This window comes from Musca vetustissima, unplaced genomic scaffold (genome assembly GCF_032173495.1).
Source record: "Musca vetustissima isolate MV318-11 ecotype Yass unplaced genomic scaffold, APGP_CSIRO_Mvet_v1 utg37970, whole genome shotgun sequence".
Lineage (NCBI taxonomy): Eukaryota > Metazoa > Arthropoda > Insecta > Diptera > Muscidae > Musca > Musca vetustissima.
The window spans coordinates 92,280-156,987 of record NW_026874251.1 but is presented as its reverse complement, the minus strand read 5'-3'; the positions used below and the strand labels follow the sequence as shown (position 1 = coordinate 156,987).

Genomic DNA, 64,708 nt, shown 5'->3' with positions numbered 1-64,708 from the left:
TTGTGGACATATTTAGATCGTATTTCTGCAAGAATTATTGCGATAGACCTATTGGTCTCGAAGATATCGGCCGAAATCTATAACAACCCAAAAATGTTTATCACAAAAAAGTATTTTGCTTTTTAATATTATTTTAGAAAAAAATATTACATAAAACACGTTTGGTCCTTTTATAGTTACAATTGCGGTTAACCACATACTATAAGCGATTTGTCGACGATTCCAATACATCACGGCATTTTTTCGTGGGTATTTTCTCACATTTACATTCAATACATTATCCATCAGTATTTCATTTAATATTTGGTATTTTCTCGTCCTAATCTTAAGATAAGAGTATTAAACATAGTCATTGCGGCTTCAAAACATCCCAAATATGTTTTGAATAATAAAAAAAGAGGTTTTTCAAAATATAACGCGAGGACAGAACCTTAAAAACTATTAAAACCAAAATCCGACATACAAATTATTGAAAAAAAAATCGCGAAACCCAATTTTTCTGACTTTGAAATTTGTATGGTCCAGTAATATTGATCTAGGAACCAATATATGCAATGGAAATACCAATAAGGAGGTCAGATTCAAAGATATGAACAGTTCTAAAGCAATAGTAATAAAAAACAATACATGAAGTTGGGAGAAAAGATCATTATTCGTCAAATCCTATTGTCTTTTGAAAAACTGTGGTTGCTGGTGGCGAATACGCATTCTATATTTTATCTCCGATTAACACCATCAGTTGCGAATAAAATGCAGTAGGGAATAAACGGTTCGATCTATTTATTTTCGAAATAAGATGTATTTCTATTGCCAGAAAACCGTCCATATCTTTGAATCTGACCTCCTTATTGCTATTTTCATAGTATATTTTGGTTCCTAGATCAGTAATAATGAACCATAAAGTTTTCGAAGTTAGAAAAATGGGGTTTCGCGATATTTTTTTAAATAATTTGTTTGTCGGATTTTGGTTTTAATCGTTTTTAAGGTCCTGTCCTCGCGATATATTTTGTAAAACCTCCTTTTTATTATTCTTAACATATTTGGGATGTTTTGAAGCCGCGACAACTATATTTAATACTCTGATTTTGAGATTAGAACGAGAAATTACGAAATATTAAATGAAATATTGCTGGAGAATGTATTAAACGTAAATGTGAGAAAATACTCGCGAAAAAATGCCGTGGTTTATTGGAATCGTTGCCAAATCACTTATAGTATGTCGTTACCCGCAATGGTAACTATAAAAAGACCAAACGTGTTCTATGTTACAATTTTCTCTAAAATAATAATAAAAAGCAAAATACTTTTTTGTGATAAACATTTTTGGATTGTTATATATTTCGGCCGATATCTTCGAGATCAATAGGTCTTACGCTGTGATTATTGCAGAAATACGATCTAAATATGTCCACAAACATATTCCATCATACATAATTCATTTTACATCTTTAGTTTGCTGGCTTTAGGCGTATATATTGGAATTTTTTCAAATTTTTATTGAGGCAAAATACTTATTACACTATTTAGGTGTAACTCCCACATCTTAGTACATACGACAACATAATTTATATCAAATTAAAGGTCAACCACTCCTCTTGGATATAATATCAACTCCTCGCGCCGATGTCCTTCAGGAGTAAATATATACGCTATAGAATACAAATTTTGTCATTTTTCACACAAAAGTCAGGGTTCAGTTGACCCGCTAAGTATTGACCGATCCTTATCAAATCAGACATGATTATTCTTTGGCCCGATCCCCTTCTCCATGCAAAAATTCGCGGTGTTTGGGCCATAATTGCGGCCTCTGGAGCGACCAGAAAAACCGACAAAAATAAAGTTTTTGGTCCATTTCATCCCCTAAATATTAACCGATCTTTTCCCAAAACAATAAGGGTCTTCATTGGCCAGAACCCACATGCAAAATTTCGTGAAGATTGGTCCATAACTGTGGCCAGTATTGTGTTTACAAATTATAATGGACAGACGGACCGACGGACGGACGGTCGGACACACATGTCTCTCACTCGTTTTTTTTATTCCTCGGCTTTTTCTTCGCATGTATTGTCGAAATTATTCGACATTTTATTATACCCTTCACCACACTATGATACAGGGTATTATGTCGTTGTGCATATGTTTGTAACAGCCAAAAGGAAACGAGATAGACCCATGGTTCCTTTTGAAAAGTCCTTTAAAAAATATTAAAAAATTCTAGAATTTTTAGTCCTGGAATATATATATATATATATATATTTTAAATCCATACATTAAAAGTTCTTAAACGTTGTTCTTTAAAACTCGAAATTTTAAAATTTTAATTCCATCGAATTTTGTAAATGATATCATCAACATTAAATAATCGGCAAATGAGTAGGATTGTAGGTATTTGTGACCTTCTAAGGTAAACAATTATTTTTTAATAATTTTCCTGGATTTTTTTTACAAAAATCTATGGAAATTATTTCTGAAATTAATTTGCTCGTCAAATAACCCTGATATACCACAAAATATGAAAAATCTAATTAAACCAAAAAGTTTTTATTAAATTATTTAAGTTCAATTTTCCATTTGATATTTTGCATGTATTTTATTAGTATTTTATATTCTCTTGTATATATTAACATTAATTCTGTGCTCATAAAATCCTAAAAAGCCATCAATATAAAAATTTAAAAAAAGCTATGTAAACCACAAAAATCAAAACCTGTCAATGCAGAAAAAATAATTAACTCCCAGCAACCAAACAACCAACCAACCACCTCTTGATCCATAAGTATCCAAAACAGCAACCAAATACTCTCGATGTATGTAGTGTGTATGTATCTATGTGTATAGATATATTATATGGTTAATCATGTGAATTAATTGTGTGTGTGTATTTTATTTCTATATTCCCCCACTATCTCCCTCTCTAATAACCATATTTTATTTGAAAATGAAGTCAATGCACTGGGCTACACCTAAAACCAAGGATCGTATGTTGCCCGAGACCGGAGGACAGGGTGCTGGTACCAGTTGCCTATCGGCTGCCTCCCCTAATCCAGCTCATCGTCGCGCATCTGAGGGTGGTGCCGCCTTGTACTATGGTAATCGTAAACAGGAATGGGGTACCGATAACTCGGATGTGGCCAATAAATTCCGTAATTATGAAATCTAAAGGAAATGCTAGAAAAAAATGTTTATGTTATAAAGCACACATAATGAAGGAAGGAAACAAAATCAAACCAAATATGAACCAATTTTTTGAGAAAAGAAAAAAATAATATTTAAAAAAATCAATAAAAAAAAAAATTAAAAAATATATAAATTTTAATTGCTGAGTTTTGTTTGTAAAAACAAGGCATTTTAGGAAAATCATCATATCTGAATTAAAAAAAAAAATAAATAAAAACATAAACATTATAAAAGGCGTTATGCAAAAAATTAAAATTAGTTAAAATTAAAACTTTAGCAAAAACAAACTGACAACTAGTGGAGAGGGGGAACAATGGTTACCCCCTTAGGCCCATTCTTACACAACCAAACGTAATACAGATTGCATATTTATATTAAATCCCGTAAATGTTTTTTAGATGTTTAAACACTTAATGTTCACGATTATCAATATAAATGTGACAAATAACTAAACAAATAAATATATATATACTGAACAATAATGAAAAAATCCTTAATTAAGAAACTGTAATTTCAATAAACCAACCACCCCTCAAACAACAACTAAGCGGGGGTAAACAACCATTCAATTATAAATTAAGTTAAGTGAGAAAAAAATATATAAAACAAAAAATTAAAAATAAAATAATGAAACAATAAACTTTGATGTCTTTATTGAGAATTTTTAACTGGTAAAATTTTTAAGCTATCTACACACAAAAAATTAAAAATAATATTCATATACAAACATACAAAAAATAATGAATGAATGTCTAACAGAATACACCCCTCTAGTGACAATCCCTCTTAAAAAGTACCACTGATAATGAAACATACAAGAACAAAAAACTAAGAACATGAACTTTAAACCACCTTATTTTAAAACATATATAACAAATAAAAATATATATAAAAAAGCACTACAAAAAAATATATATTAAAAAAGTACGACAGTATTAAAAAAAATACACAAATAAAAATCTAAAAAAATAAACTATTTTTAATAAATGTTGTTAAAAATTATTATAGTAAAAATTTTGCAAAACAAAAAAAAAAAGACATATAAACCAATAGACACACATATATATTTACCATTATTATTAAAATAAAAACAAATATATAAAATGACATATAACAAACAAATCACATATATTTCTTTAGGTGTCCCATTTTTAAATGAAACATAAACGCATATTGGCAATTGAAAGAAATGCAACTAAAAATCTTATTAAACAAAATATTTTTTAAAAATTACAAAAAAAAAAACATGAAGCACATTTAATTAATTAAAAAATACAAAGCAAATAATTTTTAAATGAAATTCATTCATACAAGACATACAAAAATTAACAACAACAACATTAAAATCTAAATGTTTTCTTCATTCGAATCAAATAATTGCTATAAAAAATATTATTGACGGAATTCAACAAATAAGACACAAACATTAACGATTTTTATTCGTGAAAGCTAAATATTACAGGAGTGTTAGCAACAAATACAATTATATATTTTAGAAATTTTATTTTAGTCAAAGAAAAATAAATTGTAATATTTTTTTTTTTAATTTTGATTTTCTTTTAACAAAAATTAAAAAGAAAAGTTTGTAGGACAATGAGAGGGTAACATAAGGTCTATTGATTTTGTCTTGAGATTGAAGTTTTTTGAAACCACAAAATAAATGACTACTGGACTTCAATCCATGAAAAAATAATTTTTTGAAATCCTTGTTTTAATTTGATTGATATGATGAGGTAAGTAATAAGACTTTGGGAAAGGGAAATTTACAAAAAATAATAAAAATAAGTAAAAAAGTGTCAGTCGGTGTTGCCGGCAGATATATACCCTCAGCCTATGGTTTGTGGAGCTCTACAAAATTAAACACACCATTTTTTATTATTTGTTTATAATTTATATAAAAGAGTTGTAAGAAAGAGTTGACAATCTGTGGAGAGGTACCAGAAGATGTTCGTTTTAATTCGGTTCCAATTAAATTTACAAGTTTTTAAAATATTGACCCTTTGTGGGAGAGGTACCAGTTGAATGGACCGATGGGTTCTATCTTCGGACTCAATCTAGGCTTATTAAAAATATTTGCAAAGTTTGGATGAAACTTGGATATTCTGTTAGCTTTATATACTTACTTTCTTACTTAGCTGACTTGTTACAGAACGGTTGTTCCATAAGCCGAGCTTAAAAAAGATTTCCAAGCGCGTCGGTCCTGTGCGCATATCCACCAATTTGAAAGACCACGTTCCCAGATATTGTATTGGTTTTTCATCTAATTCCTAGGTTCACTTTTATATGGCTTTTGAGCTGGGGCATTCTCATTCATTCGCACAACATGGCCTAGCCATCGTAGTCGCTGCAGCTCAATACGACAGACTATGTCGATGTCCGCGTATACATTGTAAAGATCGTGGTTCATTCGACGCCGATATTCACAGTCAACGCATATCGGCCCGTAGGTCTTTCGGAGAATTTTTCTTTCAAACACCCCTTTATATAAGATTTTCCAAATGTTGTTGGGGAAGGAGTGGAACGATAAGTCCCACTCTTGAACATTATACAGGGTTGATTCGATATTTATAATTATCGTATGGCATAGTCGGTTCGCATGATATAATAAAATTAATGTTCACCAAAATTTTGAACATTTTATGTGATTTAAGTTTGAAAAAAATATTGCGATATGCAAAGTTTGGATAAAAACTGTTACTCCCTTCGAGAGAATATTTGTAACTCGACTCTAAATTGTCTGAAACGGACCCAAAGAAATTAAACCAATATTTCGATGAGGCAAATTTTTGCCGTAGGAAAGTGTGAATATACCCTCATCAGCCATAAATCTGAGGTTATGTGCCATTTTGAGCCAATCTTCTTTACCAGCACCATTTACGATTTGCATACCCTCCCCATATGGTGGAGTTCATTTTGAGAATTTTTGCCACTTTTTTAAGGATTTTACACTTATAGTTGCTACTGGGCAGAAACGGAAAGTGGTTATAAATTGGTTTGTTGGCATTTCATTGGGTAGCACATATTCCTACCAAAACCTTTCAATATTGGTAGACTTTTTTTTTATTTTTTTAGGTAAGCGAGCTTACCCTTTCTCGTTTTTTTAAATAAAAACAACAAGATTTTTATTTTTAAAGTGGGTTATTGTCACATTGATTACTTTTGGGAAATCCATGTGACCATAACCCACTTTAAAAATAAAAATCTGGTTGTTTTTATTTCTTTCTTGTTGTTAAAAAAATCTTTCTCGTTCCTTTTTAAAAAAAAGGAACTAGTTCCTAGTTCCAAACAGTTCCTTTGCTCCGTATAGTTCATTTGATCCATATAGTTCCATTAGTCCACACAATTTCTTTGATCCAAATAAGCATACCTGTTTTGAAAAAGATGTCAATATTTAGCGGGTCAAATGGACCCTAACTTTTGTGTGAAAAATGACAAAATTTGCTTTTTATAGCGTATATATTTACCAAAAAAGACCCGAGAAGTTGATAATATACGTAGAGGTGTGATTGACCTTTAAATTGATACCAATTATATTGCCGTAGGTACTATGCGGGATTACACTTAAATATTTACAGGTGCTTACGTATTTTTATATTATTTAGTAACCTATTACCACACAGGAGGGCGGAAATATAGCGCTGATCGCTTTGAAATGTTCCATGAGGTTCCAGTTATGGTCAAGGACAACGCCCAAAATGCTAGGTGATGATCAGATAATAATTTTTCGGATAAAGTTTACCGAAAACTTAATTATTTGTGCTTTTCGAGTCGAAAGCTGAACATCGCAACACAACCCACGGTGAAGGGAATCTGGACAAGTAATTAGAGGGGCTGTACTGATTATTAGTAACATTTGCTAACCACTAGCCATTCAAAAGTGTGCAAATATCGCGAAATATTGCCCAAACTCAGAATATAGAACCACAGAAAGTCTGATTTTAATGGAAGTTGAGCCCCGTCCGACTATACTGCTTCGCTCACTGGTTATTTTTAAAGTGGGTTATTGTCACATTGCTTTCGGGAAATCAATGTGACCCTAACCCACTTAAAAAATAAAAATCTGGTTGTTTTTATTTCCTTCTTGTTGTTAAAAAATCTTTCTCGTTCCTTTTTTTTTAAAAAAAAGGACCTAGTTCCTAGTTCCAAATATTTCCTTTGCTCCATATAGTTCCTTTGCTTTTTATAGTTCCTTTTAGTTCAAAAAAGACCGCGATCAGAAAAAGGGAACGATATCAGAAAAAGGAACTATATTAATTAAAGAGTTGAAACTAGTTCCGATCGTACCCAACTCTAGAGCCGAGCTTAATGTTCGAAGTTCTGCAATGAAAATAAAATAATATTTCAGCTGCGCACGGCTAGTGTTCGAAACCAGGTCCCCAGAGCAACACAAATGTTTCCAGACCACTTAGCCTTGCGAGCCATCAACACACTTCCCAAAATGCTGCGCAAAAAACATGTGTTAATCATGAAAGCAATTGTCTCAATTATGGCCCAAATATTGCGAATTTTTACATGGAGAATGGGATCGGGCCAAAGAATAAGCATGTCCGTTTTGACAAATATTTAGCGGGTCAAAAGGATCCTGACTTTTGTGTGAAAAATTACAAAATTTTGTATTCTATACCGTATATATTTACCCCTGAAGGATATAGACCCGAGAAACTGTTATGCAAGAGGAGTGTTATGCATTTCCAGTAGTATTTCAATATATGATGATGTTTTACCCCATAAATTGACAAAATTAATGACATTTTTTCCGAATTTTTTTTTAATGAATTTTTTTTAAATTCCTTGGATATTATGTATGCTTTAAAAATATCAAATTTAATAAATTCCGAATGATAATTCATGTTTTTATTTTATTTTCCCTTAAGCGAATCTTTCAAGATTTTCAATGGGCTGGTAAATCAATAACAATGCTTGTTAAGGTTTGTAACTTTGCACATATATATATGAAGATTTAAAAGAAAGGAAAAATTATTTACAAAAAAATGTTTTTGTTTTTTTTTTTTTTTTTTTGTAATTGCAATTGAATCCGAAAATTCCAACGGTATTAGAAAGAGTACATGTCTGGATCTCGTATGAACTAGGATTATTGACTTCGCTCTAAAATTTGGAATCGATTGGGTTATTAGTTTTTGAGTTATCGTGCCCGCCATTCACAAAAGAAAAAAACACGTTTAAAGTTTGAGAAGCCCTTTAGCCGTCACTTGGTGCTGACACAATAAATAGGCTATATCTTCAAGAGTTCTTGAGATTTTCACTTGAAATTTTGTTGGGACATTCTTGAATTAGTGAAGATTCAAATGAAATCAAAAAAAAATGTTGACCCTGTGAATGGGGGGGTGTTCCCTTAAACATTTTTTAAGAGAAATTTTGCCTTAGGTCTTAGCCGAATTTTACAATAAAAATTGCTGTAGTGTGGCGCTCCGGGTTCTTAGTGAATAGAAATCTTCTTCAAAAGAACTTCTAAATATAGGCCAAGTTTTGGCATATCATCTATATAAAGCTGGCACACTATTAGTGGTATTTTCTAGGTCCTTGCAGCATTACCCTACCGAAGTGAATAACAACTCTCGGTAAGCAATAAATATGCCTTTCAAATACATGTATATCTTCACAAATATACTTTCGAAATCCTTGGAAAAATTATATTTTTAAAAAGTACTTCCTCTTTTAATTAATTCTTCGAAAAATATTTATTATCTGTTCCTAATAAATATTTTTCATTCAAAAATACGTACAAAAATGTGCTATAGAATTTACCATCCCGGGTAAAAACTTTCGGGGTTTTTGGGTTAAAATTTCTTCGCAGAAAATTTTCAATATAGGTTCATGTTTTAAGATAACCCTCATATAAAGGTTCGAATTCATTTTTATGACATATGGCGCATTTTTTTTATAGATAGCAAAATCAGTAAAAATTTATTTTTTTAATGTTTTACTCCATATATTGTCAATATCAATTTTAGATGTAATAAAGGTTTTAATGTAGGGCAATTGCTTGACATAGTGCTCCATTTTTGGTATGTTAAAGGTCTCATCTGAATTTGTCCAACCGAAGTGTATGTATTCATTTTGCACTTTAGATAATAAACAACCATGCTCAATATAGGTCAATATTTGGACGTAGCCTCCATATAAGGTTTCCGGTCAATTTTTGTTTTTGAAATCGTCTCATATGGTGGTGATATAAAAAGTTTCACCCTGCTGAATTTAGATTTTTTATATTTTATGTATATATTGTAAAAATAATCTCTTAAATTAGTATAATTACACTAGTCGATGTCTACAATTCTTCAATTGCATCGTTAAATAAGTAACAAGGTCTCCTGTCACTTTGATCGTGTTCTCTTATCCAACGATTTTGTACTGCAAGAAAACCAAAAACAAGACAATAAATAAATAATATAAATAAAACCATGTAACCTACCCCATTTGGAACCAACAATGATGGGACAGGCGCCATGGAGACTTCTCCAATCGGGTTCACCCGAAGCGTGTAAATTATACCAAAAAGCAGCGGCACCTTTTTTAGGCATTACCAATTGTTTCATAAAAGGATAGGCTGTGCCACCACCTTGTTCTACGTCACTTAACTAAAGGGAAGATAAGAAAAAAATTACTGCTACAATTTAAAAAAAGTAAAAATGTTTGGGGAACCAAATACTTTACATAGAATAGAACCGTAGCAATACGATTTCCCATCGTATCGAAATTCACAATATTGGATAGATCAACCTAAAATAGAACACGGAACATGTTCATTTCTCTTCTTAAATATTATATAATTTCGATTATGGTTACTCACTCCCTTGATGTTGAAATAATCAAAATGTTCACTATAATGTCCTCCAATACCATAATTGGCAAATTGATGATCTTCCGCATATCGCATATTTAAATTGGTCATATCTTCAACACGCTGATCGATTTTGGCCAAAAGTGGATGTTTTGTTGCGGGTATAAATTGAAATTGGCTAGTGCGAACATTGGAAACAACCGAACCATTTTTACTCATTACCGTGGCCCGTTGAATTTGTTGATTCATTTCTTTTAAGGTTTCAATTTCATTGTCGGAGAGAACATCGTGAAATATGACCATCAACGGATCGTGATGCAACTCCTCAACTTTAATTGGAGCCAACCAGAGAAAGGGATGAGTTTCAACTAAATAGCCGCATTGTAATTCTCGTTCCTCTGCTGGGGTTTTCTTAATCAGACCAGCACATGTGAGTTTGAATAAATCGGCATGGCTAGCTGAGAATATATCTGCAGGTGGGGGCTAAAAATATTCAAAATAATTCAAAAATTTCCACGAGATTTAGTCCTACTACTTACTAAGTGCTCCATACTGTAATCCACAGCAAATTGTTGTTTATCAACCGATTTCTCTCCAAATTCGGCAAATAATTTTGCCACTTTTTCACTCTCAGGATAACGACTTGATAACTCGGCATAGGTTTCATTGGCACCCTGTATATCACCCAATCGAAATTTAACATCAGCTATTGCCAATTCAATATCAAGCTTATCAACACTTTCATCATCTGTGGATCTCTTCAGTGCCTCCTTTAACCAAAAATATCCCAATTTCGTATATTCGGTTTCCATTGCTCTCTTACCCATATCAAAACAATGACGAGCTTTAAAATGGACGCTGGGAAAACGAGTATAAATTATTTATTAACTCAATACATATTTATGTATCAGTAGACATACTCATGCTGAACACCTTGAAATAGACCGCTCGCAATGTCGGACGTATTAAGACGATAGATATCTTGGAGTCTGAGAACACCTTCTAAAGCTCCATCCAATTCCGTTTCATTAACCATTGTATTTTTAATTTTTTTAAGGGTTTCTATAGGAAGAATGTGAATATTTTATTTCAATTTAATATGCATTTATATTACTTCATTAAATTTCACCAAATTCGTGTAAACCGCAAGATATATAGAGACTTTGGTGCACCATTTACATAAAATCAGATGAAACTATATATGGGAGCTATATCTAAATCTGGACCGATTTTCACGAAACTTGGCAGACATCACTCTAGGCTCAATTCAGTACGTTATGCCAAATTTTGTGCAAATCGAAAGATATATAGGGACTTTGGTGCACCATTAACATAAAATCGGACGAAAATATATATGGGATCTATATTTAAATCTGGACCGATTTTCACGAAACTTGACAGACATCACATTAGTCTCAATTCAGTACGTTATGCCAAATTTCGTTGAAATCGAAAGATATATAGGGGCTTTGGTGCACCGTTTGCATCAAATCGGACGAAACTATATATGAGAGCTATATCTAAATCTGGACCGATTTTCACGAAACTTGGCAGACATCACTCTAGGCTCAATTCAGTAGTAATGCCAAATTTCTTGCATATCGAAAGATATATAGGGACTTTGGTACACCATTTACATAAAATCGGACGAAAATATATATGGGATCTATATTTAAATCTGCACCGATTTTCACGAAACTTGACAGACATCACATTAGTCTCAATTCAGTACGTTATGCCAAATTTCGTGCAAATCGAAAGATATATAGGGACTTTGGTGCATTCGTTTGCATCTAATCGGACGAAACTATATATGAGAGCTATATCTAAATGTGGACCGATTCTCACGAAACTTGGCAGACATCACATTAGGCTCAATTGAGTATGTTATGCCAAATTTTGTACAAATCAAAAATATATTTGGGGACACCATTTGCATAAAATCGGACGAAACTATATATGGCAGCTATATCTAAATCTGGACCGATTTTTACGAAACTTGGCAGACATTATTCTAGACACAATTCAGTACGTTATTCCAAAAAAAGTTCAAATTCTATAGGGTTCGACCTTGGGCCAAATAAGTGTCCTATGCCAAATTTCATCCAATTCGGATCATATATGCGACCTGTATTTTGTTTGCAATTTAACATGGACACATAAACGAACGGACGGACGCACATGTATAAATCGTCTTAGAAAGTGATTCTATGCATATTCTCGTTTCCTTTTGCCTGTTACAAACGTATGCACAAAGACATAATACCCTGTACCACAGTGTGGTGAAGGGTATACATATTTTTAGAACCCCAGCTCATAGCTCTGGCAATCCTTCATTTTGTACAAATTCCCGATTATCATCCTAAAACATGTACGCTTATAGTTAAGAAAATCCTCTAAAAATATCTATTAACCGCCCTGCTAATCTATAACGATTTTTTAATAAATTCTCGTTTATATGTCTGATATTCCTACAAAACAAAACTTAAAAAACAATACGCGTAGTACTTACTGTGACCTTCTTTGTATTGCAAAATATTTTCCAGGCGATCCCAATCTGTTGTCAAACGTTTGGTAAGTAAATATTTGTTAACGGGATTCTCAAAGTATGAGGTACCCGTTTCCATCGCTTCATTATGTTCACGTTCATATTCGGCCAAACGTCTGAAATATAACAACCTTCAGTAAGCTTCATTCCCTCTTCACTCATTCATTCGCCGTTTCACTTACTCTTTTAGATAATCTAATTTATTTTGATTTTTTCCAATAAATTTTTGCATATTTTTCAACATTTTCAATTCAAAATCCATCACTTGAGACATTTTATAAACCGATGAGTAAAATTCTCCATTTGTGGGGAGTATTGTGACGGTGGCCACTATTACCACAATTTCAAATAACCAATTCATGATGTTATGGGGCACCACGATAATCACAAAATTAATTTTTATATATTTGTTTTTTTCCTTTTACTATTCCAATAATTGTTTATGTTTCGTGTTAAATGTTCTAAATCTTACTAAGTCATCTTCCATATTACATTTTATGTTTGACCTCAGATTTTGTTACAAAACCTAAGATTTTCTATAGGAAAGCTTAATTTAAATACAGAGAATGTTTGGACGAAGTTAAAAGCTTTCCAGCGATACCAATGTGTCTTGTTATTAATAAACTGGTTTCTAGACGCTCATTAATTCCGTATATCTTCGTTGTTGTTATCTTTCTCCACGGGTCATTGTTCTTCCGATTTACGGGTCAATACAATATATTATGTTATGATGGTATTTTGTTATTTTGTTTAGATTTTACATGGTTTTGTAGCATCGTTTGTAGAAAAAGCAACGACTTTTAAATAAAACATTTTCAATTGAAAATAATTCGTAAATATATGGATTAGCTGAATCGATCAAGAAGTACAAACCCGTCTTAATGCCTTGGCCATGACATTAAAATTCTGCTAGGAGATTATAATGCAAAAATCCGAAAAATTCAGCCTCCATGAAGAAACATCTGACAACGGCATGAGGTTGATTGACTTCGCGGCAGCAAACAACATGTTAGTTAGAAGCACCAGATTCAAGCATTTCGAAATTGAAATCAAATTGATCATATTGTGATAGACGAAAGGCATTCAGGAGCAAATATCGATTCGGACCATTACCTTGTGATAGTCGAGGGTCGTCTTAATGCAGCAAAGTCAACACTTGGGTACCAAAAACCAACATCAAGAAAGCCATGGTACGATCTGGAGTGTCATAATGCTACTAATGGAAAGACGCAGCGTATAGGGAACATTGCAGACAGTAGCAACACGTAATGCGGTGAAGAATTATCGGGAGAAAAAGAGAGAGGAGAAACGTATTTTCAGAAAAAAAGTAAGAATAAGAAAAAGGTAAGCGTGAGCAAATCGAGATATATGTACAGAAGTCAGAATGAAGTCCGGAAATTGCACCAAGGTGCAGGCTTATCCTCCTGTAGATATGAAGATGAAAACCTGATAACATATACAGATAGCGTGCTGAGGATATGGAAGAGGATTTTGTAAAGCTTCCGGTACCAAATAGTGGCGGTGAAGAAGATACCCCGGAATCAATAAGAGATGACGGTAATGACGGTATAGAATGTATACCACCAAGTGAAGATGAGGTCAGAATAGCAATTAGTCGGCTGACGAATAATAAAGCAGCAGACGTCGATGGGTTACCAGCCGAACAATTTAATACTGGTGGTCAAATGCTGGTCAAGAGCATGCACCAGCTGGTTAGTACAATTTGGCTAGAGGAATACATGCCCAATGATTGGAACCTCAGAATCCTGTGACCCGTGCGGACTCAGGCCTGGAAAATCCACCATTGACCAGATTTTCACACTGCGCCAGATCATGGAAAAGATCCAAGAAAAACACTTCGGCTCATTCCACCTATTCGTCGACTATAAAGCCGCATTCGACAGCACTATCCGTTTCAGAGGTGTTTAAAGCCATGTCTGCGTTCGACATTCATGCGTTCGACGAATTGGGAAGGATTGTGCCAAAGTGGGACTGACAGTAAATGACGATAAGACCAAGCTGACGGCATCTACGCGCCAGACGTCCAGTAGACTCTACAGATCTACTACTACAGCTTCGAAATAGTGAACGATTTTATATACTTCGGTACTAAACAAAATTAATAACATCGGCTTTGAAATCCGGAGACCAAACTCACACTCTACAAGACGCTGATATTACCGGCGCTGTTGTATGGATCTGAAGCATGGGTACTTACGCAAGCAGATGAGGGAGGTCTTGGAGTGTTTAAGGGAAAAATTATCCGGAAATCTATGGGCCGATCTGTGTCGACGGTGAACATCGATGTCGTATGAACCATGAGTTGTGCCATTTATTTTAGGACTTTCGACTAATCGATTAATCGACTTTTTGTATTGAAAAGTCTAAAAGTCGAAGTCGACTTTTGACCTTTGAGAAAATCGCAAAGTCGTCTGTTCTTCATAAATTCTTGGTTTATTATTACAAAGCCCAAATTGTTCAAAAACTACACATTCCCGAACATTTTTTTCCATCTGTTGACAACAATTCCTATAAAAAATTAAATTTTTAGTCGATTTTGCTTTAGTTGGTAAAAGTCGCAAATCGATTTTGAACAGGTTTGACAAAATCGAAAGATCGAAAAGTCGACTTTTTAGTCAAAGGCAAAAAACGAATAGTCTAAAAATTTGGTCAAAGGCAAAAATCGAAAAGTCTAAAATCGACTTTTGCGCTCGACTACGTGTCCCTACTCGGACATCGACATAGTCAGACTATGGTCAAGGCCTGTTTTTGATGTTTTCGTAGTCTTGCTGTAATTTGGCACTGCGGGTTCTTGGTGGGTAGAAAGCTTCTTCTCCAATATTTGACATACCACCCATAGAATGGTCGCACTCCATTTATGGTATTTTATAGGTCCTAGCAGAATTTTCCAACTGAAGGGCAAGCAAAGAATATACCTTACAAATACACACTTATGGGTCTAGTATTCCTTAAGAAAAATTAATTTCATATTTTCGATTATGTTTCGGATATGCTTTGAACAAATATTTAAAAAAATAGATTCGCTGTTAAATGCTTTGTTTCAAAACATAATAATGTTTCCACTTCGGGAAGAAAAATCTGGGTTTTGAGGGTTATATATATATATTTTTTTTTTTTTGCAGAATAATGTCAATACAGGTTCATAATTTAACATAAGTCCCATATAGAGGACCCTACCTATTTTTCTTGTCTTTTAGGGACCATAGGCTCATTTTCCAACCGTAGGGTATTTAAGATTCTTGATGGGTTAAAAACTAGTTTCCAGTAAATATTCAATATAGGTCCATGGATTACCCCACATATATGTAGGTCAAGATTTTTGTAATTTGCACAATATAAGTACATATTTTACATAGCCCCCATATCCGGCCGATTTTTTCAATGCTCACCATATTTTGAGCAGATAAAAAATATGATCCGATTAAATTTGGTTTTCATTATATTTTCTTAATATATTATACAAATTTTATTTTAAATTAGTCTAAAATTAAAACAAGTCTACAGTTCTCAAATTGCATCGTTAAATAAGTAACAAGGTCTCCTGTCGCTTTGATCGTGTTCTCTTATCCAACGATTTTGTACTGAAAGGAAAACAAAACCAAGACAATAAATAAAATTCGCTTAAATAAATAAAACCATGTAACCTACCCCATTTGGAACCAACAATGATGGGACAGGCGCCATGGAGACTTCTCGTATCGGGGACACCTGAAGCGTGTAAATTATACCAAAAAGCAGCGGCACCTTTTTTAGGCATTACCAATTGTTTCATGAAAGGATAGGCAGTGCCGCCACCTTGTTCTACGTCGCTTAACTAAAGGGAAGATAAGAATAAAATATTACTGCAACAATTTAAATAAGATACGGGTTTTTGGGGATCCAAATACTTTACATAGAATAAAACCGTTGCAATACGATTTCCCAAAGTTTCATAACTAAAAATAGTTAAATTAACCTAAAATGAAAAAAAATAAAACATATTATTTTCCCTTCTTAAATATTGTAAAATTTCGATAATGTTTACATTGGTGTCGAAATAATCAAAATGTTCACTATAATGTCCTCCAATACCATAATTGGCAAATTGATGATCTTCTGCATATCGCATATTTAAATTCGTCATATCTTCAACGCGCTGATCGATTTTGGCCAGAAGTGGATGTTTTGTTGCGGGAATAAATCTAGATTGGCTAGTGCGAACATTGGAAACAACCGAACCGTTTGTACTTATTACCGTGGCTCGTTCAATTTGATGATTCATTTCTTTTAAAGTTTCAATTTCTTTGTCGGACAGAACATCATGGAATATGACCATCAGCGGATCATGATGCAACTCCTCAACTTTAATCGGAGCCAACCAGAGGAAGGGATGAGTTTCAACTAAATAGCCGCATTGTAATTCTCGTTCCTCTGCTGGGGTTTTCTTAATCAGACCAGCACAAGTGTATTTGAATAAATCGGCATTGTTAGCTGTGAACATATCTGCAGGTGGGGGCTAAAACATTCAAAATAATTAAAATAATTCCACGAAATTTAGTCCTTCTACTGACTAAGTGTTCCGCACTGTAATCCACCGCAAATTGTTGTTTATCAACGGATTTCTCTCCAAATTCTGCAAATAATTTTGCCACTTTTTCACTCTCAGGATAACGGCTTGATAACTCGGCATAGGTTTCGTTAGCACCCTGTATATCACCCAATCGGAATTGCACATCAGCTATGGCCAATTCAATATCAAGTATATCAACACTATCATCTTCTGCGGATCTTTTCAGTGCCTCCTTTAACCAAAAATATCCCAATTTTATATATTGGGTTTCCATTGCTCTCTTACCAATATCGAAACAATGCCGGGCTTTAAAATCGACGCTGGGCAAACGAGTACAAATTATTTATTAACTCAATACATAATTATGGATTATTAGACTTACTCATATTGAACACCTTGAAGTAGACCGCTGGCTATGTCGGATGTATTAAGACGATAGATATCTTGGAGTCTGAGAACACCTTCTAAAGCTCCATCCAATTCCGTTTCATTAACCATGGTATTTTTGATTTTCTTAAGGGTTTCTATAGAAAGAATGTGAATACATATATATATATATATATATATTTAATTAAATATACATATAAATTGCTTCAAAAATTAATATTAATTTAGAAAAATATTTTCAATACCCAAGCTATATTTTATAAAAAAAAATATTCTATAAAAATCCTCCAAAAAATATATATTTTTGAAAATGCACTCGCTAACATTACTTCAAAAATATAATGTTAAGTTTAGATCAAAGATTAAATAGGATATCTTTATCAGGGTCGCTAAAACCTTCAAAATGTGGAAATTGAGGCGGGACCTTTACTTGGAGGTATTGTAAAAACATGTGGTACATGTATCTATCTTGGTATGTTTCTACAAATATGGTTTAAACCACCAAAAATTCGAAATGCCAAATTGTACCTAGGTTTGAAAATGAGGCCTTAAAACTACTGTTAATACGGTGGAACCTTTAGAAGGTGGCTACGTAAACATGGACCTCTTTGGAACAATTCAGAAAATCAAATTTGTTGCCTATTTTAACAAAATTGTTTTCTAAACAAAATTGTTTTTAATTTTTCAAGATTTGCAATGGACTGGTAAATCAATACCAATGCTTGTTAAGGTTTGTAACTTTGCAAATATATATATACTTATATATACATATATATATATATATAGTTTTAAAAAGGAAGAAAAATAATTTACAAACAAATTTTGTTGTTTTTTTTTTGATCTCCTCACGCATTTATATCTCCATTAATTCTTAAAAGCATTGAAATAATACTTTTCAAATATCCACGATTATACCTCCGCTAATTACTGAAAAAATATTTTTGAAAATCCATGCTTATTTCTCTGCTAATACTTCAAAAGTAATATTTTTGTAAAATCCCCGCCTAACTTTACAAACTCTTAACAAAAATATTCATTTAAAAATCCACCCTCATATCGCAGATATTCCTTGAAAAAATATTCATTTCAAAATCCACGCTTATGTCTCAGATTTTCCGGGAAAAGTTATTCATTTTAAAATCCACCCTCATATCTCAGATATTCCTTGAAAAAATATTCATTTCAAAATCCACGCTTATGTCTTAGATTTTCCGGAAAAAATTATTCATTTCAAAATCCACGCTTATGTCTCAGATTTTCCGGGAAAAATTATTCATTTAAAAATCCACGCTTATGTCCTTCCTTGAAATAATATTCATTTAAAAATCCACGCTTATGTCTCAGATATTCCTTGAAAATTTTTTCATTTAAAAATCCACGCTTATGTCTCAGATATTCCTTGAAAATTTTTTCATTTAAAAATCCACGCTTATGTCTCAGATATTCCTTGAAAAAATATTCATTTAAAAATCCACGCTTATGTCTCAGATATTCCTTGAAAAAATATTAATTTAAAAATCCACGCTTATGGCTCAGATATTCCTTGAAAAAATATTCATTTAAAAATCCACGCTTATGTCTCAGATATTCCTTGAAAAATTATTCATTTACAAATCCACGCTTATGGCTCAGATATTCCTTGAAAAAAATATTTATTTAAAAATTCACGCTTATGTCTCAGATAATCCTTAACAATATTCTTCAAAAAGTCCTTCAAAAAATATTTTTAAAACCCCAGCTGGCTTCCGTTATTTCATTAAAATTTATCATTATATTGAAAAAATAGTATACATACTAATAAAAACAATATAATAAAATAACAATAATTAAAAATTCTACGCTTATTACTTACTTTTCCCTTCTTTGTATTGCAGGATATTTTCCAGGCGATCCCAATCTGTTGTCAAACGTTTGGTAAGTAAATATTTATTAACGGGATTCTCAAAGTACGAGGTACCCGTTTCCACCGCTTCATTATGTTCGCGTTCATATTCAGCCAAACGCCTAAAATATAACAACCTCCAGTAAGCTTCATTCCCCTCATCACTCATTCATTCCCCGATTCACTTACTCTTTTAGATAATCTAATTTATTTTCATTTTTTCCAATAAATTTTTGCATATTTTTCAACATTCTCAATTCAAAATTCATTACATGAGACATTTTATGTATTGATGAGTAAAATTCCGCATTTGTGGGAAGAATTGTGACGGTGGCCACTATTGTGACAATTGCAAGTAGCCAATTCATTTTTTTGTTGATACACCAAAATAATAACTAAATTGTTCTTTTTTATTTTTATTTTTAATATTCCAATAATAATTTATGTTTCGTGTTAAATGTTCTAAATCTTACTAAGGCATCATTCATATTAGTTTTTATGTTTGACCTTAGATTTTGCCAAAAAGCCTAAGAATTTCTATGCGAAAGCTTAATTTAAACACAGAGAATGTTTGGTCGAAGTTAAAAGCTTTCTATTGCCTAATGATAGCTGTGTGCTGTGTTATCAAGAAACTGGTTTCTTAACCCTCATTAATACCGTAAATCTTAGGTGTAGGTATCTTTCACCACGGGTCATTGGTCTTCTGATTGGCGGGTCAACACATCGTTTGGGTACGATTTAATAAATAATTTATTTTTTCTTGGCAAAATAATTCGCAATATGTAGATTAGCTGAATTGTTGTGGCTTTGAGTGACCACCCGTTCAGCTCACAATTATGGACCTATCGTCGAGATATTTTTCAAAAAGTTCCGTTTAGTCCTAAGGATTATGTGTAATAAATAGTAGAACGAATGAACCAATAACATTTCTGAACTAACCCTTTTAAACAGTACCCGCCAATTTTCATATTTTCGGGATTTTGTGCACGGTTTTCAACCGAATTGACTGTAGTTAAGTTTTCTGAATTCTCACAGTGTGTGAAGTCTTCATACCAAAAAGGAGAATATTTTCATGTCTATCCTCAGCTCTGTAGGCGTGGATTTTTAAAGAATATTTTCAAGTCCATTCTCAGATCTCTAGGCGTGGATTTTTAAAGAATATTTTCAAGTCCATTCTCAGCTCTGTAGGCGTGGATTTTTAAAGAATATTTTCAAGTCCATTCTCAGATCTCTAGGCGTGGATTTTTAAAGAATATTTTCAAGTCCATTCTCAGATCTCTAGGCGTGGATTTTTAAAGAATATTTTCAAGTCCATTCTCAGCTCTGTAGGCGTGGATTTTTAAAGAATATTTTCAAGTCTATTCTCCGCAGTGTAGGCGTGGATTTTTAAAGAATATTTTCAAGTCCATTTTCAGCTCTGTAGGCGTGGATTTTTAAAGAATATTTTCAAGTCTATCCTCCGCATTGTAGGCGTGGATTTTTAAAGAATATTTTCAAGTCTATTCTCCGCATTGTAGGCGTGGATTTTTAAAGAATATTTTCAAGTCTATCCTCCGCACTGTAGGCGTGGATTTTTAAAGAATATTTTCAAATCTATCCTTCGCACTGTAGGCGTGGATTTTTAAAGAATATTTTCAAGTCTATCCTCCGCACTGTAGGCGTGGATTTTTAAAGAATATTTTCAAGTCTATCCTCCGCACTGTAGGCGTGGATTTTTAAAGAATATTTTCAAGTCTATCCTCAGCTCTGTAGGCGTGGATTTTTAAAAGATTATTTTTTCAAGTCTATCCAGCTGTAGGCGTGGATTTTTAAAGAATATTTTCAAGTCTATCCTCAGCACTGTAGGCGTGGATTTTTAAAGAATATTTTCAAGTCTATCTTCAGCTTTTTAAGCGTGGATTTTTAAAGAATATTTTCAAGTCTATCCTCAGCTCTGTAGGCGTGGATTTTTAAAGAATATTTTCAAGTCTATCCTCAGCTCTGTAGGCGTGGATTTTTAAAGAATATTTTCAAGTCTATCCTCAGCTCTGTAGGCGTGGATTTTTAAAGAATATTTTCAAGTCTATCCTCAGCTCTGTAGGCGTGGATTTTTAAAGAATATTTTCAAGTCTATCCTCAGCTCTGTAGGCGTGGATTTTTAAAGAATATTTTCAAGTCTATCCTCAGCTCTGTAGGCGTGGATTTTTAAAGAATATTTTCAAGTCTATCCTCAGCTCTGTAGGCGTGGATTTTTAAAGAATATTTTCAAGTCTATCCTCAGCTCTGTAGGCGTGGATTTTTAAAGAATATTTTCAAGTCTATCCTCCGCACTGTACGCGTGGATTTTTAAAGAATATTTTCAAGTCTATCCTCAGCTCTGTAGGCGTGGATTTTTAAAGAATATTTTCAAGTCTATCCTCAGCTCTGTAGGCGTGGATTTTTAAAGAATATTTTCAAGTCTATCCTCAGCTCTGTAGGCGTGGATTTTTAAAGAATATTTTCAAGTCTATCCTCAGCTCTGTAGGCGTGGATTTTTAAAGAATATTTTCAAGTCTATCCTCAGCTCTGTAGGCGTGGATTTTTAAAGAATATTTTCAAGTCTATCCTCAGCTCTGTAGGCGTGGATTTTTAAAGAATATTTTCAAGTCTATCCTCAGCTCTGTAGGCGTGGATTTTTAAAGAATATTTTCAAGTCTATCCTCAGCTCTGTAGGCGTGGATTTTTAAAGAATATTTTCAAGTCTATCCTCAGCTCTGTAGGCGTGGATTTTTAAAGAATATTTTCAAGTCTATCCTCAGCTCTGTAGGCGTGGATTTTTAAAGAATATTTTCAAGTCTATCCTCAGCTCTGTAGGCGTGGATTTTTAAAGAATATTTTCAAGTCTATCCTCAGCTCTGTAGGCGTGGATTTTTAAAGAATATTTTCAAGTCTATCCTCAGCTCTGTAGGCGTGGATTTTTAAAGAATATTTTCAAGTCTATCCTCAGCTCTGTAGGCGTGGATTTTTAAAGAATATTTTCAAGTCTATCCTCAGCTCTGTAGGCGTGGATTTTTAAAGAATATTTTCAAGTCTATCCTCAGCTCTGTAGGCGTGGATTTTTAAAGAATATTTTCAAGTCTATCCTCAGCTCTGTAGGCGTGGATTTTTAAAGAATATTTTCAAGTCTATCCTCAGCTCTGTAGGCGTGGATTTTTAAAGAATATTTTCAAGTCTATCCTCAGCTCTGTAGGCGTGGATTTTTAAAGAATATTTTCAAGTCTATCCTCAGCTCTGTAGGCGTGGATTTTTAAAGAATATTTTCAAGTCTATCCTCAGCTCTGTAGGCGTGGATTTTTAAAGAATATTTTCAAGTCTATCCTCAGCTCTGTAGGCGTGGATTTTTAAAGAATATTTTCAAGTCTATCCTCAGCTCTGTAGGCGTGGATTTTTAAAGAATATTTTCAAGTCTATCCTCAGCTCTGTAGGCGTGGATTTTTAAAGAATATTTTCAAGTCTATCCTCAGCTCTGTAGGCGTGGATTTTTAAAGAATATTTTCAAGTCTATCCTCAGCTCTGTAGGCGTGGATTTTTAAAGAATATTTTCAAGTCTATCCTCAGCTCTGTAGGCGTGGATTTTTAAAGAATATTTTCAAGTCTATCCTCAGCTCTGTAGGCGTGGATTTTTAAAGAATATTTTCAAGTCTATCCTCAGCTCTGTAGGCGTGGATTTTTAAAGAATATTTTCAAGTCTATCCTCAGCTCTGTAGGCGTGGATTTTTAAAGAATATTTTCAAGTCTATCCTCAGCTCTGTAGGCGTGGATTTTTAAAGAATATTTTCAAGTCTATCCTCAGCTCTGTAGGAGGCTGTATTTTAGCATTCCGGGTTCTTGGATACTGAAAACATATTTTCGAACATTTTTATATTGATTCTTGTTTTATGATAGCTCCCATATACAGACTTACCCAACTTTAGATATCAGTATCAAGCAAATCAGTTTGACCTGATGCAGTTAAAAATTCTCGAATATTGTGGAACAAACCTCGTAAAATTTATTTTCTAATTATTCACTAAAAATTAAATATCCTTCAAAAAATCTAAATAATTTATTTATCACAATTTAATATTAAATTCGTTATTTATAACACTGCCTTCTAAACATTTGAGCTTTACTGCGTATCCACTTGTTGGCCACTAAAAAAAGAAAAACAAAATTAATAAAATATTTAAAATACATATAACGAAACACAATTCACTCATTATCACCTACCCCACTTAGAACCAATTAGGACGGGACAGGCAGCATGGAGGGTAAGCCAATTACCCTCAAGGTCGTTTTTCAAATTGTACCACACCAGGGCGGAACCTTTTTTAGGGAAGACAGCTGTTGGAATGTTGGGGAAGACAGTGGCACCGCCCTGCTCCACGTCACTCAACTAGAAAATATGGATAGAAAAACAATATTATGAAAAGTAAAATTGCTGTCCTCCCAAAAAGAAACAAAACAAAATAATCTTACGTAAATTAAAACTGTAGCCACGCGATCGCCCTCTTTTACCACCTTCAAATCCTGAAAATTTCCAAGAAATTTCATAAAGTTTTTTTTCTCATTATTACACAAAATAACATTTCAAATCGCCACTTACCGATGAAACATTAAAGAAATCATAATGTGTATCGTAGTGACCACCCAATCCGTAATTCATAATTTGCAATGCTTCTGAACCGTTCGTATCCATACCAGTCATATCCATAATACGTTGATTAAGTCTTTGGGTGGTAGGTGAAATTTCTTCATCGATTCCTGTAGATTTGGCTGTTCGCGTCCGAACCACAATGGGTTGTTTATTGTCATCGCTATATACTGTGGCACGTTTTAGATCAGGTCGGGCCATATTTTTCAATTCTTCAATTTCATGCTCAGATATAATGTCGTGATAGAGTACCATATATGGGTCTAATTGTAAAATTTCCATTTTTAATGGAGCTAATTGTAGGAAAGCGGATGCTGTTCTGTTATACAGGCAGTGTAAATTGGAAATGTAGTTGGAGTAGAAACCACGGCAACCCAGTTGATAGGGATCTGGTTCTGGGACAAGGAACTGTAATAATAAAAAAAGAGGCACATATATTTTTTGGATTAAATTTTTAAAAAATTACTATTATTCACATTAAAATTCGGCCATAGGTTTAAAACTATGTGCGAAATTCAATTCCAGGGAGAGCAAGTTAAAACTGTGTTAAGTTTGGGCAGAAATGTGTATACCCTCCTCCATAAGTTACCCATTTAAAATATCGATCGTGGACTTTTATATGAGGACTATGCCATTGTAAATTGTCTTCCAGTAGCTAGTTTATGATCTATCACATTTACAGACTCTTAGATTGGAAAATTGGGTTCGTGACCTAAACATACCAAAAAATTAATTGGGGTCTTTATATGGAGGCTATTTAAAAGCCTCCAGGAATATGTAATGTTTATTTACTTTTTTATTACTACTATAATATAAAACCATTGAGCGGAGCAATATAGTCGGGCCGACCATACGATACCCTACACAACTACCACTGAACTCTTACTTTCTGCCGATGTTAATTCTGAGCCTGGGCAATATTTCGTGATATTTGCACCTTCTTGCCCGATAAGAGGTCTAACCCTGACATATTTTCGAATATTACTAATATTCAGCACAGCCTTCTAAATACTTGCCCAGATTCCCTCCACCGTGAGTTGTGTTGTGATGTTCGGTTTATATTTGTGGCCTATAAATCGACTCGAAAAAAAACACATCAAAATAAGTTTCGGTCCACTTCATCCTAAAATTTTTATCTGATCATCTTCATTGGCCAGAACCCATCCTACATGCAAAATTTCGTGAAGATTAGTCCATAACTGTGGCCTGTATCGTGTTTACAAATTATAATGGACAGACCTACGGACACACATGCCTAGATCTACTCAGCTAGTCGAGATAAGGTGGGTCTAGGACCAAACTCTTGGGGCTGAACAAAGCTATAATACCCTGAATGCATAGTTGTGTAGGCTATAAATATGGAAGCTATAGGAAAGTAATGCAAGGGGATATGATCGACGGATAACAGGTGTTAAGGCAAGGCAGACTATTTCTATGGAAAAACTGATGGACACTGTAGCCCCTTTTTATAGGTAAACCAAGGGAACCGATTTCTACAGACTATTTCAGAAAAAAATATCAAAAACTTCACGCATATTGTTCGGATAGTCAATGATAAATATTTAAGAACGTCCCTGACAATTGTCCTAAAATTCCACGTCAAAGATATACACTTAAGATTTTTTTTTTTTTCAAATTCATGCCCGAGATCGAACCTAAAACCAGAGCAACATACCTCAGTTACTTCATTTGTTGTAATATTGGCCAAAAATTCAATTTCATTTCTTCGTTGCATCAATAGAGCATCAGTTGGTTTTAAATTGTAGGCTTGTTGCATAGCTATCAAAGCATCTTTAGTACGATCTAAAATAAAAATGCATATTTTTAGACTAAATATGCAATACACATTTCCCATTTAATACTCACTCTGCTTTACTAGCGTTTCACCGTACAAAGCGTACACTTTTTCTTTGCCAAAATCCATTATTGCATTATATTCAGAATCTTCATGTGACATTATAGCCTGATATGTCCAATAGGCAGAATGGAAATATTTTGCCTGACCATGGAGGTAATAGCCCATAAAATAACGATCAACGGTTTTCATTTGAACACTGGAAGGAATATGAAACGTAATTATAACTGAGATCGGCAAGAGATCGCTTATAATAAATGGGAATGCTAAAACTTACTTGTATTGTTTGTCGTTCAAAATACCCTGAACCATATCTCCTGGATCGAGACCGTAGGTAATTTGTAGACGATATATAGCTTCAGCTGCTTCGGTAAGATCTGTCCAGCTTGGCATTTGTGGTCGCAATTGTTGTATAACTCCGACGTGGGCTATAAAATGAAAATAAAATATCGTAATTTATAAAAAAAACGATAGACTGCAAAATGTCAATATATGTGTAAAAACTCGAAATGATCGTATTACACTCTTTAAAGTATTTATAATTCTGATCAGATAGAAACGTTAACCCATTAGCCCCAACATTGCCCACAATGTTTGGAAGTGTATATCTCATACCATACTTTCTAAATATGTATGAATATTGTAGGGTGTGGGAGAGTTTATGAAATTTGGAAACAGTGTTTGACAGCATTATTTAAATAGTTTTGTTAACCGATTGTATGACCTTTATTCTCAATATCGTTTTCAATTATTGTATACGAGACACTAAATAATAATTTTGTACTCTTATTACTTAAAATAATGTATAGAATCTCATAATGTATAGAAACTCATAATGTATAGAATCTCATAATGTATAGAATCTCAATCATCATAGTGGTCTTTTTAAACCTCTTTGTGATTGTTCAAATTACATTGAAATTAGTTTTATGGACAGGGATACAAAACAAAAGGTTCGGACGATTTCAAAATATTCCAAAATATCCAAAATTGGCCGGATAAGCACCAAATAATAATAGCAAGGGCCTCCATATTTGCCTCTATACAAAAACTTGAATCTTTGGAAATGTTCCCCAGAGGGTTCTTATGCTTTGACAAACCGAAACTTGTTTTGGAAAATGCTGCTAGGTCCTTTAAAATACTGAAACCGAACGGACGATTATATGGAGGGTATGCCAATCCGTGGATCTGTATTAAACATTTTCTGCGAGATACTCTGATAATCTGGAGTACCAAATCATAGGTACGAAAATATATATGGGAGCTATATCTAAATCTGAACCGATTTACAGGAAACTTAACACACATCATTCTAGATCTAATTCATTACGCTGTGCCAAATTTCGTGCAAATCGAAAGATATATAGGTACTTTGGTCGACCATTTACATTAAATCGCGGATTTTCAAGAAACTTAACACACATCATTCTAGACCAAATTCATTACGCTGTGCAAATATATTGTGCAAATCGAGAAATATATAGGGACTTTGGTGCACCATTTACATTAAATCGGACTAAAATATATATGGGAGCTATATCTAAATCTGAACCGATTTTTCCCAATTTCGTCCTTAGGCCAAATAAGTGACCTATGCCAAATTTCATCCAAATCGGATCATAAATGCGACCTGTACTTTGTTCACAAAAATACATGGACGGGCGGACGGACATACGGACCTGCGTAAATCGACTCAGAAAGTGATTCTATGTATATTCTCAAAAGGAACCATGTGTCTATCTCGTTTCCTTTTTGTCTGTTACAAACATATGCACCTGTACCACAGTGTGGTGAAGGGTATAAATGTATATGTTGTGCATATGTGTGTATTGTTTTGAATACTATGTTAAATAAATTGAAATATATTCAAATTGAAATGAAAATGAGAAACTAAATACTTTGTTATGGATGAAACAAATATTTCATTGTATTCCCTACTGGATTTTGTAACGAAATCATAACCTTTCATTCATTTTTCGTGTTTTTATACCCTTCACCACACTGTGGTACAGGGTATTATGTCTTTGTGCATATGTTTGTAACAGGCAAAAATAATCGAGATAGACCCATGGTTCCTTTTGAGAATATGCATAGAATCACTTTCTGAGTCGATTTATGCATGTCCGTCTGTCCGTCCGTCCGTCCATGTATTTTTGTTAACAAAGTACAGGTCGCATTTATGATCCGATTTGGATGAAATTTGGCACAGGTCACTTAATTGGCCCAAGGACGAAACCTATTGAAATTGGAGAAAATCGGTCCACATTTAGGCATAGCTCCCATATAAGGGTACCCCCAAATTTTCGGTATTTTGAGGTTCTTGAGCGCGTTTTTTAACTGAATTCGCTGAAATTTGGTACATTGAGTTCTTATTGGGTAGCAAATATCCCTACCAAAAATTATAAATAAAGGTCCATTTTTTCGGATAGCCCCCATATAAGATTACCCCCAATTTTCGGTATTTTGGGGGTTTTGATAGCATTTTTCGACCGAATTTGCTGAAATTTGGTACTTTGTGTTCTCATTGGGTAGCAAATCTCCTTACCAAAAATTAAAAGTAAATGTCAATTTTTTCGGATAGCCCCCATATAAGGGTACCCCAAATTTTCGGTATTTTCGGGTTCTTGGGCTTGTTTTAAACTGAATTCTCTGAAATTTTGTACATTGGGTTCTTATTGGGTACCAAATTACTCCACTAAAAATTATAAATATAGGTATAGTTTTTCTGGTAGTCCCCATATAACGGTACCCCAAATTTTTGGTATTTTGGGGGTTCTGATCGTATTTTCAACCAAATTGTCTGTAATTTAGTACGTCGAGTTCTTATTAGGTAGCACATCTCTACACTATAAATAGTGGTCAATTTTTTCTGGTAGCCCCCAGGTTTTGAGGTTCTTGAACCAATTTTTTTTTCTGGCACAGGATATTATGTTTTTGCGCATATGTTTGTAGCAGGCAGAAGGAAACGAGACTGACACATACGACTTCTGTTAGGATTCATTTCATATAGTCGGCCCCGTCCGACTTTACTACTTTCCTTACTGGTTAATAATGTGTTGAAAAAATATCACATAAACACAACCACTTGTTGCTTATATTTATTTTATATTTTGGCAGAAGAAGCCACAGCCTACATATTTGCTTTTTGTTATTCAACTCAAGCTGCCCTACCATGTATTATTATACAATGGTACAGACTATCTATTATTTATATCTTCTACTTACCACTATTAATTGGATCTGTCATAAATAGTTCAATATTCGGCCAATCATAATACATGCGACGTATTAGCGCGTAACCATTCAATGGATTGTGCAGATACTCCTCCGGATTATCCAAGCCTTTTTGATTCTCTGCTCGTAATTCACTCACTAAACTTTAGAATGAAATTAAAAGAAAAAAACACACACACACAAACTTTCTTTCATTCGCACTTATTAAATTCCGCAACACATTATTTTTAAACACACACCTTTTTAACCGATGAACTTTTTGTTCCAACTCCACGGTAAATTGTTGGACACTTTCAATCAAAGTGCTTTCCATTAGCAACAAATTTTCCATTCCCGCAATGGAGGTGGAAAAACTCTTCTCCCAGTCAGACATGCAATAGCCAGTGTTTAGGTGTGCTATGGCTATTGACAGGATGATAGTTGTTGTCCAGCATTCTTTTAAAAACATTTTGTGGTGATGGGATGATGTGGTCGTTGTTATGTATTTTTTATAAAAAATATTATTTTGTAATTATGATTTTATAACAAATTGATTGAAGAAAGAAAAAACACACTTTGAGGTTTGAAATATATTTTCTTTGCACTTGAATCAGACGTCTCGTTGTTGCGTTATGATGTATGTATGGCGGTTGTATCTGACAGACTGGCACCAAATCGGAAATAAAACTAATATTTTAAAAATCGAAACTTATTTACAAATCCAGCAGTGTGTGGTTTACTCTTTTTGTGGTTTTCTTACTCTACTTGACGTAGTAATAGTTTGAAATAAATTTAGGTTTTTTAGTTTTATTTTTCTTATTGTTTTTGTTGTTTTTGCTTTGACTTTACCTATTTTTAATTAAAACTAACTACGGTTACGGTTGAAGAGAACTGGCATGCGAGTGCAAGTGAGTAAATATGTTGGATTTGTTTTTTTTTTCTTTCGTGTAGTAACCATAATTTCAAGTCATACTTTTATTAGTGGCTTAGTGGAACACACATCTTAACATAAATACCTTCCCTTTCAGGCCTTACTTAAATGGTAATCTGAGGGTTTTTTTTTTTTTTTTTGTTTTTGAAAGTCCAAATGTTTAGGGAAAAGTTGAAAGTGAACTATGTATGTTATTTTGTTCGTTGACCTTAGTTTTTTTAGCTCAAGATATTTTAATTTAAGTACCTAAAATAATTATTGCACACCTCTAACAAACTAATTCACTTCAAATCAGCAGAAAAAATAAAAAAAATTAACTTAAGAGTATATACAACGAATCGTAACTGAATGAAATGAAAACGGGTAACAGAGTGTCAGCCAAGTTGTTTGGACTTACATTCACGTTAATGTGTAAGACATGGCGAGTTAAAAAAAATGTAACACAATTTGAATCACTACAAATTGTGTCTGGACTGAACGTGCAGGTTGAATTTTATATACCCTATATGATGTTTACCACGTTTGAACGCATTTTTTGGATTGAAAATATATTCTTTAAAAAATCCATGCCTGTAATAACCCTTGAAAAACATTCTAAAATATATAATATTCTTTAAAAGATCCAGGAAAACTCACGTTTTTGGACTGGGAGGTAGCTATGGGCCTCAAATAATGATTTTTATAATTCTACGTTCCAAAAATAACTTGAGGAGAATGATTTTTTTGTTTAACAAATATTTAAGGTCTTGAGTTGAACATCAAAAACTTTCATGTGTGCCCCGGGCTTATATCGGTCAAAATGACCAAATCCAATTACAGAAATTGCATATAAATCAGAACCAAGTTAATTATTCTAGATTCAATCGAACATTTCCATTTTCATTATAACGGTGCACTTTACGTACTACCATGTATAGTTTACCATTAAATCAAAAATTATTATTTTACCCTCAAGAATTTAGACTCTATATGAATTTGACTCTATATTTATTGGATGAAATTATTATACTTTAACCAAACCTGTACAATGTTGACATAGGTGGATGGAAAAATACATAGTGTCCGATTTCATCAAAACTTTGCAAATCCTAATATTTTTGCCAAACCTCTATTAAGTTAGAAGATGGGACTCATCGGTTTCCCCCTTCTGTTATCTCCTCCTCAAAGGGTAAATATCTTGAAAGCTTTTAATTGCATACCAAACTAATTGTGTATCCGAAGTGATCCATTTAATGTACATCGCCACATTAGTCACAAGAAATATCGTTTACAGTATTTACTAAATACGACGGAATCTGCCTCAGTGTCTTATACCTTTTTTATTACGCTTACATTTACCAATTTTGCACCAGTTTTTCATACCGAGTTTCATCTTTCTGGGATGTCGAAGGGTTTCAAAAAGCCGCAGAGAGAGAACGGGACGTACATTCGGACAAATAACAACATTATATATAAGCTAGCATATGCCTGGTACTTCGTTAGCGGATGTAATCATTATTTAAACATGTCTAAACATTTTATTTTGTTTTCACAGAGAACTGCATATGTCAGATTAGCAAATCAACATAAACACCAATATTTACCATAATTAAAATTTGATTGCCATTTAATTCCTTTGTTATCTTATAGTACGTATTTCCAAAACATATCTAAACACTACACACCAATTCTCATCGCAACACAAATCTAGCTAACTTTAGTAAAATGTATTAACCTTTCGTACTCTTGTAGTACTTATTTCTAAAACTAAATCTAAATTTCATTATTGGAGTTCTATAGGTTCACCCACTCTTAGCAAATTTAATACCATTTCGTACACAATAATATAAATCCAATAGAAATCATATTTCCCAATTTCAGGATGCCAGTCCGATCGCTTAACAATTGCACCTAATTTAGTACCATTTTAACACTATAACTCCGAAGACAGTCATTTTGACTGCTTTCCAATTTCAAGTACAAAAGCAACTGTGCATTTAATGACACTTTTTTTTTAAATATGGTGTTCAGTGTTCCAGTTCAATCAGTTCACCCAAATCCACATTTAGTACAAATTTCCAAAACGCACTAAATATCCCAATCCTACATCCAAACAATGATCCTAACTCAAATGTCAGTATTCCCAGCTCTATTGATTCCCACAAAATCCAAATGGTACCAAATGTAGTACCATTTAGTACTCCATCCCTTTCTCCAAATTAAAGTTGTACCAAATTTAGTACAGTTTAGTATTTTTTGTATACATGAGTACATGCTTTCAAAACTACCTCCTCATATAGACTCTACTTCCTAACCTTTATTTGCATTCCAGATTTCAAGTTTTAGCTCTATCCATTTATAATTGTACCAAATTTAATAAATTTTAGTACTTTTCGAAATGTCCAAAAACCGCTTTGCTACATCTATTCTACACTTCTTCAGTGACCCCCAGTTAAAATTTAAGAGTTCTAACTGCACCGGTTCGGTATCTCAATCGGATTGAAAAAAAAGTGGTCCGATAGTTGGCTTTACTTTATGGAAAAGTGTATAAATCTTGATGAATAATACTATGAAAAAAAAACAAGAAACCCATTTTTAATGACAAATATTCAAATTTTCGTTACTAGACCAGAAATATATATAGTAGCCCTTTTACAGACTATTGTTCTATGGCTCCATGGGGTGAACTACTCCATAGTAAACCATATTTAATATTTGTTATATTTTCAACTTCAAAAATTATAGGTGTTGTCGGTGACCAGAACCGATCTTACATGCTAAATTTAACGACGCTTAGTTCACAATTACGGCTTGTATTTTGGTTATAAATCATATTTCACAGTCGGACAAACATAGCTAAATCGAGTTAGCTATTGGAAATAATACTATTGGTCTACCTTCAAAATTTCGTCACTATGACTATTTTTCCAGTGCCTCCCCTTTATTTATCTCCCAAAAATTAATTAAATGTACACCTAATTCTGTTTTTACACGAATTTGAAATAACACGAGTAAATACGAAAAAATATTTCTATTTTTACACGACATAATTTGAAATAACACGAATACAAAAAAGAAACAAAATTATTTTTTTTACATGAACTATTTATTTATTGAAGAAAATTCTGGAATGCTTTTGTTCAAACATCCCTGCCTTAATTAGAGTAACAACCCCGCATGGCATGAATTTCTGATATGGCAACATTTTATATAATTCTGGTGTGTGTTCGGAGTTATGTCTATGTATGCGTAATTTCTGTTTTACGGGAAATGCGGGATTCCCCGAATTATTGAAAAAGTAAAAATGTACATAATGTATTGTACACACAATTTAGTTCCTATTTAACAATTATAATTTAAAGATCGTTAGTTTTTGCTGATTTTTAACAAGTGCTAAGTAAAATAAAGTAGAAGCTCATATAATTTTGGTAGACCAATAACAGGTTAGTTTCAAATATTTAATTTCTGGTATTATTTTTTTTATGAAATCTAAATTTTAATTTATTTTATTATAATTTAGTTTATTTAATAAATTAAAACGAAAATAAATTCTTAAAATAACTACAACAATATTTTTTTTATATTATTTAGTCTAATTTTAACTTATTTTTTGAGGTCTAGAACCAGTACTTGGCCAGTATCTTTTTTACACGATCTTTTTACACGAATTTCTCGGGAACCATTCTATCGTGTAAAAACAGAATTAGGTGTAATTCCAAATTTTTAGATTCTAACTTTTACCACTCTTTTAAAATACAAATTTCCCCCGTTTCAAAAATATTTAGTTTAAATGTATCACTTGCTATTAATTCATGTCCGCCGAAGTCAAGTGTAGGGTATAATTATTTTTTTTATTATTAATAACTTCAATGAATGTAAGCAATGTGGAAGCGGCAGGTGGCTAATATTTCTCATTACAACACATTTAGGTATGTACGTATGTATGCATTTCACTATGTGTATGTTTATATACAAACAAAATACATTTTGTTTTCGGCCAAAGAGTTGTTAATGCATGGTCGATGACGGTGTACGTTATGATACCATTCAATCGAGATATTTCTATCAATGCTGTCTTACTAACTCTTAACGATATTTTGAAATTATTGAGTGATCAATTTACAATTAACGGTTAAATGGGAGAGTAGAGGGATAAATGTTTACACTTCCATGTGAAAGGTTATATACGAAAGCGACCGATTTTTATACCCTTCACCACACTGTGGTACAAGGTATTATGTATTTGTGCATATGTTTGTAACAGGCAAAAATTAACGAGATAGACCCATGGTTCCTTTTGAGAAAATGCATAAGTCGACTTTCTGAGTCGATTTATGCATGTCCGTCCGTCTGTCCATGTTAAATTGTAAACAAAGTACAGGTCGCATTTATGATCCGAATTGGATGAAATTTGGCACAGCTCATTTGTGTGGCCCAAGGACGAACCCTATTGAAATTGGGAAAAAAAGGTTCAGATTTAGGTATAGCTCACATATATATTTTCGTCCGATATAAGATAAATGGTACACCAAAGTTTCGATTTACACGAAATTTGGCACAGCGTACTGAATTAAGTTTAGAATGATACGTGCAAAGTTTCGAGAAAATCTGTTCAGATTTAGATATAGCCCCCATAGCTTCGCCTGATTTTAGGTTAATAGTCCACTAAAGTACCTGGAAATCTTTTGATTTGCAGGAATTTTGGCATAGCGTACTGAATTAAGTATAGAATGGTGTGTGCAATGTTTCGCGAAAATCGGTTCATATTTAGATTTAGCTTCCATATACATATATCTCGTCCGATTGTACCAAAGTCCCTATATATCTTTCGATTTGCACGAAATTTGGCACATCGAAATAAGTTAAGTCTAGAATGATGTGTGCAAAGTTTCGTGAATATCGGTTCAGATTTAGATATATCCCCCATATATAGCGTCGCCCGAATGTATGTAAATAGTCACTAAAGCCCCTGGAAAGCTTTTGATTTGCACGAATTTGGGCATAGCGTACTGAATTAAGTCTAGAATGATGTGTGCAAAGTTTCGTAAAGATCGGTTCAGATTTAGATATAGCCCCATATATAGCTTCGCCCGATTTTAGGTAAATAGTCCTCTAAAGCCCTTGGAAATCTTTTGATTTGCACAAATTTTGGCATAATGTACTAAATTAAGTCTAGAATGATGTGTGAAAAGTTTTGAGAAAATCGGTTCAGATTTAGACATAGCTCCCATATATATGTTCGTTCGATTTAAGGTAAATTGTGTACCAAACTCTCTGAAAATTATTCGATTTGCACGAAATTTTTCAAAGCGTACTGAATTAAGGATAGAAAGACGTGTAATAAGTTTCGTGAAAATCGGTTCAGATTTAGATATAGCTCCAGTATATATTTTCGTCCGATTTTATGTAATTGGTGCACCAAAGTCCCTAAATACCTTCGATTTGCACGAATTTTGGTATTGAATTTGGTACTGAATTAAGTCTAGAATGATGTTGATAAGCTTCGTGAAAAGATCCATAGCTAGGTCGATTGACACAACGTACTGATGTAATATAAATTAGTCTGCGGCAAGTTTCCCTGAAATCGATTCAGATATATAACAAAAACGCGTCGTATGTTAGGATACATATGTAGAATATACCCAAAGTGGTGAAGGGTATCATATAGTCGGCCCAGTCCGACTTTACTACTTTCTTTACTGGTTATATATCAAAGATGTTAGCAGCATTCAGATATTGTCATTGTTGTTTACCGGAGGGTGATTATATCAATGGTTACTATTCAAGAATAATTATGTATATAGTTGTAAAGAAAATCATAATACAAAATGTTTTTGAATATAAACTTTTTGTAAACTTTAAAATAATAATATTACTATTATAGCGATAATATATATAACATATTTTAACATTTATTTAAATAAACGCAAAAAAAACATTATAGGTTATAATGTGGCATTCATTCGAGGCTGCTACGAATTGAAAAACTTCCATGTAATAAATAATTCAATTAGATCCATTTACGCTCACTTTTGTTAAACTTGTCATTGAAGCTTACTATATCGGATTATCCGTTAAAATCTGAATTAAATAATAGTATATTGATTATATGTTGAGTAATTAGTACATAGTTTCCAACGCGAAACATGCATGTTTAAAATAAAAACTATTTTTATTGAGTTTATCAGTATGAACCAACGAGTACAAGTGCACATTTTAATTAATTTAATTTAGTTTTGAATTTTGTATATTTATTGTTCGTAATCTGTTTTATATCATTTGTTCATATGGTTTTAAATCAGAATGCAACTATTTTCAATTGATACCAACAGCAATCTTATCACGAGTTAATAGAAACGGACCGTTTGCCGAAATGATTTACAGCACGTTTAAATTGTTTTTTTTTTTTTTTTTTTTTTAATTTCGCTTATAGGGTAATAGATAATATAGACCACATACAAGTGAAAAATTCGAATTTTATTAAAAAAAAAAAAATAATTTGTCTAAGACAGTCGATAAATAAGAATTAATCAAATAAATTTGAAATTAGAACAAAAATCAAATCCCTTAAAATGTTTCTTAAAAAATATATGATCCTGATGCGGAATGTTTACAAACTAGTAAGGAAAGCTTAAAAGTCTGACGGAGCAGACTATAGGATACACTTCACCACTTTGGATACATACAAGATATGCAAATATATAACATATCCTGTGGATAGAACAGACATATAATAATTGAAATGGAATGGGGCGAAACTATATGTGTGATCTACTAGATATTTGAACCAATTAAAAACCGATGCACAAACCATTCTGAAATCTATGAAAAATTGTATGTTAATCGGATTTCTTCGGGTACCATTTGTATGAAAAAAAGTGGACCTAATTGAGCAACCGTGGCATCAACCTTTTGGTTTGCTGCGGAACTGAGCGCTGTCCACAAATTAATCTCGTGTATATGGAACAGACGTAGGCTCCTCGGTGCACCATTTACCAAAAATCGGACGAAACTATATATGGGAGCTATATCTAAATCTGAACCGATTTTCACAAAACGTCGAATACATTAATATGGACCTATCTCAATACGATGTGCACAATTTTGTATTAATCGGGCAATCTTGGGAGCTTGGTGCACCATTTACCAACAAATCGGTATAGGGGAGCTACATCCAAATCTGAACCGATTTCAACAAAACTTCAAGAATATCACACTGGACCTTATTTAGTACGCGGTGCAAAATTTTGCCTCAATCTGAAAAATGGTGCATCATTTACCTGAAATCTGACGAAACTATATATGGGAGCTATATCTAAATCTGAACCGATTTCAGCAAAACTTCGCATACATCAATCAGGACCTAATTCAAGTGGAAAAATATTAGAAGTTTGGTGCAATCGGACGAAAATATATATGGGAGCTATATCTAAATCTGAACCGATTTTTACTAACCTTTACACACATCACTTCAGACGCAATTTAGTACGTTATGTAAAAGTTCGTGCATATCGAATTATATGTAGGGACCTTGGTGTACCATTTAAATTAAATCGGACGAAAATATATATGGGAGCTATATCTAAATCTGAACCGGATTTTCCCAATTTCAATAAGGTTTGTCCTAGGGCCAAATAAATGAGCTGTGCCAAATTTCGTCTAATTTGGATTATAAATGCGACATGTACTTTGTTTACAATTTAACACCAACAGACGGACATGCATAAATCGACTCAGAAAGTGATTCTATGCATATTCTCAAAAAGAACTATGGGTCTATCTCGTTTCGTTGTGTCTGTTACAAACATATGCACAAAGACATAATACTCCGTACCACTATGCACACGGCCAACGTTTGTCACCTCAGCCCATTGTATAAAAGCAATAGGGCTTGTACAACAACAACCACCCCGTACCAGAGGGTGGTGGTACGGGCTTGTACAACAACAACCACCCCGTACCAGAGGGTGGTGGAGGGTATACAAATTAACGTTTCTAGTGATATATATGTAAAAGTTACGCGCTACAGTTTTCTGGCTCTGAAAGTAGTTCAAAACATTTAAAAAATACACAAGCCTGACAAATCAATGCTTCTGACGCTGAAACTTTTTGGAAAATGAGACCCATCGTTTCATTCCCTATGGAACCTCCCATAACATGTACTTTATGAAACTAACCTTGAAACTCCACTTTCATATTAAAATTCAACTAATTTTAAAACATTGAATATTTCACAATATAATATACAATTAAGTAATAGGAAAAACAAATGAGGTTCAAATTTTGCATTATACATTTTTAGATCTACCCATTCAATAGATTACTTCTTTGTAAACGGATTTAATGAGGTTTTCCCAGTCTTGCCACTGTAACAGAAAAACCTTCTTCGAAACCTAATTTTATATTTAATGACATGATTTTATTAATTCACAATAAAGTATACAATTGTACCTTTCATGTGATACCAATTTAATTTAATATCTGCTACAAGAATAAAGTTATGACGAAAAGAAATGAAGTATGTACAATTTTAGATCGCGTTGTCAACGCCATCTATTGATGGGCATGATGCAAATCATGCGCTTTGAGCTTACGAATCGTATAACGTTTGAACGGATAATCGTATATCTACGAAACTGATGTAATATAGACGCGTGAATACTCTACTTTACTATTTCCAGCAATTCATTTTTAAAACTCAAATACGAGGACAGTTCGGAAAGTTCTTAGCTTAGCACAAAAAGCGCGGTATAAAAAGAAAACAGGTTAGTGTTTTAGAAGTTTCTGTTTTGAATAAATTTTAAATTTTATTTCGATCGTGAAACACCTTCATATAGAAACAGCAAAGACATAGAAACCATAAAGAAATGCATTTTGACAAAATAGTTTATGAAAAAATATCCAGCGGGAATCAGGCATAACAGAGGCATGTAAAGAATAAAACTGCCAATACGCGATAATGTGTGCATAAAATGTAAATAAAATCTGAGGTCTGCATACAAAATATATATTTTTTATTTTATAAGCTTAAGATATAGCACTAAAAAAGATTAATATTGTTCTCTATGTTGTTATGATATCGTAACAACAGAGGAAAAGTCATCTATTGGAAATTGTTTACGTATCAATTGTCGTATTTTTATACTTTAATGTCTTTGGAAACAGGATATTGCTCAATGAACACAAATAAGGTATCATATTAAAAGGTAAATATTGGTCTATGTTATACAACTTACAAATTTAATTTTGATAACATGTTTAAGGCTATGCGAAAAATTGTGTAGAAGGCTGAGTTTATAAGTACTCAGCCTTCTACACAATTTTCGCATGCAATTCATCGTTTTAAAATTTAAATTTAATTGCGAAATTAGTAGAAAGGCTTTACTAATTTTATTCCAATACCTCATGTAGTTAAAAAATTATGTGACATTAACTAGAACATAAAAATTTGCATTTGTTTGTGTTTACTTTAAAATGTGAGCAGTATAGTCGGATGGGGCCGACTATATGATACCTTACACAACTTACACGAAAATATAACTTTCTGCGGTGTAGTTCTGAGCTTGGACAATATTTCGCGATATTTGACCGACTAGTGGTCAACAAATATTACTAATATTCAGTACAGCTCTTCTAATTACTTGTCCAGATTCCCTTCACCGTGGGTGGTGTTGTGATTTTCACCTTTCAATTGTGGCCTATAGATCGACTCGAAAAAAACACAAAAAATTAAGTTTTCGGTGCACTTCATCCCAATATAATTATCTGATCATCACCGAAAATTGTAGGCGTTGTCCTTGCCCATAACTGGATCCTAATGGAAAAGTTCAAAGCGATCAGCGCTATATTTCCGCCCTCTAGTTTGTTAATTGGTTACTAAATAATATGAATATATAGGCACCTTTAAATATTTACGTGTAACTCCCACATCCGAGTACATACGACAATATAATTGCTGTCAATTTAAAGGTCAACCACTCCTCTTTTCTATATTATCAAATTCTCGGGTCTATGTCCTCCACGGGTAAATATATATGCCATAGAATACACTTTTTTTGTAATTTTTCATACAAAAGTCATGTTCCATTTGACCCGCATAATACTCATCGATCTTTATCAAAACATGCATTTATTCGTTCGCCCAATCCCCTTTTCCATGTAAAATTTCGCGATGTTTGGGCCATAGTGGCCCGAAAAAAATTAAGTTTTTGGTCCATTTCATTCCCTAAATATTAACCCATCTTTACCAAAAACAATAGGGATATTCATTTGGCAGGACCCATCCTATATGCAAACTTTCGCGAAGATTGGTCCATAGCTGTGGCCTGTATCGTGATTACAAATTATAATGGGCAGACTAACGGAAGGATGGACACACATGTCTAGATCGACTCAGCTAGTCGAGATATGACGATCGGTATACTTAATGATGGGTCTAGGACCAATATTTCGCGACGTTACAAACTCATAGTTGTGTAGGGTATAAAAAATAATTTAAAATTTTGTATTATTTTTGATTAAATTATTTATCAATTTTCTTAACTTATCTTAATTATTTATTAATTAAATATATATATTTTTTATTTAGGTGGACGTCCGCGGCGTATGGGATACATTGGCAAAACTTATATAATTGACAATTGTACCAATAGAGAAAGGTCCAGTGTAAAAATGTGATATATCCACTCCTGTGATAGTCCATTAAAAAGTGTTCTTTAAAAATCCAAATTAAAAAATCGAAGCCTGTGCTAGTGCTTGAAAAAACATTCCTTAACAAATCGAAGCCTGTGATAGTCCCTGAAAGAATATTCATTAAAAAATCGAAGTTTGTGATAGCCCTTGAATAAAATGTTCTTTAAAAAAATACAAGCCTTGGATAGCCCATGGAAATCTATTATTTAAAAAAATCGTGCCTTGAATTTATATAATACGTAATTTTTACATCAATTAAATAAAGAAAAATATAATTTGTATTCTAAAAAAATTACAAAAAACGACATTTCTTAAAAAAACAAACAATTGTATAATTTAACGCAAACCACACATCAACAATTATATAGACATAAATAATTATACAAATTATAAAAAAATTATAATATTCGTATATATTGTGTAAAATGTAAACTATCAATATATATAGCATTTCCACATTAAATGAACCCTTTTCCAAATTAAATGAACCCTTTTCCAAATTAAATGAAACCTTTTCCAAATTAAATGAAACCTTTTCCAAATTAAATGAAACCCTTTCCACTTGAAATGAAACCTTTTACAAATAGAATGAAACCTTTTCCAATTGAAATGAAACCTTTTACAAATAGAATGAAACTTTTTCCAAATTAAGGAAATATAATATTTGCACTAATTTTAAACCAATATTTGAAAATTAAATCAAAGAATATTAACAAATATAGTTGTATGGCTATGTAATTAACATAAATATTCTTTAATTCGGTGCGATTTCATTTAATATCTTTACTACATAAAACTAAATAAATAGTAATACAAACTGGGGTATTTCTTGACATTTTAATAAATAAATATTTAAGAACAGGAATTGAATAACCGGTCCTAAATGCGAAATACATATTTGACTTAATAAATTGTTGATGATAAGGTAACTGCTTATCTTAATGAAGGGGTTCCCGACTTGCAGCTTGTGGGATTTTCAAAACCATGTCCATAACGTAGTTAGAACAATCTTGCCGAGTAAGCTTTTGAATACTTCGCTCGATTACATCAACAATGTTATGTTCCATTGAAACGTCACACAGCTCAGCTCTTGCACATAATTTTATTTTTGAAAATGCATTTTCGATTGGATTTAGCATTGGAGAATAAGGCGTTAAGAATTTAAGGTTGCATCTTTTGGATTCGATCAAATTTTGTATGTCATGTCGCTTGTGTATTTGAGCGTTATTTTCCAACTCTGGATTGATTTTCTCAAAAAAAATTTCTATAAATAATTTAAATCTGTCTGCATTGACACTGGAATTAGAAACGATTGTGTGATGTACAACTCCCGCGTTGTTTATTGCTGCAATTATAGTGACATTACGACCTCTGACCGTAGGCAACACAATGTGTGCTCTTGTTCCTTGTCTTGAACGGGCTTGGGTTCTTCGTATGTGAAGATTAAATCCACACTCATCAATGAATATAAATTTTTCTCCTTGTTGGGGTATCCATTTTGTAAAGTCTTGAGCATATTTTTGTCTCAAGCCTAATGTTCTGGAGTCATTCTTTCGTTCTATTTCAATAGAGGCCATCTTAAACGTAATTTTTAATTTCCGTAATCCATATTCTATGCAGCTTGTGGAAATATTTATATCATTTTCTCTCAACAGTTTAGTTTTTATAGCTTTGAAGGTAATTCCAGGTTGACGTTCTACATAGTACTCGATCAGACTTAAAACTTGTGATGTCAACAACTTAATTATATTTCCTCCACGCTTATTTTCCTTCAATGTTCCAAAATTTTGTTTGTATCTTCTTATAAATGTTTTTCGGAATTTATGTTTATGCAGGTTAAATTTGTAGCCTCGGAAATGGTTCTCCCCTCTTCATAGAATTTAAATAATAACAATTTCATGTCTTTTGTTATTTTGTTATACTGACCCAATTTGTTTCGGGGTCTTGTAGATGTAGCTTCGGTAGGTTCTGGAGCATTTCCACTTGCAATACTTGGATATATATTCTTCCTCAGGTATTGATTCTTCCTCAGGTTCCCAATTATCAGAGCTTTCCGAGCTAAAATCAGGTTCGCATTTATTTTAAACGTTGCTATTTTTAAATACAGTGAACTCTCGATAATGTGAACATCCAAAACAGTAAACTCTCGACAATGTGAAGTAATTACAAACAACATTTTGGAACATTGAAGGAAAATAAGCGTGGAGGAAATATAATTAAGTTGTTGACATCACAAGTTTTAAGTCTGATCGAGTACTATGTAGAACGTCAACCTGGAATTACCTTCAAAGCTATAAAAACTAAACTGTTGAGAGAAAATGATATAAATATTTCCATAAGCTGCATAGAATATGGATTACGGAAATTAAAAATTACGTTTAAGATGGCCTCTATTGAAATAGAACGAAAGAATGACTCCAGAACATTAGGCTTGAGACAAAAATATGCTCAAGACTTTACAAAATGGATACCTCAACAAGGAGAAAAATTTATATTCATTGATGAGTGTGGATTTAATCTTCACATACGAAGAACCCAAGCCCGTTCAAGACAAGGAACAAGAGCACACATTGTGTTGCCTACGGTCAGAGGTCGAAATGTCACTATAATTGCAGCAATAAACAACGCGGGAGTTGTACATCACACAATCGTTTCTAATTCCAGTGTCAATGCAGACAGATTTAAATTATTTATAGAAATTTTTTTTGAGAAAATCAATCCAGAGTTGGAAAATAACGCTCAAATACACAAGCGACATGACATACAAAATTTGATCGAATCCAAAAGATGCAACCTTAAATTCTTAACGCCTTATTCTCCAATGCTAAATCCAATCGAAAATGCATTTTCAAAAATAAAATTATGTGCAAGAGCTGAGCTGTGTGACGTTTCAATGGAACATAACATTGTTGATGTAATCGAGCGAAGTATTCAAAAGCTTACTCGGCAAGATTGTTCTAACTACGTTATGGACATGGTTTTGAAAATCCCACAAGCTGCAAGTCGGGAACCCCTTCATTAAGATAAGCAGTTACCTTATCATCAACAATTTATTAAGTCAAATATGTATTTCGCATTTAGGACCGGTTATTCAATTCCTGTTCTTAAATATTTATTTATTAAAATGTCAAGAAATACCCCAGTTTGTATTACTATTTATTTAGTTTTATGTAGTAAAGATATTAAATGAAATCGCACCGAATTAAAGAATATTTATGTTAATTACATAGCCATACAACTATATTTGTTAATATTCTTTGATTTAATTTTCAAATATTGGTTTAAAATTAGTGCAAATATTATATTTCCTTAGATAAGAATAAAGGTTTCATTTAATTTGGAAAAAGTTTCATTCTATTTGTAAAAGGTTTCATTTCAATTGGAAAAGGTTTCATTCTATTTGTAAAAGGTTTCATTTCAAGTGGAAAAGGTTTCATTTAATTTGGAAAAGGTTTCATTTAATTTGGAAAAGGTTTCATTTAATTTGGAAAAGGGTTCATTTAATTTGGAAAAGGGTTCATTTAATTTGTAAAAGGTTTCATTTAATGTGGAAATGCTATATATAAAACTTTGTGAAAAACGATAACTAATGGCGTTTTATTTACATGGGAAAATTAGGGAGGAATACAAACGATATGGTAAGTGGAAAATTGTAAAAGACAAAATTAAAAAAAAAAAAAACTATATTAAGGAAGACCAACAAGGTCTTAAGTTTAGAAAATATCAGCAATAGGGCTAAAATGTATAAAATACTTAAAGTTTTCAGTCAGTAAAAAACCACTTTTTAATGCTCTATAATAATAAAGCTTCAATAAATTGTTTATATATTTAAACATAAAACATTTGTCGTACCGAGAAGTTAGTGTAGACTCTTTTCGTATGAAATCAGCTAAATTTTTCCTCAAAAATTGTCCAAAAAATCATAAAAATTGGTATATAATTGCCGGTATATTCGATTTCTAATTAAGGCATTATTTTATTTTTTCTAGGCGCCTTAAAATATGCTCTGAATTTTATTCATTTATTTTTCTTTATGTAGAAACCACTTAAATATCAGCATGGCAACCCTAAACGAATTTGCATTTTTGTCAAAAGTGGATTTTGGTGATTTTTCATTTTCATGTAACAGGCAAACAGAACCGACTAGTAGCTATATTTTGTTACACGACCAACTTTAAACGGTAATATCTCGGAAAGTACTTAATGGATTTTCATGATTTCTTCGACATTGATTAGAGGAAAATGTGTAGATTTTATATGTGTGAAAAAGCAAAAGAAATTAACACGGTATCACAACGAAAAATACCGTTTTATGAAACTTATAATATGTGTTAAAAATCAAATAAATTTTTGTTAAATGTGCAATTTAAGAGCATACTAAGGACTACTGGCCTGAAAATTTCGCCCCTGTAGCCAAATTGTAGTAAATAAGAGGCTATTTCTTCCACAAAGGGAGTACAAATGTGGTTACTGAAATTTTGGAATATAATGCAATTTCTGTGCAAATTCAGTATAGTAATTGAGAAATAAGTTAAAATAGCTTACATCAGAATAGGGATGGTTAGGAAGGTATGTATTTAACGCATTCTGATGTCCTTGACAAAAAATTTCTTTTAAGAATCCACAGTTGTGAAACCACTTGCAATATTGTTATTGATCTTTGAAAATATACGTTGGTGGAACCCCTTCAAATATTATTCATTAAAGAACCCGTTATAAAATATTCTTTAAAATATCCACGGTTGTGGAAACCCTTGATTTTTTCTTTACACACTTGCGGAACCCCTTGAACACATGTTCCTTAAAATCCCATGCATGTGATAGTATTTAAAAAATTATCTGATAAATATTCTTTAAAAATCGTACGCCTGTGATAGTCCTTGAAAATTTTTCTTCAAAAGCCCCACGCCTGTGATAGTCCTTTCAAAAATATTCTTTAAAAAATTCTCGCCCGTGATTGTCCTTGAAAAAAACATATTTAAAAATCCTCGCCTATGATAGTCCTTGCAGGAAAGTCCTTTAAAAAGCCTAGCCTGTGATAGTACTTGCAAAAATATTCTTTAAAATCTCCGCGCCTGTGATAGTTCTTGCAAAAATATTGTTTAAAAAACCCACCCCTGTGATAGTCCTTGCAAGAATATTCTTTAAAAAAGCCTAGCCTGTGATAAACCTTGAAATACTATTAATTAATAAGCTTAGAGTGTGATAGTCCTTGAAAAACTATTCTTAAAAAAGCCAACGTCTTTGATAGTCCTTACTAGAATATTCTTTAAAAAATCAAAGTTTTGGGGACCTTCTTAACAGTATTCTTTAAAAATCCACGTTTTGTGGAATTTCTTGAAAGAATCCAAGCTTCTGCCTCTGAAACTTCCTGAAAGATATAACTTTAAAATCTTAAGCTTTTAAAAATTTATTCCAATAGAAAAAATATACTTAAAAAAAATATATAAATTCGTTTATTATCACATTTTTTAAATTAATTACTTATAGCAAGGTTTTCTGAACATTTGGGCCTTAGATCGTATCCATTTGTTACAAACTGAAAGAAAAAGCAAAACGGAATTTAAATACGATATTTCTGAAATTGAAAAAGACATTCATCTTACCCCACTTCGAACCAACAATGACCGGACATGCTGCATGTAGGGTAAGCCAATCACCTTCAACTTTGTTGTTCAGATTATACCACATGACAGCGGTGCCCTTGCGAGGAAAAACTGCTGTTTTGATATTGGGAAAGACTGTGGCACCACCTTGCTCCACATCGGACATCTGGTAATAAAAAATAGTTAAATTATAATATAAAACCTAAAGATCTTCGAAAATATACTCACATAAAATAAAACCGTTGCAATGCGATTACCATTTAGCTGTACAACTTCAGATGTCTGCAAATATTTTTTTAATCTCAATTATATGGACAGGCAAATATACTTAGTATTACTTACATCGGAAACATTAAAGAAATCGAAATGCGTATCATAATGTCCGCCCAGACCATAATTCATTACTTGCAACATTTCCGATCCTTGTATATCGAAACCGGTCATATCGCGAATGCGTTGATTTAAACGTATCGTGGTATTCGAAGTATTATCCTGGAACCATGAAAATTTCGATGTTCTCTTATCGGCAACTACAGATTTCGATTCGGATTTACTGTAAACAGTTGCACGTTTGAGATTCGGTCTTGCCAATGTTTGTAAATCGAGAATTTCTTGATCCGATATTATATCATGGAACAGCACCATATATGGTTCTAATCGTAATATTTCCATTTTTAATGGAGCGATGCGTAAAAAGGCCGATGTTGTTGTATTATAGATACAATACAGCTGAGATGGTTTGTTGTCATAAAGGCCCCGACATCCCAGTTCATAGGCACTGGGATTGGGTTTAGTAACCTACAAAAAGAGAGAGAATATTTATTTAGTTTATTTGACTTAGGTATAGCCCTTGGAAAAATATTCTTGAAAGAATCCACGCCTTGTAAAGGCCTTGGAAAAAAATTCTTGAAAGAATCCACGCCTTGTAAAGGCCTTGGAAAAATATTCTTGAAAGAATCCACGCCTTGTATAGCCCTTGGAAAAATATTCTTGAAAGAATCTTGTATAGCCCTTGGAAAAATATTCTTGAAAGAATCCACGCCTTGTATAGCCCTTGGAAAAATATTCTTGAAAGAATCCACGCCTTGTATAGCCCTTGAAAAAATATTCTTTAAAGAATCCACGCCTTGTATAGCCCTTGGAAAAATATTCTTGAAAGAATCCACGCCTTGTATAGCCCTTGAAAAAATATTCTTTAAAGAATCCACGCCTTGTATAGCCCTTGAAAAAATATTCTTTAAAGAATCCACGCCTTGTATAGCCCTTGAAAAAATATTCTTTAAAGAATCTTGTATAAAAAAATATTCTTTAAAAAATCCACGCCTTGTATAGCCCTTGAAAAAATATTCTTTAAAAAATCCACGCCTTGTATAGCCCTTGAAAAATATTCTTTAAAAAATCCACGCCTTGTATAGCCCTTGAAAAAATATTCTTTAAAAAATCCACGCCTTGTATAGCCCTTGAAAAAATATTCTTTAAAAAATCCACGCCTTGTATAGCCCTTGAAAAAATATTCTTTAAAAAATCCACGCCTTGTATAGCCCTTGAAAAAATATTCTTTAAAAAATCCACGCCTTGTATAGCCCTTGAAAAAATATTCTTTAAAAAATCCACGCCTTGTATAGCCCTTGAAAAAATATTCTTTAAAAAATCCACGCCTTGTATAGCCCTTGAAAAAATATTCTTTAAAAAATCCACGCCTTGTATAGCCCTTGAAAAAATATTCTTTAAAAAATCCACGCCTTGTATAGCCCTTGAAAAAATATTCTTTAAAAAATCAACGCCTTGTATAGCCCTTCGAAAAAATATTCTTTTAAAAATCCACGCCTTGTTAGGGTCTCCCAAAAATATTCTTTAAAAAATCCACGCCTTGGTATAGCCTCCCAAAAATATTCTTTAAAAAATCCACGCCTTGTATAGCCCTTGAAAAAATATTCTTTAAAAAATCCACGCCTTGTATAGCCCTTGAAAAATATTCTTTAAAAAATCCACGCCTTGTATAGCCCTTGAAAAAATATTCTTTAAAAAATCCACGCCTTGTATAGCCCTTGAAAAAATATTCTTTAAAAAATCCACGCCTTGTATAGCCCTTGAAAAAATATTCTTTAAAAAATCCACGCCTTGTATAGCCTTCAAAAAATATTCTTTAAAAATCCACGCCTTGTATAGCCCTAAAAATAGTCTTTAAAAAATCCACGCCTTGTTGGCCCTTGAAAAAATATTCTTTAATAAATCCACGCCTCAGTTGGCCCTTGAAAAATATTCTTTAATAAATCCACGCCTCAGTTGGCCCTTGAAAAAATATTCTTTAAAAATCCACGCCTTGTATAGTCCTTGAAAAAATATTCTTTAAAAAATCCATGAAAGAATATTCTTTAAAAATCCACGCCTTTTTGGCCCTTGAAAAATATTCTTTTTTAAATCCACGCCTCAGTTGGCCCTTGAAAAATATTCTTTAATAAATCCACGCCTCAGTTAGCCCTTGAAAAATATTCTTTAATAAATCCACGCCTCAGTTGGCCCTTGAAAAATATTCTTTAATAAATCCACGCCTCAGATAGCCCTTGAAAAATATTCTTTAATAAGTCCAGGCCTTGTATAGCCCTTGAAAAAATATTCTTTAATAAGTCCAGGCCTTGTATAGCCCTTGAAAAAATATTCTTTAAAAATCCACGCCTTGTTAGCCCTTGAAAAAATATTCTTTAAAAATCCACGCCTTGTATAGCCCTTGAAAAAATATTCTTTTAATAAGTCCAGGCCTTGTATAGCCCTTGAAAAAATATTCTTTAAAAATCTGGCCCTTGAAAAAATATTCTTTAAAAATCCACGCCTTGTATAGCCCTTGAAAAAATATTCTTTAATAAATCCACGCCTTTGGCCCTTGAAAAATATTCTTTAATAAATCCACGCCTCAGTTGGCCCTTGAAAAATATTCTTTAATAAATCCACGCCTCAGTTGGCCCTTGAAAAATATTCTTTAAAGAATCCACGCCTTGTATAGCCCTTGAAAAAATATTCTTTAAAAAATCCACGCCTTGTATAGCCCTTGAAAAAATATTCTTTAAAAAATCCACGCCTTGTATAGCCCTTGAAAAATATTCTTTAAAAAATCCACGCCTTGTATAGCCCTTGAAAAAATATTCTTTAAAGAATCCACGCCTTGTATAGCCCTTGAAAAAATATTCTTTAAAGAATCCACGCCTTGTATAGCCCTTGAAAAAATATTCTTTAATGAATCCACGCCTTGTATAGCCCTTGAAAAAATATTCTTTAAAAAATCCACGCCTTGTATAGCCCTTGAAAAAATATTCTTTAAAAAATCCACGCCTTGTATAGCCCTTGAAAAAATATTCTTTAAAAAATCCACGCCTTGTATAGCCCTTGAAAAAATATTCTTTAAAGAATCCACGCCTTGTATAGCCCTTGAAAAAATATTCTTTAATGAATCCACGCCTTGTATAGCCCTTGAAAAAATATTCTTTAAAGAATCCACGCCTTGTATAGCCCTTGAAAAAATATTCTTTAAAGAATCCACGCCTTGTATAGCCCTTGAAAAAATATTCTTTAAAAAATCCACGCCTTGTATAGCCCTTGAAAAAATATTCTTTAATGAATCCACGCCTTGTATAGCCCTTGAAAAAATATTCTTTAAAGAATCCACGCCTTGTATAGCCCTTGAAAAAATATTCTTTAAAGAATCCACGCCTTGTATAGCCCTTGAAAAACTATTCTTTAAAAAATCCACGCCTTGTATAGCCCTTGAAAAAATATTCTTTAAAGAATCCACGCCTTGTATAGCCCTTGAAAAAATATTCTTTAAAGAATCCACGCCTTGTATAGCCCTTGTATAGCCCTTGAAAAAATATTCTTGAAAGAATCCACGCCTTGTATAGCCCTTGGAAAAATATTCTTGAAAGAATCCACGCCTTGTATAGCCCTTGGAAAAATATTCTTGAAAGAATCCACGCCTTGTATAGCCCTTGAAAAACTATTCTTTAAAAAATCCACGCCTTGTATAGCCCTTGAAAAAATATTCATCTTGGATAGCCCTTGAAAAATTATTCCTTAAGAAATCCAATCCAAAAATCATAATTATTCGCTCTTCAGGTCTGAAAATTCAACAAAAATAATTCTAAAATATCTCATCTCTCATCAAAAAAATATTTCAGTATGGAAGTCATTCCTATGAAGAAGTTATTCCTATGTTTCATTTTTTTATAATTCCTCATAATTTAATAAACTTACCGATGATGCATCATTGAAACGAACTACAAAAACAACGACAAGGTGAATCCTTAAAACTCCTGCTTCGGGATAGCTATCCCTCACTTACCTTGTTTGGCTAAAACATCAGCATACAACGCGTTCGGTTTATCCCGACCATAATCAATGATTTTATAATAATCTGTATTCTTATAGTTTTCAATGGCATTGTACAGCCAAAATCCAGCGAGGTAAAAGTTTTTCTTTGAAACCAAATGCAGGCCCATAAAATAGCAATCCACTGAACTTAATTTTGCACTGTCAAGGAGATATAATAGAATTTTAATAATTTTATTAATTTTGATAAAAAATACAATTTTAAATGGTTCTCACTTATATTGCTTCCCGTTCAATATACCCTTGACAACATCATCGATGCGCATATCATATGTGGTCTGCAGACGATGTATGGCCTCTGAAGCTTCAGTTATATCATTCGATGTTGGCATTTCAGGTCGATATGATCGTATTACCTCTATATGAGCTGCAGAGAAATATGTTCGAATTTATTGCAGATATGTTGTACATCTTATCTAATATCATGCATTTGACTTACATTCACCAACTGGTTTCTCCATATACATTTCAATATTGTTCCATTCATAATACATACGACGTATTAGCGAAAATCCATTTAGAGGATTGTGAAGATACGTTTCAGGATTTTGTATACCTTTATCATTTTCCTTCCTTAAGTCGTTTACTAAACTAAAAGAAAAACATAAATAAATGGAATACATAATCAGTAATAAAATATTTTATTAAATTTAACTGCAAAACGAGGAAAAATACTAATAAATAAGAAGATAATTTCCATAAAAGATACGGAAGTGATTTTATGATATCGCTCATTTGCTGCAAGACAGGCATAACTAAAAAAATCGATTTTGCTGAAAATGCGTTTTAGGTTTTCAATTTACTCACAATTTATATGGGAAGAGGAACTTCTACAGCTTCACAATTAGAGTGTGTAAGAGATATTCATATACATTTTTATACAACATGAGTTCCAGCAACGTACACAGGATTTCATTTAGGGGGGAAGGGGCACAACATCTATTATAGCGAACAATCGTGCATCATTAACTCCCGTTTTTTGAGTTATGCCTCTCTTGCTGCAAATGCGCGATATGACAATCATGATATGATTGAAGTATACTTCAATAAATTTTTCTGTTTCTGCTTCTAGATGATCGTTTTTAGATATTTCAAATATGGTTTGTAGAAAATGTGTAGAAAACACAAAGAAAATGTATCTATAAAAGATCTGTAAATGGTATTTCGTCAGTAGAGAAATAGGTCTTTTTCATATGAAGATAGTAGTCCGTACATGATTAGTTTGTTAAGAAAATTAAGGAAGGCCTTATTCGGTTTCTGTCTTAATATCTTCTCCATTTTGTCTGTCTTTTGACGATCTATAGGAGTTTTTCTGTATTTAGAATATATGTTTATAGAAGTAAGATAGTCTATGTAGAATTCAGAAACAAATGTGTTATGTCTCAAAGTAGGTCTTCTGACTACAGAATATGGGTATTCTGTTTGTATATATATGAGAAGAAATATATTTCTATTGAATATATTTCCCTATAGCATCATGCTGATTCCAAATTAGAATTTTTATTCATCGTTTTTGTGGTCGAGAAATTCATTTCTGATCTTTATTTTTATCTTTGACCACCGCCGATGGCGTTTCATACATATTTTAACTATTTTTCGTCTATTTTCTGAGAAAAATTACAAGTTTTTCGGTAAAATTGATAAAAATCGAATTTTGAATCAAAATGTTATGGGAAAATCATTTTTTGAAAAGTGGGAGACTCGAAAATTGATATAGATCTATGGTTCCTTCACCATAGTTGCTTAAAATAGATAAAAAAAATCGAAGTTTGAATAAAATTGATGTTATAGGAATTTTTTTTTTAAAGTGCGGACTCAAAAATCGAGTTAGACCTATGCGTCCCTCACCAAAGTTGCTTAAAATTACCCATAGAATCATCCTATGGGCTGGATTTAATCGATTTGTTCGGCTCCAAGCAAATTGGCCCGCCCTAATGTCTGTTGGTCTATGGAAGTACCGAAGATGAAGGTCTTTTCGATATGTTTGTGTCTGTATAAAAAACTGAAGAAGGACTCTGTCTAAATACCTTCTTCGTGTTGTCTGTCTTATGCTCGAATTATTCTGTCTTTAGAAGATCAGAAGGATGCCTATGAAAGATAAGAATAATTATTCAATCCATTGAAGACCTAATTAAAGGTCTTTTGCCTATGGAAGACTCTTATAGGATGGGTTCTCCATATGTACCTGTAAAAGGGACACGTTCAGTATAGAATTTTATATATTGGCAATATCATCTGTCAATATATAAAATATTTAATGAAGTTTCACTGTCTACAGAAGACCTTAAGAAGCATTTCGGTCCACTGAAGACGGAAGGAAGGCCTTCTTTCTGTGGAAGACCATTCTTCCTATAAAATATCAGATTTTGAAGATATTTTAAAATATACCTAATAAATATCTGACATTGAAGATGTATTATAAGAGACCTACATAAATGTGTTCTCCTCTTAGGTTTGTGAAAAGTAAATAATGGACTTGTATTCTATATTTTGTCTCTGGAGACACCTGGTACACCCAATATGCCTGTAATGGCGATGATCGTTTGAATCATTTTTACTATCAAAAATTATAAAACAAGTAAAAAGTGTCAGTAGGTGTAGCCGACAGACATATACCCTCAGCTATGGTTTGTGGAAATCTTCGGAATTACACACAAGTTTTATTATTCGTTTTATATCAGGTATATGTTTTTATCTAAGAGGTATCGGGTTGAATGTTGATCGAATTGGTTATTCCATTCGCTTAAAATTAAATTTTAATGTTTATGAAATATTGACCCTTTGTGGGTGAGATACCAGAAGAAGAAGACCTACTGGTGCCACATTCGGACTTGATCGTGGCTTCGTTAAGATAATAGTTTGTGAAAAATTGTGTTTAAATCGGACATTGCATTCGCCTGATATTGGATTTAAAATTATTGACCATTTGTGGAGGAGGTACCGGAAATAGTGGACCAATGGATCCCATTTTTGGTTCAATTCAGACACTCCATTGGCCTCATATTGGATTTATAAATAGTGAACATTTTGGCCCTTTGCGGGGCATGTTGCAGAAGGAGTAGACCAATGGGTCATATCTTCGGACTTGATTTAGGCTTGCTAAAGATTCAAATGCAAAGTTTGATTCAAATCGTATTGTCCGCTCGTATGGTATTATAAAATTAATTTTTAGCAAAATGTTTACTATTTTGAGTGGGTAGTACCAGAAGGAGTGGAACGATATTCCTCATATTCGAATATGATTTTAGTTTGGAAGAAATTTTACGATGTGAAATGTTTAGATAAAATAAGTTACTGCTTTCGAGAGTTATCGTGTGCACCAGCCAGCCAGATAGACGGACACACATTCGTAAATCGACTCCAAATTGTCTGGAATGGATTTTGTCCAAGAAACATGGGACATAAAACCAGTATTTCGATGAGGCACATCCTTGCCGTATCGTGTATATACCCTCCACAGATGGGGAATATCGGCCCACTCCTTCTGGTACCTCCCCCAAAAATTTTTAAATATTTTTAAATTTTAAATATTTATAAATAAAATATCAGGCTGATAGAATGCCCGAAATTAACCAAACTTTACACAACCAATTATCCACTCCTTCTGGTACCTCCCTGGGTATAAACACTTGGTCCTGTTTTCACTTATTATCAATCTAATTTCTTCAGTTCATTTGTCATGTTATCTATAACAAAATTCCCAATAGATATAAATGAGTGACATGTCTAGTTTTTTTATATTCTTACTGATAAATACCCATATCTAAAACTCTAGGATTTCACGTAGTCACATTTGCTAGTTAGTATTTATAGACATTAATTTACTCATCCATATATTCTCCAAAATATATTTTTTATATTGGCTGACTTCAAATATGAGGATTTTATATAATAATAATCTGAATAATCCCCTTTCTTCAGAACAAAGATAAATATATTTCTTTAACTTTTTATTCACAAATGATGGAATTAATTCTTTTGAATCTTATACCAGCTTTAGTTTAAAATGATTGATTATTTGTTTATTGATTTATAATTTTCGTTTTTGATTTTATCACTAATTATAAGCATTTATATTTTCTCAAAATAAACAAACAAATTACTCTCACTTTTTCAACGCATTCACTTTCGCCTGTAATTCGTCGGCATATTTCTCAACAGTGTCGATTAGAATTTTCTCGGACATCAACAACTGTTCCATTCCCGCTATTGAAGTGGAAATACTTCGTTCTTGGGGTTCTTCATGTGAACAAACGATTGTCACATTCAGCAATAAAACTATTAGAAAACATTTAGGAACTCGACACCGCCCGTGACTCATTTTAACGACATGAACTTAATAACTAAGCTACTCCACTATTTGTTTGTGCGACGATGCTCCACCTTAGTTACGAATTTTCATACTACTTTCCCAATTGTCAGCGATCACCGGCATTGGCCATTATCGAAGACAGGTGCCAACGTTGAATTGTTATCAGTACCGGTGATGTTCGACTGCGTGGCAATTTTGAAGACATGTCGTCGGCTATAATCAATAATTTTTTGTTTGAACACTCAACGCCAAAATGGAAACTTTATTTGTTTGTTTATTGGGTCGTCACCAACTAGTATTTGTTGGTGTGTAATATTTGCCGGCACATACCATTATTTTAAGTTCCATTTATAGTTCGGAGATAAGGTTTGTTTTCAATTATGTACTTTTGTTTTGCTTTTTTCTTTCGTTTCTTAGAAGTATATCGACAATGTTTTGGTTCTGATTTTTTTGTCACTATGGGCTATAATATGTTTTTAAGCTTTTTTCTAATATATTTTATCTGATTGCTTTGTACTGAAGCAATTTTCGAAATATTTTAATATATTTAATTATATTCATCGAATGTTTTGAATTAATTGGTTGCCTTTATTTGATAACCTCTAGATAATTTAAAGTTGCCCCAGTTTTGTGGTGTCATTCCACAACTATGTCATAAAGGTATTAAGGTTTTGTAACGCCGCGAAATGTTGGTCCTACACCCACATTTTGGTATACCGATCGTCATATCTCGACTAGCTGACACGATCTAGCCACATGTGTTCTATCGTCCGTCTGTCCAATATAATTAGTAAACACGCTATAGGAACATGGCTCTTTCTATTATAGTCGGTCAATATTTAACGGTTCAAATGGACCCAGACTTTTGTGTGAAAAATGGCAAAATTTGCATTCTATGGCGTATATGGATACTACTGGAGGAAATATAATGAAATATAAATAACGCAAGACATTTGTGTGAAAGCTAATAAAATTCGAAGCTTATGATTAAATGTTCTGGTTAAGAGAGATGAGAAGGTTAAAATATGGTCGGCCTCGGCCGTGAAGTGGTGAAATGTATCAAATAGTCGAATTCGTCCAAATTTGATAGGTTTAAGTGACTCAGGATATTTTGGGCTACTATGATCAGTTCCAGTCTTTGGTAGAAACAAAATAAAATAATAATTATAATAAGTCACTTTAAAAAGTAAAAGGAAATATATTTTTTAACAAGTAAAAACAATAAGACACTCAGGTAGATAAACTGGTGAACCTGTTTCGAAAATTCAATGGTAAAATCCACAAAATTCCGAAAATACGGTTCAAATCTTAAAATACAGCTAACCATTTATGGGGCTATATCAAAAAGGTATATGTATGCCAGTTTTCAGGGACTGACATCACAAAGATGCCTTGATGAGGGCTCAGGAACCTATAGCTCACGTTACGGACATCTTTAGATATATTGAAACCAACTAAAGTATAGAGTTAATGTGGGCAATGATGCCCTACATGGAACTAAATTGTGTATATTTTCCGAAATTACGAAATTCAGGCAGCTATTGTCGCCCTTCACCGTGGGTTGTGTTGTGATGTTCGGCTTTCATTTGTGGTCAATAGACATAAAATAACACAAAAAATTAAATTTTCGGTCCACTTCATTCCAAAATTATTATCTGATCATCGCCGAAAATTATAGGCGTTGTCCTTGACCATAACTGGAACCTCATGGAACATTTCAAAGCGATCAGCGCTATAGTTCAGCTCTCTAAAGTAATAATGGGTTAATAAATAATATACGAAGACGGAGATACCTGTAAATATTTAGGTGTAACTCCCACATCCGAGCACATGCAACAATATAATTGGTATTAATTTAAAAGTCAACCACTCCTCTTGGATATAATATCAACTTTCAGTCTATGTCCTTCAGGGGTAAATATATGCGCTATAGAATACGAATTTTGTCATTTTTCACACAAAAGTCAGGGTCCATTTGACCCGCTAAATATTGACCGATCTTTATCAACGATGTTCGGGCCATTATTGCGGCCTCTGGAGCGACCAGAAAAACCGACAAATATTTAGCATGTTTTATCCCCTAAGTTCTTTACCGTTTTTCCCAAAAACAATAGGGGTCTTCATAATTTATGCAAAATTTCGCGAAGATTGTTCCATAAATGTGGCCTGTATCGTGTTTACAAATTATAATGGACAGACGAACGGACGGACAACACACATGTTAGATCGACTCAGCTAGTCGAAAATGTCGGTATACTTAAAGGTGGGTGGACCAATATTTCGCGGCGTTACAAACTTTTGGGGCTGCACAAAGCTATAATACCCTGACAACATAGTTGTGTAGGGTATAATAACTAAAGTATAGAGTTAATGTGGGCATTGAGGCAAGTGTATTGTGTGAAAGGAAAGGCATCGCCTTGTAAAGTATGACAATACAGATTTCTGAAAAATATGTTTGGAGAGTACACCCAAAAATTCAATATACCTGAGTCCCAGAAATTAATCTTTCAAACAACTACATTCATATTGTGAAAAACGATCATACAATTTTACAAATATTAAACGTATCTATAAAGATATAGGAATTTTTGGAAGATGTGCAAACCGAAAGATTTTTTTTTCGTAGGCATTTCAATTTCTTTAAAATCTGTAAAATAATTCCAATTTTTAAGAAGTAATTTTGGAACTTGGTGGTTGCCCTTTCCGCATCCCCCTTTATTTAAAAAAATATGCCGACTTTCCAAAATCTCCTTTTGCTAAATCTGAATTTGTGTTACAAAAAAACCGAGGGCCGCGCCGGTCATAATTAATATAAAAAACAACTCAATTATTTTGCACTTATAAGGAAAAATCATCATATTCTCCACCAGTGTTATTATGATTTCATCTAAATTTTTGTTATATTCCTCTTATGTATGTGGAAATTTGGAGAATTCTAACGGAATTGAGATTTTTCTGCTGCAAAACTAAACTTATTTAAAAAAATCCTGTCATTCACAACCTATTATCTTTACCAAACCTAGATGAAGAAGATGGGACCCATTAGTCCACTTCTTCTGGTACCTCCCCCACAAATGGTCAAAGTTTTCAATAATCATAAATCCAATTTGAGGCAAATGTAATTCCCTATTTGAACCAAACTTTCACAACCTATTATCTTTACCAAACCAAGATCAAGTCCGAATATGGGACTTATTGTGCACTCTTTGTGGTACCTCTCCCACAAAAGGTTAAACATTTCAATATTTATAAATTCAATATTAGTCGATTATATAATCTTCACAAAGGCTAGATCAATTCCTAAACCAGAAAGGGTCAAAATTTTATAAACTTGTAAAATTTATTAAATTCAAGCAAATTGATTACCTGATTTGTTCAACGTTAAATCTGAAATATATTTGATAAAAACATACCTTATATAAAGCGGATAATAAATCATGTGTTTAATTACGAAGACCTCTGTAAACCATAGGCTGAGGGTATATATCAGTCGGCAGCAACGACAGACACTTTTTAACTTTATTATTTTGATATTCGATACGGAAATGGATCAAAGCTAGTGCACATGTCCACCAATTTAGAAGGCCACGTTTAAAATGTTGTTTTCTACTTGGTCTTTCCAACTAATTCGTGGCCTTCCCCTTCTACGGGAACCATCATTTATATGCCTTTTAAGCTGGGGCATTCTCCTTCATTCGTAAAGCATGGCCTAGCCACTGTAGTCGTAGCAGCTTAATGCGACAGACTATGTCAATGTCCGAGTATAAATTGTAAAGCTCGTGGTTCATACGACGCCGATATTCACCGTCGACGCAGATCGGCCCATATATCTTTCGGAGAATTTTTCTTTCAAACACTTCAAGAGCTGCCTCATCTGCTTGCCTAAGTACCCATGCTTGAGATCCATATAACAGCACGGGTAGTATCAGCGTCTTGTAAAGTTTGAGTTTGGTCTGACGGGAGGTGGCCTTATTTCTAAACTGCTTACTTAGACCATAGTAGCATCTGTTGACCATCGCAATCCTCGAAGCTGTAGTTCTCAAATTCCACAGTAGATCCGCCGTTTACTGCCAGACCCACTTTGGCAGACACCTTCTCAATTTGTTCAAAGGTGGCTGTTACCGCTAGCAATGTTCGACCCATTATATCGATGTCATCGGAGTAGGCGAGTAACATGTGTTGTTTGGTGTACAGAGTGTCATTTCTGTTCACCTTTGCGTCTCGTATGACCTTTTCCAGTAGGATGTTAAAAAGATCACCCGACAAACTGTCACCTTGTCTGAATCCTCGTTCGGTATTGAAGGGCTCCGATAGGTCCTTTCCTACTTTAACTGCTGACCTCGTGCCACAGTTAGCCCACATAGCCGTATTAATTTTGCAGATATGGCTTTTGGCTTCAATCGTTCACACAGCACGCTGGATAACACTTTATATGCCATGGGAAGAAGGCTAATTCTTCTATAGTTGGCACATATCGTCTTGTCTCCTTTTTTGTGCACGGGACACAGGACGCTGAGGTTCCAATCATTGGGCATGCATTCATCGAGCCAAATTGTACTAATCAGCTGGTGCATGCTCCTTACCAGCATCTGACCACCAGTCTGCAATAGTTCGGCTGGTAACCCATCGGCTCATGCTGCTTTATTGTTCTTGAGCCGATTAATTGATTTTATGACCTCACTCTATACCATCTTACACTTATACACTCTATACCACCATCTCTTATTCGTTCTGGGGTTTCTTCTTCACTGCCACTACTTGATACCAGAAGTTTTTCAAAATGATCCTTCCAGATCCTCAACACGCTGTCTGTATCTGTCCATAGGTTCCCTTCTTCATCTCTACAGGAGGATGTGCATGCACCAAAACCTTCGGTTTGGTGTTTTACTCGTTGGTAAAATTTCCGGACTTCATTCTGACTCCTGTACATCTCGATTTGCTCACGTTCGCGTTTTTCTTGTTCTTTCTTCTTCTTTCTGAAAACACGTTTTTCCTCTCTCCTTTTCTCCCTGTAATTCTTCATCACATTACGTGTTGCTACTGTCTGCAAGGTTGCCCTATACGCTTCCTTTTTCACATCAGTAGCATTACGACACTCCTGATCGTACCATAGGTTTCTTGGAGGTGGTTTTTGGTACCCAAATGTTGCTTTTGCTGCAGTATGTAGGGAGTGAGCAATTCTTTGCCATTGTGCTTCTTTACTATTATCGGGACAAGAAGTGATTTCGTCAAGCTGGTGGGTAAGTTGAGCGGAGTAGGCCTCGGCTACCTGTTGTGTTTGCAGCTTTTCGACGTCGAGTTTCCGTGTTACATTAGATCACACCTTTGCTGCAACATTAACACGAGTGCGAACCTCGGCTACATGGTAGTGGTCTGAATCGATATTCGCTCCTCGATCGAGGAGATCGCTCCTCGATCTAATACACTAGATTAATGTCTTCCGTCTATCACAACATGATTTCTCGTTGTTTAATCAGGAGAAATCCAGGTGGGGCATGTATATCGAGATGCTTGAATCTGGTGCTGCTAACTACCATGTTTTTAGGCAAAAATAATCATTATAGTTTAATCGGTAATATTGAAAAACAATTTTTTTGTGCACATTAGAAAGTTAATTTATAGCTTTGAAAGTCCGTGGTCGGCCCCGCCTAATAACATAGTTTTGCATTAAAAGTATAAGTTCACATTAAAATTATTTAAGAAGCAATTTATAAACTCTGACAATGCATTTAATTTTTGCAATAGCAACAAATTTAAATAAACACATTTCAAAATTTCCAATTATTATATATTTTCATTTGAATAATTTGCTTAGATAAATAGAAAACATTGCAAACCATTCTATCTACCTTCCATACATTTTCTGCACTTGTCTCAACAATTCAAAACAAATATTTTCATAGTAAAATCTCAAGTAACTGCCTTAAGCAGTACGAACTTTCGAAAATGCTAACCAACTCTTTAATATTCTGCAGTTAGTTGAAATGTCGAGAAGAAGAATTTTAAGCTTAATTTTCTATTTCATTTCTGTTGGCAACATTAAATGCAATGATTACTATACATCAATTTCGGGTTTGGAAACACTACTGATGGTGGAAAATCATTATCATTGGGCATTAATTGAACATATTGATGAAGTAGAGCGTTTGAAAAGTGGATTGTATAGGTAAATAATTGTGCGTGTGTGTGCGTTGATTAAGTTGATTAAATAAATAAATATTTGAATTTTAATTACAATGTTTTTATTTAGTTTAATTGATGAGCTGGCTATGGAATATAACAAAGTGAATAATAATTCAATGGAATTGTATTATGAATATCCTGTGAATGTGTTCAAGACCATTAATAGAATTGCCGCAGATTGGCAGGAGGCTTTAAAGTTGACACAACAAATTGAAAGTTTAAAAGGTAAATATATGGTTAGTGAAATTGTAAATATAAAAATATTAAAGGTAAATAGATATTGTTATAGAATCGAAACAGATTGCAAGTCTTATCAAATATAGAAACGTGTCTGGTAATTCGAACAATACATAACTGTTCGAAGTTGTTATTTCTAGAAAAGAAAATGCAAGATAAGAGAAAAAATGTCATATTTGATAGACATACTAGAAGAAGAAGGAGTGGTAATACAATTATATATACATTGATAGACATACTAGAAGTAGAAGGTATGGTAATACAATTATATATACATTCATTGGGTTATGTCCACCAAGTTTACTAGGACCTACTTCTGTTGTTTCTTCGATTTGTAATGGACTCGTAAATGAACATAAATTATTCTGTTGACTCTCAGTTACATATTAATTTTTTATTTATATAAATCAACAAAAGTTCTACCTTCCGGTGATTACCATATATTTTTCAATGAAATTATTTTTGGTAAAAATGCCATGCTTTTATTAACTCGAATTCAATTTCATATAAAAATTAAATATAATTCAAGAATATATATATATATATATATATATATATATATAGTTTATGGGGTCTCCAGTGAATATTGCAAACTTTATGACTAATTTCATATATATATATATATATATATATATAATACATCTTATGGTTGAGGGTGTAACAAGTTATAAATATCGGTCCATTTTTGAGTATAGCTCCCGTATTAATGTCCTGCATAGGTATTTACGGCTGTTATTCATCATTTCGAAACCTTTGTAGGTAAACCAATGTTTCACAGAATAATATAAGTCCATGTTTCTACCAGGTCTCTATACAAACATCACGCGTTATTTTTGGTATGTTCTAGGTTCTGCTCCAATTTTACCACATGTGTGTGGGTAGTTTTGATATTTCTGTTTCTACTGGCTTCACTTTATCATAGTGTTGTGCCAATTTAAAAAAAAGTCCGTCCCGGTCGGTTCTTCGATTGCCAAAAGTAAAGTGTTAGTATATAACGGGCGATTTTTTTAAGAGATATTAGATTTAAAAAAATCAAACACGTAAATTAAAAACATCCATGAAATATTTATTTGAATCGATAGTACGGTCCATATAATTTAATGTTTGTACATTATTTCACACAAAGTTTAACCGCAACTGCACCTCAAATGGTCCATCCGCGTAGTCCAAGATTGGAATTTACAATTATGTTGCGATTCACAGGGTCTTTGAAGATGTTTGGTCCAATTATGCCACCATCCCATAAACCGAAGCAAACTGCTTCTTTTTCTGGATGCATTTCGCAATGCTTTTCGCTGATCCTCACTCCGAAATGGACAATTCTCTTTATTTATATAGCTAATTGGCTTCCGGTATGTTGTATAGGTTGCAGGGTTTCGACGGTATTCCAAAGAAGCCTTGTTCATACTTTGACGACTGTAAACATTTCTCAGGCTTAGTTCTCAAGTTTTATTAATGATAAAGACTTTATTAGAAGTGAGTAGGGCATTAATCGAAACTAAATGTAGAACTCATGTACTGTATGTAGTTGCAATCCCTCCGTTCATTATAACGTGTAACGAATCTGCAAGTATCAGTTATGTACCCATAAGTTTGCATTGTCATTATCACAACCGAAGACATTTCTCAAGTGTTTCAGGTTAGGTCAGAATTTGTCCTTGGTGAAGTATAAAACAGTAAGGAAAGTTCAAAAGTCAGACGGGCCGACTATATGGTACCCACCACTTTGAATGCTTACAAGACATGCGAATATATACACTATCCTGTAGATAGAACAGATATATAATCTTTAGATGACCATTGAAATGGAATCGAGCGATACTAAACGTGTGACCTACATAGATACAACCCATGAAATCGATGAAAGATTGCATGTCAATCGTATTCTTTTGTATAAAATGGATCAAAATAATGTATGTGGAGCTATATGTAAAGCTGTCAACAATTTTATCTTGTGTATATCGAACAGACGTAGGCTCATAGGTGCACCATTTACATAAAATCAGACGATATTTCAACAAAACTTCGCGGACATCAAACTGGACCTAATTCAGTAACCTGTACAAAATTTTGTTCCATTCGGCCAAAATTTGACCCTTTGGTGCTACATTTACATAAAATCGGACTAAACTATATATGGGAGCAATATCTAAATCTGAACAGATTTCCACACAAATTCTTATACATCAATATGGACCTATTTCTACACGTTGTGCAACATTTTGTATCAATCGGACAATAATTGGGAGTTTGGTGCACTATTTACATAAAATAGGATGAAACTGTATATGTTAGATATATCTAAATCTGATTCGATTTTAATAAAACTTCACGGACATCGAGCTGGATTGAAGTCAGTACTGTGCTGTGCAAAATTTTGTAACCAAATTTCATCCAAATCACAAAAATACATGGACGGACGGACAGACGGACATGCATAAATCGATTTAGAAAGTGATTCTATGCATATTCTCAAAAGGGACCATGGGTCTATCTCGATTCCATTTCCCTGTTACAAAAATATGCACAAAGACATAATACCCTGTACCACACAGTGATATGGAAATCTAATAAAATAAAGTTATTTCATTTTAGTTTATAATGAAACATCAAAAATACCCGAAGATGCTGTTACCCTGCCAACAGATGATGATTTGAGAGGAGCCGCTAGAGGGTTGTCACGCCTGCAGCAGATTTATAAATTAGATATTACAAATTTTACTAGAGGCTATATAAAAGATCGAAATTATAGCTCCGAAATGTCAGCATATAATTGTTACATTTTGGGTAAAAGTCTATATGAATCCAAAGAATATTTAGCGGCCAGTGAGTGGTTATTGGAGGCGTTAAATATGACGGAAGTTATTGAAAAATCATTTTCTCAAATAGAAAATGAAGTAAGTTCGAATCGGGATAAATACTATATTACACACGATGCCAATAATGTAAATGAGAACAGTGAAGCTCTAAACTATGGTATTTTCCCCTATGTCAGTATTGTGGAAATTATAGAAGTTTTAGGCCCAGCTTTATTCTATGGTGGAAAACCTGAGTTGGCATTTGCTGTGAATGAACGACTTCTTTATATGGAACCAGAAAATGAAAGAGGACAAAAGAATCAAGAACTATTTGAAGCTAAAGTGAAGCTTAATAGACGCACACGATTTATTAAAAGCGAAAATGAAAAAGAAAAATCCCAAGACCAACAACTCTATGAAGAACTTTGTAATGGGGAACTCGAACAGACTACTCAAGTACGAAGTAAATTATACTGTCGTTATTGCAATAATAATTTACCATATT

The 64,708-nt window shown here is 33.2% G+C and overlaps 5 protein-coding genes across 5 annotated transcripts in view; 1 reads left to right on the top strand and 4 right to left on the bottom strand.

Moving 5' to 3' along the window:
* Positions 1-9,466: 9,466 nt before the first annotated feature.
* LOC133332056 (prolyl 4-hydroxylase subunit alpha-1-like) lies at positions 9,467-12,888 on the bottom strand. The gene is made up of 8 exons (XM_061540441.1): positions 12,710-12,888; positions 12,492-12,643; positions 10,900-11,041; positions 10,519-10,837; positions 9,989-10,462; positions 9,853-9,918; positions 9,611-9,776; positions 9,467-9,549 (listed from the first exon to the last, which is right to left on the bottom strand). The coding sequence occupies exons 1-8, from the start codon at positions 12,886-12,888 to the stop codon at positions 9,467-9,469; spliced, it is 1,581 nt and encodes a 526-aa protein (XP_061396425.1).
* Positions 12,889-16,055: 3,167 nt separating this feature from the next.
* On the bottom strand, positions 16,056-19,734 carry LOC133332045 (prolyl 4-hydroxylase subunit alpha-2-like). Its single transcript, XM_061540430.1, has 8 exons — positions 19,556-19,734; positions 19,337-19,488; positions 17,480-17,621; positions 17,099-17,417; positions 16,573-17,043; positions 16,441-16,503; positions 16,197-16,362; positions 16,056-16,129 (listed from the first exon to the last, which is right to left on the bottom strand). Exons 1-8 carry the CDS (start codon positions 19,732-19,734, stop codon positions 16,056-16,058), a joined length of 1,566 nt encoding a protein of 521 aa, XP_061396414.1.
* A 3,724-nt stretch (positions 19,735-23,458) lies between these two features.
* LOC133332035 (prolyl 4-hydroxylase subunit alpha-2-like) lies at positions 23,459-29,554 on the bottom strand. Its single transcript, XM_061540420.1, has 9 exons — positions 29,346-29,554; positions 29,098-29,249; positions 26,150-26,300; positions 25,884-26,071; positions 25,693-25,820; positions 23,970-24,425; positions 23,843-23,893; positions 23,594-23,759; positions 23,459-23,517 (listed from the first exon to the last, which is right to left on the bottom strand). Exons 1-9 carry the CDS (start codon positions 29,552-29,554, stop codon positions 23,459-23,461), a joined length of 1,560 nt encoding a protein of 519 aa, XP_061396404.1.
* Positions 29,555-46,167: 16,613 nt separating this feature from the next.
* Positions 46,168-55,190, bottom strand: LOC133332024 (prolyl 4-hydroxylase subunit alpha-1-like). Its single transcript, XM_061540413.1, has 10 exons — positions 55,103-55,190; positions 54,783-54,912; positions 51,113-51,264; positions 50,890-51,040; positions 50,627-50,814; positions 50,539-50,561; positions 46,636-47,091; positions 46,522-46,575; positions 46,294-46,459; positions 46,168-46,226 (listed from the first exon to the last, which is right to left on the bottom strand). The coding sequence occupies exons 1-10, from the start codon at positions 55,188-55,190 to the stop codon at positions 46,168-46,170; spliced, it is 1,467 nt and encodes a 488-aa protein (XP_061396397.1).
* A 5,779-nt stretch (positions 55,191-60,969) lies between these two features.
* LOC133332013 (prolyl 4-hydroxylase subunit alpha-1-like) overlaps positions 60,970-64,708 on the top strand; it is a 4,605-nt gene continuing 866 nt past the window's right edge. The window contains exons 1-3 of the mRNA XM_061540401.1: positions 60,970-61,151; positions 61,236-61,393; positions 64,001-64,708. The exon at positions 64,001-64,708 is cut by the window's right edge and continues 332 nt beyond it. Of these exons, the coding sequence (XP_061396385.1) occupies positions 60,970-61,151; positions 61,236-61,393; positions 64,001-64,708 (1,048 nt within the window). The remainder of the gene's footprint in view (positions 61,152-61,235; positions 61,394-64,000) is intronic.

Coding starts and splice junctions, on each gene's coding strand:
- LOC133332056 (XM_061540441.1), bottom strand. CDS start 12,888: ATGAATTGGTTATTTGAAATTGTGGTAATAGTGGCCACCGTCACAATA. Junction 10,838..10,899: donor TTTCAAGGTGTTCAGCATGA/GTATGTCTACTG, acceptor TCGTTTTCCCAG/CGTCCATTTTAAAGCTCGTC. Junction 9,550..9,610: donor CATTGTTGGTTCCAAATGGG/GTAGGTTACATG, acceptor GTTTTCTTGCAG/TACAAAATCGTTGGATAAGA.
- LOC133332045 (XM_061540430.1), bottom strand. CDS start 19,734: ATGAATTGGCTACTTGCAATTGTCACAATAGTGGCCACCGTCACAATT. Junction 17,622..19,336: donor GCAATACAAAGAAGGGAAAA/GTAAGTAATAAG, acceptor TTCTTTCTATAG/AAACCCTTAAGAAAATCAAA. Junction 16,130..16,196: donor CATTGTTGGTTCCAAATGGG/GTAGGTTACATG, acceptor TTTTCCTTTCAG/TACAAAATCGTTGGATAAGA.
- LOC133332035 (XM_061540420.1), bottom strand. CDS start 29,554: ATGTTTTTAAAAGAATGCTGGACAACAACTATCATCCTGTCAATAGCC. Junction 26,072..26,149: donor TTGAACGACAAACAATACAA/GTAAGTTTTAGC, acceptor TATTCCTTCCAG/TGTTCAAATGAAAACCGTTG. Junction 23,894..23,969: donor ATTTCTTTAATGTTTCATCG/GTAAGTGGCGAT, acceptor GGAAATTTTCAG/GATTTGAAGGTGGTAAAAGA.
- LOC133332024 (XM_061540413.1), bottom strand. CDS start 55,190: ATGTCTTCAAAATTGCCACGCAGTCGAACATCACCGGTACTGATAACA. Junction 51,041..51,112: donor GGAGAAACCAGTTGGTGAAT/GTAAGTCAAATG, acceptor ATTTCTCTGCAG/CTCATATAGAGGTAATACGA. Junction 50,815..50,889: donor TTGAACGGGAAGCAATATAA/GTGAGAACCATT, acceptor TCTCCTTGACAG/TGCAAAATTAAGTTCAGTGG.